This window comes from Triticum urartu, chromosome 5 (assembly GCF_003073215.2).
Source record: "Triticum urartu cultivar G1812 chromosome 5, Tu2.1, whole genome shotgun sequence".
NCBI lineage: Eukaryota > Viridiplantae > Streptophyta > Magnoliopsida > Poales > Poaceae > Triticum > Triticum urartu.
Window position 1 is genome coordinate 457,177,871 of NC_053026.1, and position 69,738 is coordinate 457,247,608.

The following is a 69,738-nucleotide window of genomic DNA, read 5'->3' on the forward strand; positions in this document are numbered from 1 at the left end:
CCTTCTTAAGGCAGACTTGTTTAACTTATGTATGTACTCAGATATTGTTGCTTCCGCTGACTCGTCTATGATCGAGCTCTTGTATTCGAGCCTTCGAGGCCCCTGGCTTGTAATATGATGCTTGTATGACTTATTTTATTTGTAGAGTTGTGTTGTGATATCTTCCCGTGAGTCCCTGATCTTGATCGTACACGTTTGTGTGTATGATTAGTGTACGATTGAATCGGGGGCGTCACAACTGCATTATTTATGAAATCTTGCAGATAGGATGTCAAAACATTGTTTCCTCGACGATTTTCTTGAGGAAAGGTTGTATGTGATACAACCGGAAGGTTTTGTCAATCCTGAAAGATGCTAATAAGTATGCAAAGCTCCAGCAATCCTTCTAAGGACTGGAGTAAGCATCTCGGAGTTGGAATGTATGCTTTGATGAGATGATCAAAGATTTTGGGTGTATACAAAGTTTATGAGAAACTTGTATTTCCAAAGAAGTAAGTGGGAGCACTATAGAATTTCTGATGAGTATATGTTGTTGACATATTGTGGATCAGAAATGACGTAGAATTTATGGAAAGCATATAGGGTTATTTGGAAAGTGTTTTTCAATGGAAAGCCTGGATTAAGCCACTTGAACATTGAGCATCAAGATCTATAAGGATAGATCAAAATACTTAATGGTACTTTCAAATGAGCACATACCTTAACATGATCTTGAAGGTGTTCAAGATGGATCAGTCAAAGAAGGAGTTCTTGCCTGAGTTGTAAGGTATGAAGTTAAGACTTAAAGCTCGACCACGGCAGAATAGAGAGAAAGGACGAAGGTCGTCCCCTATGCTTAAGACGTAGGCTCTATAGTATGCTATGCTATGTACCGCACCTGAAGTGTGCCTTGCCATGAGTCAGTCAAGGGGTACAAGAGTGATCCAAGAATGGATCACAGGACAGCGGTCAAAGTTATCCTTAGTAACTAGTGGACTAAGGAATTTTCTCGATTATGGAGGTGATAAAAGAGTTCGTCGTAAAGGGTTACGCCGATGCAAACTTTGACACTAATCCAGATTATTCTGAGTAGTAAACTGGATTCGTATAGTAGAACAGTTATTTGGAATAGCTCCAAATAGAACGTGGTAGCTGCATCTAGGAGATGACATAGAGATTTGTAAAGCACACACGGATCTGAAAGGTTCAGACCCGTTGACTGTAACCTCTCTCACAAGCATAACATGATCAAACCCAGAACTCTTTGGGTGTTAGTCACATGGGGATGTGACCTTGAGTGTTAATCACATATCGATGTGAACTGGATTATTGACTCTAGTGCAAGTGAGAGACTGTTGGAAATATGCCCTAGAGGCAATAATAAATTAGTTATTATTATATTTCCTTGTTCATGATAATCGTTTATTATCCATGCTAGAATTGTATTGATAGGAAACTCAGATACATGTGTGGATACATAGACAACACCATGTCCCTAGTAAGCCTCTAGTTGACTAGCTCGTTGATCAATAGATGGTTACGGTTTCCTGACCATGGACATTGGATGTCGTTGATAACGGGATCACATCATTAGGAGAATGATGTGATGGACAAGACCCAATCCTAAGCCTAGCACAAGATCATGTAGTTCGTATGCTAAAGCTTTTCTAATGTCAAGTATCATTTCCTTAGACCATGAGATTGTGCAACTCCCGGATACCGTAGGAATACTTTGGGTGTGCCAAACGTCACAACGTAACTGGGTGGCTATAAAGGTACACTACAGGTATCTCCGAAAGTGTCTGTTGGGTTGGCACGAATCGAGACTGGGATTTGTCACTCCGTGTAAATGGAGAGGTATCTCTGGGCCCACTCGGTAGGACATCATCATAATGTGCACAATGTGATCAAGGAGTTGATCATGAGATGATGTGTTACGGAACGAGTAAAGAGACTTGCCGGTAACAAGATTGAACAAGGTATCGGTATACCGACGATCGAATCTCGGGCAAGTATCGTACCGATAGACAAAGGGAATTGTATACGGGATTGATTAAGTCCTTGACATCGTGGTTCATCCGATGAGATCATCGTGGAACATGTGGGAACCAACATGGGTATCCAGATCCCGCTGTTGGTTATTGACCGGAGAACGTCTCGGTCATGTCTGCATGGTTCCCGAACCCGTAGGGTCTACACACTTAAGGTTCGATGACGCTAGGGTTATAGAGATATTAGTATGCGGTAACCCAAAAATTGTTCGGAGTCCCGGATGAGATCCCGGACATCACGAGGAGTTCCGGAATGGTCCGGAGGTAAAGATTTATATATGGGAAGTCTTGTTTTGGTCGCCGGAAAAGTTTCGCGCATTATCGGTATTGTACCGGGAGTGCCGAAAGGGGTCCGGGCGTCCACCAAGGGGGTCCACCTGCCCCGGGGGGCCACATGGGTTGTAGGGGTGTGCGCCTTGGCCTATATGGGCCAAGGGCACCAGCCCCAAGAGGCCCATGCGCCAAGAGATAAGGGAAAGGAAGAGTCCTAAAGGGGGAAGGCACCTCCTAGGTGCCTTGGGGAGGATGGACTCCTCCCTGGCCGCACCCTTCCTTGGAGGAAGGGCCAAGGCTGCGCCCCCCCCCGTCTCCCTTGGCCCTATATATAGTGGGGAGAAGGGAGGGCAGCCGCACCTAAGCCCTGGCGCCTCCCTCTCCCTCCCATGACACATCTCCCTCCTCCCGCAGCGCTTGGCGAAGCCCTGTTGGAATCCCGCTACTTCCACCACCACGCCGTCGTGCTGCTGGATCTCCATCAAACTCTCCTCCCCCCTTGCTGGATCAAGAAGGAGGAGACGTCGCTGCTCCGTACGTGTGTTGAACGCGGAGGTGCCGTCCGTTCGGCGCTAGGATCATCGGTGATTTGGATCACGACGAGTACGACTCCATCAATCCCGTTCTCTTGAACGCTTCCGCGCGCGATCTACAAGGGTATGTAGATCCACTCCTCCCTCGTTGCTAGATGACTCCATAGATTGATCTTGGTGACACGTAGTAAAATTTTGAATTATTGCTACGTTCCCCAAACAATACAACCATTGGATAACTAAATTATATATACTTAATAACTTCCAAGTAGAATAGGAGAGCATCTTTTTATTAGCAACTTAAATGGTAAATAGAGTACAACTAAAATTAGCCACCAAAAATAAGGCTAAATATCTTGGTAATGCCATTTTAGAAAATATCGTCAAGAGGAAGCTTATCAGCAACAACAAAGCAAAACACCTTTTGAGGAATTGTAGACTCTACCACTGGGTGGGGAGGTAAAAAAAAAATGAAAATTTGAACTTGAAAATTTTGCAAACTGTTTACTAATATCTAAGCAACAACAAGACCTCCATCCACTTGTCTTGTTTCCTTTTCTTTTCCATAAATATGAGGCGAAAAACAATGTCCCACAAGGATGTATAGTACCATTGTCATGTAGTCTCTCAAACAGTTAGTTGGAGAACTGATGACCAAAAGCGTAGGGTCTGTAGTACCTTTTGCTAAAGTATCATCGAAGACATTTTTTATCCAAAGATTAAACATTTCCCCTTTCCACAACTAGCCTGAGACCCGAGCTATTAAACATTTCCCCTTTCCACAACTAGCCTGAGACCCGAGCTAGATACACATGCAACCATGTTATCAATCAAAAATAGTCATCGTCTTCTATGAAACTAGATGACCCATTGCATCCTTGGCGCAAAGATCAATTGCAATCAAGAAGCCACACATCCTATGAATAACATGTTTTATGAATGATCCACAAAGGGCAGCCCGGTGCATGTAGCTCCCGCTTGCGCGGGGTCCGGAGAAGGGTCCGACCACTTTGGGTCTATAGTACACAGCCTTTCCCTACATTTCTATAAGAGGTTGTTTCCTGATTTTTTTATGAAGGATCCACAAAATGGCCAAAATCAAATGCCACCAAAAAGTTAGGTGAGCGATTTGAAGGATGTTTTCCTGATTTTGAATTGTATGTAGATGATTATGTTCATATTGCTTTTAACTAGTGACAGATAACGATGATCGTTGCCTATGGCTTTCCTTGGTGAAAGTTATTTGCTTGAACATGTGAATGGACCCTAAGTTTTTTTTCTTCATGCTCTGGCTTTTCTTCATTTTGAAATTGTGAAAATAACCGTGAGGTTAAATGGGACTATTACTGCCTACTACATCCTCACCTACGATGATGATCTGTTACACCCTTTCTTATACGAGCACGCCACGTTAAAAAAAAGTTCAGATGGTCATACGTCACAAGTTGTGCCGGATCATGCGCTGTTAGAAAAATAGATGACCCGTTGTACCCTTGGCGTAAACATAAAATGCCCAGAAAGTAAGGTACACTGTTTTTGCTATTTTTTTGCCCGCATAAATTGAATATGATTGTACGACAAAATGATAACTGTCCTACCTAGTCTATGAAGAAGGCGCGGCGAATATAACCGACCAGGTTTGGTAGATACATCTCAACCGATAGTCTGGTGTGCACCCCTCAGCCTTGAGGACGAATAACGCTTGAGCGGGTTGTTTCCAACACACAATCGTGTCCGGGGCCCCCTCGTCTCTCCCCAGTTGCACTTGCCCTGCTTTCTGCCGCTCCCTGCGCTGGTAGTATCCGGGAACACACGGTTGGCTGGAATGTACGTCCTCATCATTAGCACTCACTGTGTCGAGATTTGCTTGCTTGACTTATTTGTGGACGCTTTTCTGCTTTTTGTGTGTGAACTATAGTTGATTTTGTTTGTGCTGGTTTATTTGCACGCTGTTGTTTCGTGTGTGTGTTCCTGTCGTAGTTTTTACGGTCTATTGTTAGTCCCTGTGCACAAGACATGTTAATTTACGTAAACAGTGGCTTCCCGGTTGGTCGCCCATTCCCAAATTAACCCACAGGTAAACTAAGCTAGAGATTCTTTCGAGATGAGCCTCCAGAAAGGAAGGTGCCCCTTGGATAATATGAGTTGTCTATTATTTCAACTATGTTTTCAAATTTTTAAATCAAATGCAGCCTAAAAGTCAGGTAAAATATTTTTGTTGCTTTCTTGCCGCGCATAAATTGGAACAATTGAATATGATTGTATGGCGAAACGATAAGACTACCCACAATGGGAGTAACATAGGTAGTAACATCACATATATCTAGGTTAAATAGATGATGTGGCATACAATAAATGAAGAAAGAGATGAAAGTGATAATATAGCTAGTTACTACTAGTATGAGTAACATCACACATATCAAGGCAAAATATATCTATAGCCTAATAAATTATATGCTTCATGTTACCACACACATGTTACTTCCCATTATAGAGGTAGTAACATAAACTAATATCATGCCCATGTTACTAGTCTATGTTATTACCTATTGTGGCTAGTCTAACCGTCCTACCCAGTTTTGAAAGAAGATGCGCCGAGTACACCCAACCTCAGACAGACTCCGCCAACCAGCATTGAAGAAGGCCAGACAGACATACAACAAGCGCTCGTTCGCACAGGCGATACCCGGATCATGAGCCGAATAGAAGGTGATGCACATAACAAGCATCTGGTGGTTGTTTGAATCGTGCGAATGTTCCTCGACAGCCCAAGCGTTCGCTGGCTTTGTACGGTCGACAGGGAAACATCAAGCTGAATGGCTCAGCTTGAAATACACACGAATAAACAGTCGATGGTGCTGATCACCCACCAAAACAAAGTATATTATCCCAATTACGACCAAAAAGACAGACGGACCATTTGAAGAAGTTTTCTCAAAATTATCTGCAAAACATGATGTCAATGACAATGCTCATGTTGCGTTCTCTTACACCCATCCTTTTTTCGTGGTATGATGGTGTCCCGGCTAAGGGGTCTCTCACCACGTCAACTCCCGGTTTGGTGGACTAGACTGAGGACCCCTTATCAGTTTTGTCCTGGACCGCTTTGGGAGGCCATGGCGTATCACAGAAAGATTCTAGAAGGCTTGGAGTACACGACAAGATGCTGGGTTCATGGAGAATTCTGACTCCTAATACCTAACTGGCCAAGATCCATGTAAACCTAGGGTCCCCGCTACGCTATATAAGCAGGGGTCTAGGCCCGTAGATAGACAAGTTTACAATCTCGAAGCTTTGTAGTTTATACACACCCAACGCAATAAAACACAATCAACATGTAGAGTATTATCTTCTCGAAAGAGCCTGAAGCTGGGTAAAATCCTGTGTCCCTGTTACCATCGTACGAAGACATCTAGCTTAGGATACCCTACCTAGGGATCTGCTAGATTTAGCTCCGACAGTGGTGATCCATGCAGGTCCTGCTAAATGATTGTCACGGTGATGGGAGTCGAGATCAACGCTCAGATCAACTCAGACGCAATTTCCCACCGAGGCAAATGTTCATCTTCGGCGGTGTCATCCTTGTTGCAACTCGAGTGGCCACCTCGGCCAGGTCGAGTCCTTTGCTCCAGAGCTGGATTGTAAGATTTGACAACATAGAGTACAGTCAAGATCTTTTCAGGCTTGATCTCACTCCAACCTCACGAGCAACATGAGTCGCTTTCCCAGGCCTGATGTCAGATCAGGTCTAGGGCAAGCATGAGAATTTTTACCAGGATCAATGTTAGATCCGATCTCGAAGCCACACTCCTCACGCAAGATATCAAATCAAGCCCATGAGGAGGGTGAGAAATCAATTCCACTTCATTTCATCTTTCAAACCAAACATCAATATGTAATCACTTTACTTCTTGGACTTGCTTCTACAAAACAGAAGGATGAAATCGACCCATTCCATTGGAATGGAACCATGATATTCCATTTCACTTCGTTGTTAAACCAAACACACCCCTAGGCGATCTCTGCCCCACCTACTCAGTCTCTCCAAGCCGTCGGTCGCCTCGCCCACTCGAGCCCGCCGACGACGCCTGGCAGCCACCATTCACCATAAGCCTCGAGACATGGATGGAATGGGTATAGCTCTTGGCTCGCCTCGTCGGCCTTCCATTGTACTCTACTCCGTCGCACGCGGCGCGGGAGAGACTCAGTCACGAGAGCGTCCACATGAAAAACGCGGACCACATGGTGACGGCCACGGACGCGAGCGCGTACACCCACACGAAGATCACCGAGCACTCGCTCTCCCCCACGCCGAACAGCTGCGTGATCGTCCCTGCACATGATGATGATGACAGCCGCACGCGCCAATTAGTCATCAGTCAAGCAATCGGGGAAAACGAGAAGTGCATGCGCTAGCAACAGATGTCTCACCGATGTTCATGGCGGGCGGGACGGCGTACTGCAGCAGGAGGACGAACTGGTACAGCGGGTCCGGCCGGATGACGCCGTAGCGGACCGCGGCATTCACCAGCGCGGTGCCCACCAGAGGCAGCAGCACAAACCTGACCACCGCGACGCCGGCGATCACCGACGGCGGGACGCTCGCCCTTCCGCGCATCCCTACAGGAATTAGTGCTCCGTGTTTCAGGCTAAAGTTCAAGTGTTGGTAATTCCTTTTTGTTGTTATATTAATTTTCAGTATATCATTCATCTGTACTACCGAGGACGGCAGGGTAAAGGTTACCTGTGATGAGGTTCCCTCCCATGATCAACGTGACGGATGGAACGGCTGCTCCGCTGCGCAGGAAAACGAGCAAAAATGGTTAGATATGTGGGATGAAACAACATAAATCATCTGTATGACCAACAACGTCAATGGTTACAAGTGACAGCAGCATGAAGTGTTTTTACAAGATAAAAGAAAGAAGGTCGATGTGTTACCCTATTAGTTCACCGGACTCGCGAAGGACACGAAGAGGGGCATCGTCGCCGATCAGAGCATTTCTAATCAGAGGTATTCCTCCAATTATAAACCCGATAATCTACCAAATGATACAAATCAGCATGCTTATTTTCTAATGGTCTATTGCGACGTAAGGTTGCCCCATATAGAAGCACAATTGGTAGTTTCTGAAACTAGCATACCACTCCAATAGTTGAAGGGGCAAATAGCTTCCTCAGATCAATTGCTCCAGAAACCGACGATACAAATCCTTTTGCTCTCTCCATCAATGGGACCTACATACACACACAAATCCAAATTGTTTAGTGCTGAAAATTGGCAAAACTGTTACGGTGTATTCATTATGCTGTAGCAGACGCCTAGATTGCTGGAATTTAATCTATATTGGAGGTAGCCCAATAATTATTTCAGAAATTCCTAATAAATCCTAGAGGCCCACTTAGCCCATTTGTGCAAAGCAAAGGATACTACTAAAGTTTAGTCCTACATTGCAAGTTTAGTGGGAGCTGGACCTCTAAGGGAGGTTCTTTCCCTACTTGTATGAGCATGAGAACAAGAAGGACATCCACGCGCGCTCCTCCTCCGCCGCCCGCCTCGCCTTGTCTCGACGCGACGCGACGCGGGTTGCGGGAATGAGTCGAGCCGATGTCCAAATTAGTTTTGCTATTCGTTTCATCTCCCGCGTTCCCTTCAGCTCCCGGCGCAGCCTCTCGTCTCCTTCTCTTGCGCCTATAAAAGGGAGGTCGCTCCTCTCAGAGAGACGCATCAGAACTTCTCCTTCCTCTCGCCACCGGTTCCAATCTCTGAGCTGCTGCTGTCTTTCTCATCCCGGCTTGCGGCGTGCACCGCAGGTCGGGACAGTAGGCCTCCGAAACCGCACCTCTTTGAGTCCTGTACGGGAGAAGGGTGATAAGGTTTCTGGGGAGCGCTCTGCGCGACTACTGACTGATTCCTTCGTCACGGAAGCCCCGGACTCCGACGACTACTTCCCCGACGACGACTTCTTCCCCGACGTCGACAACCTCCTCGACGACATGGCTGGCGAGGACACCGACCCCAAGTCTAGTGCTACTGCTGCTGCTGTCCCGTATGTGTTCTTCTTTCTATTAGATATCCTACCACAGTTTCTCGTACTAGTACTTGCCCTAAATATGTTAGGTTCTACTTCATATATGCAACTAGTTCTACTGTCTGCTATAGATATGGTAGGCTACGGTTCATATATGCAGGAGCTATTTACCTTCTCTCTGTCAGAACGCATGACTTGTTTTATCTCTACTATATTAGTCATGCTTTACCTAGTATTTCTGTTAATAAAATCATTTGGTAAATTGCTTATATTTCCAACATAGATTAGCCGGATCATGGGTTTACTTGGTGAAATTCGTTTCTGTCAAAATAGGGGGGTTGTTTCCTGAATAGAGTAATTACTGGAGTGCTATTTCAGAGTATGGGGATTTGGAGGTGAAGGAAGTAGGCTATGTGGGGTATTACAACTTGTGCAGAGAAAAAAAAAAGGTTCCAGCAACAATAAAAACCTTCGTTTTGGTTCGATTTGATATCAACGGCAGAGTGCATTCGTCGACACGATCTCGATTATCTTCTGAATCTGCACATCTGGTTCCTCCTGAAACCAAGACTTTTGTTTGAGTTATAGGCGAGCTGCCATCTCCTTCAGTGACATTTGAATTTGCACGAATAATGTTATACGCGCCCGTCCACAGAAAGACGGCACCAATCTGCCAAAAAAAATAAATCATAATTGATAGTGACACGGTGTTCTGTTTTCTTGACAAAAGAACACGATCAGGATTGCCTGATGTGGACAATGTACTGAAAAAACATAGAGTGTAACAATAATCTTACAGCCAATGAGAGCGATGAATAGGCTAGTCCGTAAGTCTGGCAAACATCAGGCGTGCCGAACGGGCTCCCCTTCTCTTTGCAGAGAGCTGGAATGATGATGAGGAAAATGTTGCCCAGATTGCCTGTATCCGTACAACCAAGTCAAGCGAAGATTTCGACGAACTATCGGCGTAGAAAAGAAGGAACAAAACGAGGAGGAATTGTACACTTCTACTCAAGGTGGAGCTGCCCAAGTTCGATCAGTTCACCAAGGTAACTCCAAATGTCTATCTAACCAATAATTAAAATTTCTTAGCAGGTTGGTAGATGTGGTTATCAGTCATTCACTCAGTATTATGGCTACAACCCCTTCCCCGCTGGGAAGTATACACCTTATCAGTGGTACCAGCTGGAGCTGGAACATTATGAGAAAGACCCTTCTTTGCTTTGCTCAATGCACCCACGCAGTTAGCGTCTAAGTGAGACTAAGGGTCTTTCTGGCTCAACACTATACCTTGTTGTTGTCTAATACTCCTTCACGGATTCTAGTACTCCTTGTTGTTGCCTATACATGAGTATTTGTGTATTTTTACTAGCATATTTGGACTGACTTCTGACACTAGCAGTGAGCTTCTCATTCAAGGTTAATGCAGTGCATCTGTACAGGCCCAACCTACCACAAAATAAATACGTGCAGTGCAGAACAGCACTGTACGAAAGCACTGTACGAAGTTTGTCTAAAATAGAGAGCGAATTTACTATTTTCTGACGGTTCAGATGGAAAGATAGAGAGGTACCAGCAGAACAGCAGCCCAAAATGAGGCCTCTTAACTTGAGGGGAGCCCCGGTGACTTTTATGACGATCCAACCGAGGATCAACCCGAAGATGAAAGTGAAGAACACATTCACCGGCATGAACCACCTGTATCATGGATCATAAATTGTCAAAAGAATTACTTCTCCTAATCTGATAGGACAATCAAAATTATTTTCTAAAAAGAGTTACTCCCTCCGATCCATATTAATTGTCGCTGATTAGTACAGTATATGGATCGGAGGAAGTATCTATTTATTTATTTACTGAGGGAAAAAAAGAGTTCATTATGCAAGATACTGATAATCAATGAAGATTGCCCAACAGGTGAAATGAAGAAGCGTGTGACTCACAATTTGGCCAAGCTTTCCATGGTGATCGTTTTTGCCAGATAGGTTGCAATAAGAGCTGGATTGAATACATAAAACACTACCTGCAGAAACAAAATTGGTTCAGGAAAGAAGTTGACAGGTTAGTAGAATAAACGGAATATCTTTCGCAAGAAAAAGTAAAATAAACGGAATATGACAGGGACATGATATAGAAAAACTAAATAAGTTTTGTGGATCGATTCGTTGTTAGGTGACAGTCACTAGCAGCACTCACATAGTTTAGGTGTTTCCTTGCTTCTTTCCCCAGTATCCCAGCGGAGTCAGTTGCCAAGAACGATCCAACACCAGTAACCAGGAGCATGTTGAGGACGGGCATGCACGCCGTGATGAAGAGCTCCAGGAGCCCCATTTCTGTGGCACCAAGAAATGCCATTGTAAACACTTTGCTGAACTATTTATTTGCCACACGAAGCAGGAATGCGATAAATGGCGCGTGAACAAACAGCAGGCGGCCATGATATATACTGTAATTGGTAAAATGAGAAACTCCACAGCGGAAAAGAGCATGGGATCATCAAATAGGAAGGAAGTTTATCAGAACTCAAGAAGTGAATATCGATCGGGATGCCCCCCACGGCCGGTGTGGATGTGGATCAACATCAGCTACAGTGCGTGCGTGCATACGAGGTTCCCTTAAAGCGCGAGATCAAAACGACTAGCCCATGCGGTGGTCTTTTGCGCGTATCGTGGTGGAGATTCGGATGGATGAGGCGGCGTGGTACCTACGCATGGGGTGCGGTGGACGGCGTACCTTGTCGTCGGCGGTGCCGCCGCCGGGGAGAAGAGGGAGGGGGGACGACGAGAGCGCGCGCGGGCGGAGGCAGGAGCCGATCTCTCTGCTTGGTCGTCGCGGGCGGGCGGGCGGGGGTGGCTTTGGTTGGTTCCGTGGGCGGCTTTGGCTTTCTGTCGATCTTTTGACGCTCTCGCGCTCTCGCGGCGGCGTGGTCCGAGGACGTATTCAATTTCGCGCTGCAGCTTTCGCCGCCGAGGGTTTGCGACTTTGATTGGCCCGAACGTGGGGGCGTGCGCGCCGGCCGGCTTGGCCCCTAGACACGGGGGTGAGGCCAAACCAGTAGCAGTAGAGGCCGGACCGGACCGGTGCATGCATGCATGCATGGCATTTGTTTTTTCCACTACAAAGAGAAAACGACCCACGTGATATCACACACAGGCCTAAGAAAAAAAAAACGTGAAACCACACACGCGCGCACCCACTCACCACACCACTGCTCCTAAAAGTCAAGTCATGCTCCCTCGCCAAAGGCTGTTGGATCAGCCAGCTTGCCTTCAACGCTCCTCCTCTCGGCTCCAACCGACGGCCAGGCCATGGCAGTCAGCCAGTCGCCACCTGTCCGGCACAGAGAAAACCGTGTGCTTATATGGATGTGGCCGTGCCAAGGTGCGCTATAGGCGGCCACGCGCCTCCCGGAGAGAGCCGGCTCCGGCGGCCGGCGCGGCGGATCTTCAAACCCTCACGCCGTGTTGATGCAGCGATCAGAAACTTCAGAGGTGAGTGTCTTTTCAGACTTCGAGCGCGAGCCGCACCTCAGTCCTCAGCTGCTGCCGGAGGCAGAGGTGATGTGTCGATCCCCCGTAAGAAAAGAAGAGGTGATGTGTTGACGTGTCGTACGTGCTCCCTCCTCCTCGCAGTGTGGGGGCCATCGGCGAATCTATTGCGGAATCCGAACTGCGTATCTCTCATCTTCACGCGTCCACCATAGTCTGAATGTTCCTCGGAAGAAACGATGCTCACAGTCTGAATGTCGCCGCACACACGTTTGCTAGGTCTCGTGGATTTTCAACGTTTTTCTAAACTTTCATCATGTCCTCTGTGCTTTTGTAGTGTGTCGGGAAACTATGCTGCTCTAAAAAGCTTTAGAAAATATTTCCTTCGTCTCAAAATAAATGTCTCAAATTTGTACTAACTTTGATACAAAGTTATATTAAAATTAAGACACTTATTTTATGACGCATGGAGTAAATTTTGATCTCGGCTTTTTTAGGGCACCTTGGATGTCTGGCGGCATCCAGTTCTCCCGCGCGGCGGCGAGGGTTTGGCGGGAGAGCCACCTCCGAGAGCCTGAGAGAGAGGCGAGACACGTCGCTGTGGAGGAGAGGGTTGGAGCTCTGTTCCATCCAGAGCAGAGGAGGTCGTCGCGCCACATTCATTGGAGACAAAGTAGGGCGGCCTCGCGCCGCCGCGGAGGCGACGGGGAGGAGGGCCTCGCCGCCCGGGAGCTTCTGAGAAGATACAGAGCGGCCGCAGATTTCGTTCACCCGATCCGCCCCTCGATTCCACCGAGAAGATACAGTCGTCGTTCGCCGGAGGTAATTCTGATTTTAGTCGAATTTTACTGCAGCCAAGCTCAAACCGTGAGCACCTAATCATTCAGAAGTTGAGATTATGATTTCACTAGTAGTAATGCTTTGGAATTTTTATGGGATTACATGGTTCTGCAAGTTGTAGTAATTCTTTTGATCAGTCCAGATCACACACACCAGATATATTACATGGTTGTGCAAGTTCAGATCACTCACCACACACGCACACACCCCAGATATTCAGAAGTAGAATAATCTGAATTTTGTAGTACTGCTAGCGCAAGTTTAGTATTAGTATTTGTTTCAGATTTGCATCTAGAATATTAGTTGGTGTTCTGCAATTTAGTCAGCTGATTATATGTGTTGTCAATGGCAGATAAGTTGGGTGGTGTGCAATGGCACAATCTGATAAGGGGATGCCTCAAGTTGGCATGATATTCAAAAGTCAAGAGGAGTCTTGGTTGTTTTGGATAGCATATGGTGGTCGTGTAGGCTTTGATGTGAGGAAAAGGTACACCAATGTGAGCAAATTTGATGGTAAGGTAACTTCCTGCAGATATGTTTGTGCCAATGAAGGTCATCGAAAAAAAAAACGCAAAGAGAATCCATTCGAAAGTGCTTTAGAGATGAGACAAGAACTGATTGTAAAGCTCGAATGACTCTTACATTGGATCGAGAGTCTGGAAATTTGGAAGTCACGGATGTAGTTCTTGAACATAATCACTTGCTTCACTTGCCACAAACCCGCCACCTCATGGTGTCGCAAAGGAAAATATCAGAATTTCAAGCATATGAAATTGAAGCTGCGGATGATTCTGGAATTAGGCCTAAAGCTGCATATGAGCTCGCTACTCGTCAGGTTGGTGGACCACTTAATCTCAGGGCATGGCCAATGCTCCACCGTGGAGTGGTGCTTCAGCTATACACGTAGGTTCGGATGGTCACAGAAATCTTTTGCAAAGCAAGAGGCAAAGAGAGTTGGCTTTTGGTCAGGCAGGCAGCATGTTAAAGTACTTTGGTGGGAAAGTTGCTGAAAATCCATCATTTCAATATGCTTTGCAACTAGATTGTGAGGAGAATATATCTAACATTTTCTGGGCTGATGCTAAAATGATGTTAGACTATGCACACTTTGGCGATGTTGTCACATTTGACACTACTTTTGGCACAAACAAGGAATATAGGCCATTTGGTGTTTTAGGGAGACTACAGTTTTTGGTGCTGCACTAATGTTTGACGAAACATTAGCCTCATTCAAATGGCTCTTTGAAACTTTCCTAGGTGCGCATAATGGAAGGCAACCTAGAACTATTTATACCGATCAAGATTATGCAATGGGTAGAGCTGTAGAGGTTGTGTTCACAGAAGCATATCATGGACTGTGTACATTTCATATAATGCAGAATGCTGTCAAACATCTATCTCCAATTAAGGTTGAAGATGAAGATGAGGGTGAAGAGAAAGAGGAGGGTGAAGACAAAGATAAAGACGAAGAATCACATATTCTCACTGATTTTAGTGCTTGTATGTATGGCTATGAGGACAAGGTTGAGTTTGAAGAAGCATTTGCCAACATGAGGTTAAAGATGCATAAGCAAACTTGGTTTGATAGTATCTACAAGGTAAAAGAAAAGTGGGCTGAATGTTTTATGAGAGACGTCTTCAGTTTGGGAGTGAGAAGTACACAATTAAGTGAGAGCTTCAACAATTCATTGAAGAACCATTTGAAATCTGATTTTCATATTGTTAGATTTTTAAAGCATTTTGAAAGGATAGTGGAACAAAAAAGAAACAAAGAGCTGGAATCTGAATTTGAAGCAAGAAAAAACATACCAAGAATCAAGATGAGCAGGCCTATGTTGGTACAAGCAAGCAAAGTGTACACTCCAACAATTTTTGAAGCTTTCCAAAGTGAGTATGAAAGATCTATGGCTGCATGTAGTAGAGTATTGGATGGAAACAAATATGTTGTATCTATTGGTAGCTTGATTGCGTTGGTCCACGGTTGGAGGAAAAACTCAATGCATCTAGTAGTGCTATGAATGAACCAAGTAATGACCAAGAAAATGTTGACCCAAATGTGCAGCAAAGAGATGACTTGCTAAGAGCTGCTAAACTGAAGAAAAAGGAGGTTCAGCCCAAAAATTCAAAGAGAAAGAAAAATTGGCTTGATAGGTTGCACAAGGCCAAGCGCAAGGCAACTAAACCTGTTGTTTCGACCAAGAAAGGACCAAAGGTATGTTCTAATCTGAAGATAATAATTTGTTTTGTCATTTGTTAATACACTAAAAGGTTGAGCTTTCACTGGCAGCAAAAAAAGAAAAATGTAGATGTACAGCCCCAAGGGGAAGTGAAGAATGATGGCAACAAGAGAAGCGCAAATGTGGAAAATGGGCAGTACATTGCCATTGAGAGCTTTACTCAGCTCCTCACAGCTCCCCCTACTTGTGAAGATGATCGTCTTTATGGTGAAAATTTGTTCTAATATCTAGATGTTGGTTAGATGATACTTTGGGGGTTAACTATAGTTATCTGGTGGTATTTTGGTGGCTAACTATAGTCTTTTGTGGCCTAAGTGTACAAGTGAATGGCCTATTATGTAACATACTTGGATGGTTATTCATTGGTAGTACTTGTTGCTACAGAATTTGAATGATATGGTTCAGAATATCAATGTCAAGTGCTTGAATATTTGTGCTACAGAGTTGTACGAATGATAAGTGCTTGCAAATTTCATGGTTATGATGTACAGTGTTTCTTTCTCTGTTTGCTTCAGACATTTGATATATAGTGCTTGCAATTTTCAGTGTTGTACAGATTATACAATGAAGTTAATTGCTTGCATTTTTCAATGTTATAGTCATATTTTCCCTTGTATAATGGGATTACTGTTCATTTCATATTATTTTCAACATCAGATATTTTCTATGTGAAAATATTAAGGCTGGAGAGTGTCCAGCGCCTCACTGCTTTATTCACGTCACTGTACACCTGAAAACTACCAAGGCTGGGCCTCTTTTGCCTTGAGTGAATCCTATCCATTGGATGTAGAACGAGGGGCTGATATAGTGGGCTAAGGCGCTGTGTGACTTGGCTTCACAACGTCACTGAAGCTGCGTCCGTGAGTGTCTTTTCAGACTTCGAGCGCGCGCCCCAATGCCATCGCCGCACCTCAGTCCTCAGCTGCTGCCGGAGGCAGAGGTGATGTGTCGACGTGTTGTACGTGCTCCCTCCTCGCAGTGTGGGGGCCATCGGCGAATCATTGCGGAATCCGAACTGCGTATCTCTCATCTTCACGCGTTCACCATAGTCTGAATGTTTATCGGAAGAAACACTAATTATAGTCTGAATGTTGCCGCACATACTTTTGCTACTTGCTAGGTCTCGTGGATTTTCAACGTTTTTCTATACGAGTACTTTCATCATGTCCTCTGTGCTTCTGTAATGTGTCGGAAACTGTTCTGCTCTAAAAAGCTTTAAAAAGCACCCCGTCTCAAAATAAATGTCTCGATACTTATTTTGAGACGGAGGGATTAACTTTTGATCTCTGATCTTTTTTAGAGCATCTTGAATATCTTTTTATCATGAAAATTTACACACAAATAGAACTTGTGACATGAAGGTGTCTTGACTATTTTTTTCCAGTTTTACTACTGGCGAGATTTGGTATCAGTTGCTTCGGATCCATTCAAGGGTTCAACGACGACAACTGCAACTCTAGGCGTTGGTCTTTAGGGCAGTGCATGAAGACTTCCGAGCTGTTATTGACAAGGTTAAGCCAGCCCCAATAAAGGAGCGGCGGTAGCGGCGTGGCGGTAGTGGCCGTTCTGCGGCAACCACCGAGCAAACCCTGCCCAATATGTCCGTCTCCGAAAACTATTGTGTTGAAACTGCAGTAGTCTGAACTAACAAGAACCACTCTCAAATCATATGCTTCACTGATCCAATCCTCAAAATAGCTATCCATATCGACATACTCAAAGTAAACGAGCCCACCAAGTTAAGTGACAATCCAAATAGGTTTGAGCTTTCAATCACCAGCTTAAACATTGTCTAGTCAGATATAGCAATTCTAGATAAAATCACCTCTCCTTTTTCTTCCTCTCTTGTCACATGTTGAGCTGTTCTTTGTGTGCTCTTTCTTACTCGCACAATCTCCTAGTGCAGCCAGCCAGCCACCACCATACAAGGGTGAAGTGGCTAGGGTTTTCTTCTTCCTCCTTCACCAGGAAGCAATCCGCCCGCTGGATGCAACTGAGATCAACGACTCACATTGTGATAGACTTATGGGCTGGAGTTAGGTTGCCAACACATCACATGGAGAGACTTGTCCCAACAAAAATACAAGCAAAGGTGTTGGAGGTGGGCTGCTTGTCGCATGTTGTGATGTCTCCCCGAGCAAGAAAATAATCCACCAGCAATTGGGGCATGCCGACTGCCAGCAATCCCCTTGTGGCCTTGACATTAGCCGCTTCAAGGACTACTTTCTCTCTAAAGCCTATGGGTGTCGGGGATTATGAAACCGTCATAAGGCCTTGTTTGAAACAATGGGATTTTAGGGCCTAAGGCCTTGTTCAGTTAAACCTCCCTTCAAGAGGATTGGAGGGATTGAGGGGGATTTTGACCTGTAGGGGATTTATTTTGCGAGATTTAATCTACTTCAATCCCCTTCCTTCCAACTGAACAAGCCCTAAGGGGGTCCCCTCACATCTCCGATCCCCTCAGTTCCCCTTCATTTCCCAGCCCCCCTCATCCCCAAAACCCCTATCTACAAATATGCTATTTTGTAGGCACGGGTGGCTACATTTAAAAACTAGTAGCCTTGTACTCCCTCCGTCCCAAAAATTTTGTCTTAAATTTATCTAAATATGGATGTATCAAGTCACGTTTTAGTATTAGGTACATCCGTATCTAGACAAATCTAAGACAAAAATTTTGGGACGGAGAGAGTATTAAGTAATAGGTATCCAATTCATATAATAAGCTGATGCAAATATCTGACACTGCATTAATAGAATCTAATTATCACGTCCACATGGTGCAGATATTTGATCAACATTAACACTAATGTAGTACACTAGCTTTGATCGTATGTCGTGTCCCACAATGATGCGACAGGGATCATCACAAAAAAAAGACTCAAGTCCATTTAAAATTGAATTGAAGTCATCTATGCAACATCTAAGCATTGAGTCAAACAATGTAAACTTTGATTCACACCTTTTCATGATTTTTAAAGCATGAACAACACACACACTGTTCACCACTAAAAATCCACACATCTTCTTTTTTTGTGTAGCTCACATGCTAACCTATTTCACCATCAAACTTTGCACACATGTAGAATTCAATTTAGCATTTCTTGGAACTTCAAAATGTAATTTCCGACCTATCATACCATAATGTGTTTCATACTATGCTTCTTCAAGACAAATATAAGTACCATGCCTTTCTTTTTTACATAAACCACCACGACGAATTTCATACTATGCTTCTTGAAGACGAAGAAGATGAAATTCGCTGTACCCCACCACTAATTGTGTGTTTGGCAACTAGTGGTGAGAATTTGAAGGAATCTTTTATCCCGTGTGAATTAACAGGGGACATGGAAAGATACGTGAGAATTGACCTTATTAATTCTCCCCTTTCCTCCTTAACTCATTTGCCATAGAACAAAACAATGTTTCATACCCCTTAAACTCACATCCATTATCACTAATTTCTCCAAACCAAACGTGTGACTTTCTACAAACAACATGTGGACACCCCTTTTATTTTTACACATGTTTATAAAAATGATCCAAATATATTGTAAAGGTTTACAAGAAATACAAAGCACTACAAACAGAATAAAAAATACATTGAGGTCCCTGGACCACCAAACAACCGCAACCATCGCCAGAACAAACTGTTGACGCGCTGGTGTCATCGCTCACATATTGGAGATGGCCTGACCTTGTCAATGAAAGCTAGGTAGTATTCATGCATGTTCTTCTAAGGACCAGCTCCCGGAGTCGCAGCCGACGTCGTTGAACTCTTGAATCGATCTAAAGAACCCGACACCAAATCTTGTCATCGCGAACGCGACGAGAAACCTTAACCTTGTCGTCATGGAGTCAACATGAATCTACGCCAGCTCCATCGAATCCATCCCGAGGGACAAACTCGAGGAGGATCGGAGCGTGAAAGGCCGACTCAATGATGAAGCTCTACCCCTGCAAGGAGTAAAATCCTAACCTATCTACTAGCCCGAGCGAGGCACTAGGATTTTCCTTCTCACCATCGCCCACTGGAGCAGCATGCACAAGGGGAGGCAAATCCACGAGCCCGTTGACAGAGATGAAGGGGAGAAAGGCCTTGCCCTAGTCGCCTTGCGAGCTGGGAAAGAAAACTTTAAAGTTTTTTTTCTTTATATGGTTTAACGGATTCTCTTACGCGCAGTGTCTGATTTTGAAGCATGTTTGGCTTGTAGAAAAAATTGGCTGGCCAATGTTTTGGCAAGGTAACATTTGGCAATGCACAAGTTTTCTAAAATTTGGCAACTTTATAGAAATTGAGAACAATTTAGTAGGCCTTTTTTTAGAGAGAGCAAGCGAATAATTTTTTTGAGAAACAAGAAGCAATTTAGTAGGCAACCAGTTGATAATATTATCTTTTTGAAATGCGATTGATTTTTTTTGAGAAGATAAAATGCGATTGATAATATTTATCCTGCCCACAGGCGATGTCTACCTCTCACATGACTTGATGGGCTTGCAATGTTCAACACATAAAATACCCGCCTTGCTGGACCGGGCCAGCGATGGGCTGTCCAACAACGCCCATAACCCCTCGAAGGTTCTAGCAGTCTCCAGCCTGCCACATCTCCACCGTCCGACACCCAACCAACGTCCGGATACGCCGCCACGGCCTTTATATCCGCTTTTCCAGATGCTACTGGAAGAAGCATCCAAAACAAAAACAAATCTGCCGTGCTCCACCTTCTGCTCCCCCTCCGGCTACGGCGGCGCTGATCTCCGGTAAGCCGCCGCCTCCTCCCGTAATATCCTAGATCTATACATGCATGTGTAGGGTCGAACGGATTGGGTTGCCCGTGCCCGCGCATCACGCTCGTTCTTTTTTCTCTCGGTTCGAACGGATCGGATTGATTGACGATGCTTTCGTGTGTCTTCTCTGTCGATTCTTATCAGGTCGGGAGATAGGTTCTTCCCCCCTCGCGAATCGAAGAGATAAATAAAAGTTATGGATTAGTCTTTACCTTCGTTTAGTTCCGTTTTCTTTCGATCTGATCCGGAATTTAAGTGCCTGCTGATTTTGAAGGTTCCACCGGAATTGGGATGAGTTGCTTGCAGTATCTACTCATGACAAGTTCTTGTTCCCCCTCCTTTGAGTGTTTATCCGTTAATCTTGGCTGCAATCTCGTGTGTGTGATTTGTGATTCGTGTGATGGGAGTGCAGAGATCTCTAGCTTTTCTGCGGGGGCGCGAATCCGGGGGGCGGCGCCATGGCCGAGCACCTCGCGTCGATCTTCGGCACGGAGAAGGACCGCGTGAACTGCCCGTTCTACTTCAAGATCGGCGCGTGCCGGCACGGCGACCGCTGCTCCCGCCTGCACAACAAGCCGTCCGTCTCGCCCACGCTGCTGCTCTGCAACATGTACCAGCGCCCCGACATGATCACCCCGGGCGTGGACGCGCAGGGCAACCCCATCGACCCCGTCAAGATCCAGGGCGACTTCGAGGACTTCTACGAGGACATCTTCGACGAGCTCAGCAAGCACGGCGAGGTCGAGAACCTGCACGTCTGCGACAACCTCGCCGACCACCTCATCGGCAACGTCTACGTGCAGTTCAGGGAGGAGGACCAGGCCGCCAAGGCGCTCCAGGCGCTGCAGGGGAGGTTCTACTCGGGCCGCCCCATCATTGCTGAGTTCTCGCCCGTCACCGACTTCCGGGAGGCCACCTGCCGGCAGTTCGAGGAGCACAACTGCAACCGTGGAGGGTACTGCAACTTCATGCATGTCAAGGAGATTGGCAGGGACCTCAGGAAGAGGCTGTATGGGCACCTGCATAGGTCCAGGAGGAGCCACAGCAGGAGCAGCCGGAGCCCGAGCCCCTACCGTCACCACGCCAGGGACCGTGATCGCTCCTCGCGGTCTAGGGACCGTGGCGACTACTATGGAGGCAGCCTGGACCGTGGTGACTACGGCGACTACTACCACCATAGCCGGAGGAGCAGCGAGAGGAACCGCAACTATGACAGCGATGGGAGCAGGCTGCGCCGGCGACACAGGTCTAGGACTAGGAGCCCGGTCAGGGAGGGCAGCGAGGAGAGGAGGGCGAAGATTGAGCAGTGGAACCGTGAAAGGGAGGCGCCTGCCAGGCAGGGCAGCGAGGAGAGGAGGGCGAAGATCGAGCAGTGGAACCGTGAGAGGGAGACGGCGCAGGCGTGAGATCTCCGGTCTTACTGCAGGTTGCAGTGTTGCCTTGTTCACCGGATGTTCTGCTTGCTTGTCTGATCTTGTAATGGTAGATGGAGTTAGATTGTGGTCCTAGTGAACTTACTCGGATGCCTGATGTAACATCTTTAGTGTGGTTCTTGTTGAACTTCCTCTTTAGATTTGTTGATGGTATAGTGTGTTCAATCTTCGCCCTCGGATGCCTGATTGTATTTGGTGTTGAACTTGTTATTGTTATGATTATATAGTGTGTTCCCTGAATGTTCCTTTGCTCACATTCCATGTTTCAGTCTAAATGCATTGGGGATTGCATTTTTGTACCACTTGACATCAACTTATATTCCATCAGATTTCCTGCCAGTTTAAAAGGCAGAGGCAGAGTTTAGCACTCATGGTGCAGTTGGAAATCTAATCTAGCTTGTGTTGTTGATTTTTATCCTCGCCAAAATCAGACCGTCGCAGATAATTTCCCCGTTTCAGGTTCAGGTAGATGTGGAAAACTTTTTCTCATGTACGCATTGTTATGTGAAAACAAGTTCAGCATTCGGCGGATTGCTTTGCTCACGAAGCTTGTTCGAGTGCAAGTGCAATGGGAACTGAATTTTGCATCACTCGAGATCACCAACTCAGGTTTCTTGTACGAATCTTGATCTTTTTACTACGGAGCCCAGCTTCTTAGACAAGTTCACAGGAACTTCTACACTGGTCAATTTAGTTGCTTGAGATCAAAAGACCTGAAGGTTCGTCATGTCACATGTGTAAGCAATGGTCAATTCAGTCATACGTGACCAGCTCAACTCCAGTGTTCTGTTGTGCAGTTCAGCACAAAGTCATTTCAATGGTCATCCAAAATCATTTGTTCGTGACGACGTAATAATGCTAGCTCCAAAGGGGAGACGTTCTTCTTTTCTTTTCAGAAAAAGAAGTATACGGAAGAGGAAGTCCATAGAGGAGAGCTGCCGGTCTCACTGGGCTGGCGGCCTGGCGCGCGCATGAACCCATCGTAGAGGCTCTTCAAAGTCGCTACAGCTTGCAGCATCTATATAAGGCAGCGCCATAGGGTCCTAATCTATCGCTTACAACAAGCTCGTCTGGCAATTCACAAACCTGAAACCCACTTCCTACGCAAACCAGTTTGCTCCAATGGCGTCCCAGCTGGTCGAGAGCCACCGCGCCGGGGCCGAGGTCATCAAGGGGGGCGAAGTCTGCAAGAAGTCCGTCGAGCTCCTTGAAGAGCTCGGCCTCCCGAAAGGCCTCTTTCCAATGGGCGACATCGAGGAGATCGGGTACAACCCGCTCGCGGGTTCGTGTGGATGCTTCAGAAGAAGAAGAGCGAGCACACCTTCAAGAAGATCGAGCAAACCGTCTCCTACGACACCGAGGTGACCGCTTTTGTGGAGAAGGGCAAGATCAAGAAGGTCACCGGGGTGAAGATCGAGGACGTGTCTTTGGTCGAGGTCTATGTGGATGAGTCTTCTGCTGATAAGGTCACCGTCAAGACTGACACCGGTCTGTCTGACACCCATGATGCAGCCACGTTCGCTCTCGGAGAATAGGGAGCTAAATAGAAATGTCACAAAATAATAAAGTTAGTGAATGGTTCGACACTATGGTTCGCATGTTATGCAGAAGTATCTTTCCGTTTTCTTGTAAGCTCAAGGCTGCTGCGTGAATGTTGTTCCCTTTCGGCCTGTAAGCTTTCGACAGTGAAATGAATAATTGCAATTACAGTTTTATACCCCCTCCTCTATCCCACATCGATGACTCTCAACTTCCATCTCAGAGAATGGTTCAGAATCCTCAGATCGATGTGAAAAAAAAAAGTTTTTCTTAAGCACATATTTGTATGTGAAAACAAATTCTTCTCTCGAATGCTATTTTGTAGCATTAGAAGAACACCGAGAAAAAGGCAAAGGAAAAAAATGGGACAAAAGCAGAAACCAAAGCAAGCCTGAACTAATCAAAATCTAAGAACTAGCAAAGAGAATGACACAACCAACACAGAGCAAAGTTCATACTGCTATGGTTGAGGCTGCATGATCCACAGATTAATTTCTCTTTCTGAGTTCAGGTTGACGTGAAAACAAGTTGCTTTAATGTTCCATCATTATATCTTTAAGGCTTGGCTTCAGACAACATAAAACGGAAAGAACTCATCATGCCACAACCCTCCACTCAGTTGAGAATGAAAAGGGTTAGAAATTAGTTAGTTTGAGGCTAAGTTTGTGACTGTTGAACTGCTAAATTATTTGACAATTCGATGTGGAAAATAGCTATAAAAAGGCTAAGTTTGTGATTGCTAATCAATGGAATATATTATATTAATTTAGAGAGGAAAAAAAGCTGTAAAATATGCAAAAGTAAGTTATTGCAAGTAGTTAAATAGGCAAAAATAATTCGGTGAATGGAAGGTTTTTGGTCACCAGGAACCCTAATATTTGGAACATGATCATAAGCACATTAATTCACTGCATATTTTGAACTCTAGTACTAAATGTTGCACATTAAACATGAAACGACATAACTTAAAACACTACTACGATCATATTTTTTATCGCTCCTCACGGTCTAGGGACCATGGCGATTAGCCGATTACTATGGAGGCAGCTTGGACCACGGCGGCTATGGTGACTACTACCACCATAGCCGGAGGAGCAGGGAGGGCAGCGAGGAGAGGAGGGCGAAGATTGAGCGGTGGAACCGTGAAAGGGAGACGGCGCAGGCGTGAGATCTCCGGTCTGACTGCAGGTTGCCTTGTTCACTGGATGTTCTGCTTGCTTGTCTGATCTTGTAATGATAGATGGAGTTATATTGTGGTCCTAGCAAACTTACTCGGATGCCTGATGTAACATCTTCAGTGTGGTTCTTGTTGCACTTCCTCTTTGGATGTGTTGACGGAACATATTTGGTTTTGAATTTGTTATTGTTATGATGATTATACTGTTCTCTGAATGTTCCTTTGTCGGCATTCGGTGCAATGCTTTGCTCACATACCTTGAGGATTGCTTTTTTGTATCACTCGACATCAACTTATGTTCCATCTGAATTCCTGCGAGTTAAATGGAACAGAGGTTAGCACTCGAGGCTAAGCTGCAGATGGAAAACTTTGGCAGATGGTGCATATAGACATCTAATCTAGCTTGTCAGCTTGCAGCATTGTGACTTGGTACGGACCCCAGCTTCTTAATTACTATACAAGATCACTGGGACTTCTACTCTCTGGTCAATATAGTCGCTCGAGATCAAAAGACTTGAAGATTCTTCTTGTGTAAGCAATGGCCAATTTAGTCATCCTTGACCAGTGTTCTGCTGTGGAGTTCAGCATAAGGCATTTCAATGGTCAGATATGGCTGGACGTAATGAGCTAACTTCAGAGGGGGGACGTTCATCTTTTTCCTTCAAAACAAGAAGTATCTAAGAGAAGTCCACATAGGAGAGCTGCCGGTCTCAATGGGTTGGCGCCGGCGCAGCCGCGCATGAATCCATCCTAGAGGCCTTTAGGAGCCGTTACAGTTTGCACCATCTATATAAGGCAGCACCATCAGATCCTGATCTATCAAGTACCACAAGCTCATCTACCAATTCACAAACCTAGAAAACCACTCCAAAGCAAACAAGTACCAGCTAAGAAGGAGCTCAAATGGCGTCCCAGCTGGTTGAGAGCCACCGTGCCGGCGCCGAGGTCCACAAGGGGAACGATATCTGCAAGAAGAAGACCGTCGAGCTTCTCGAAGTGCTTGGCCTCCCGAAAGGCCTCTTTCCTATGGATGACATCGAGGAGGTCGGGCACAACTGTGAGAGTGGGTTCGTGTGGATACTTCAAAAGAAGAAGAAAGAGCACATGTTCAACAAGCTCAACCAGACCGTTTCCTACGACACTAAGGTGACCGCTTTTGTGGAAAAGGGCAAGATGAAGAAGGTCACCGGGGTCAAGGTCGAAGAGTTTTCTTTGATCGAGGTCTATGTAGATGAGTCTTCTGCTGATAAGGTCACCATCAAGACCGACACCGGTCTGTCTGACACCCATGATGCGGCCGTGTTCGCTCTCGGAGAATAGAGCTACTAGTTAAAAAGGCCATAATAATAAAGTCAGTGAATGGTTCGGCACTGCAGTTCACATGTTATGCAGAAGTATATGTTTCCGTTTTCTTTGTAATCTAATAAAGGCTGTTGCATGAATGTTGCTTCCTTTCAGCCCATGTTATGCAGAAATTTATGTTTCTGTTTTCTCTGTAATGTAGTAAAGGATGTTGCATGAATGTTGCTTCCTTTCAGCCTGTAAGCGTACGCCAAATGTAATGAATAACACTTATACCGCCTCCTATATCCCACATCGACCACTCTCAACTTCCCACTGTGGTCCCTATCTTTGTGTGAGAGAGAATAAGGGCCTTATCAACAAATAATTAAGCAAGGCTTTGAAATACAACATGAACCGTGACATGCATAGAACAAATCTAATTTTGATTCTCGATATTTGGATTTTCATGTTGATTTTAACATTTCATAATTTTAGATGTATGTTATAGCAGTGTCTAAAAAAAGATATCAACAGCAAGGCTCAAATGGAAACACTGTGGAACAGTTTCCTGTTTTGTTTATTTTAATTTTCTCGCTAATATCAAATAATCGGAGTTTATTTCCACATTTATGGTTCAAATCGATGTGAAAAACTATCGTTTTAGACACATATTTTTATGCGAAAACAAGTTCTTGTCTTGATTTTTTTCTTGTGTTGACAGATTGCCGAGAAAATGCAAAGGAACAAAAGAGAACAAAAGCAGAAACCAGAGCAAGCCAAAACTAGCCAAAATTTAGGAACTAGTAAAAGAGAATGGCAAAGCCAACACAGAGCAAAACTCCTACGGCTACGGTTGAGGATTAAATTATTTTCCAATTCTAAGTTGAGATTGATGTGAAAACAAGTTGCTCAAGATATTTTTAATGTTCCACCATTACATCTCTAAAGATTTGGTTACAGACAACATAAAACGGAAAGCACTCATCATGCCACAATCCTCTACTCAGTTGAGAACGGGAAGGATTAGAAATTAGTAGTTAGTTTGAGGCTAAGTTTGTGACTGTTGAAATGCTAAATTATCTTACAATTTGATGTGGAAAATACCTATAAAAAGGCTAAGTTTGTGATTGCTAAACTATGGATTTTTTTTTCAATTTAGTGAGGAAAAACAGCCATGAAATATGCAAAAGTAAGCTATTCCAAACATTTTAATAGGCAAAAACAATTCTGTGCATGGAACTACCAAAATCTAGGACGATGCCAAGCTACTCTATTCTTTAATAGCATTTTTTTAACGAGGCAGAAGACTTGTTATTGTCATTAATTAAGAAGAGAGTGAGAAATGCCCGCTTGACTAACGAGAAACCGGGTTAGAATCGATACAACCTAACCCACATAACATGAGCACCAGCGACCCGACCTGGCCACTCACAATTAGAAGACCACGGAGGATGGTTACAACAGAATATTGAAGGTACATGGCCACGTGACTTTAACACTGAACCTGATGTTGGACGCTTGCTCTAGACATGTTAGGGATCAACTCCTTGTGCTTTGGCGATCATGGTAGTTCACCAGATGAGACAAAAGGCTTAGGGTCTTTCCGCCTCCCGCCAGCATCGCCCTGTCTCCAATGGCCCTAGAGCCATTTGAGAGCGGTGGATCCCGGCCATTTGAGAGCCAGTTGTTTATTGGAGTTTTCTTAGGGTTTGTGTCTTGCTCAGAAAGGTGAGTCGATGGTGGCTTCCTAAAGATGGAATAAAATTATCCCCGCCTAGCCCCCGTCCCGGTGATGCATCTAGCATTGTCGATGGGTGTGTTAAAGTGTGTCTCCGGTGGATCTATCTTGGTGGATCTGGTCGTCGTTCGTCTACGTTCGTGTGTTTTCAGATTGAATCCTTCCGATCTACGCTACTCTTAATCTGCGGCGGTTGCAGTTCTGGTGCGCTGGTCCTATGAGACCTTAACACAAAAACTTTTCGATTGTCTACTACAACAAATTTTGCCTGTGTCCGGAGAGGGAGGCGCGATAACGGCGGCGCCTTAGACTCGCTTCAGTGTTTGTAGTCGTCGCTAGGTGGTCTACGGATCTGGATGTAATTTTTTATTATTATTTATGTTCATTGTATTGTCATGATTGAAAATGAATAGATTATTAGTTTTTTCGGAAAAAGAAACATTGTGGAATAATTTCTCAGTTTACATGAAAACAAGGTCAGCGTTCCGTCAATTGCTTTGCCCACAAAGCTTGTAGTCTAAGTGCAACGGGAACAGGTTTTTTTTTTTACTCGGGAACTGATTTTTGGTATCACCCGAGGCCACCAACTTGTGCTTGGTATGGAGCCCGGCTTGTTGGATAAGATGACATGGACTTCTTCTACACCAATATATACGCAATGGTCAATTTAGTCATCCTTGACCAGTGTTCTGGTGTGGAGTTCAGCATAAGGCATTTCAATGGTCAGATATGGCTGGACGTAATGAGCTAACTCCAAAGGGGAGACGTTCATTTTTCTTCCTCAAAACAGAAGCATCTGAAAAGGAATTCCACAGAGGAGAGCTGCCAGTCTCACTGGGCTGGCGCGCGCAGCCGCCCACGAATCCATCTTAGAGACATTTAGGAGCCGTTACAGTTTGCACCATCTATATAAGGCAGCACCATCAGATCCTCATCTATCAAGTACCACAAGCTCATCTGCCAATCCACAAACCACTCCAAAGCAAACAAGTACCGGCTAAGGAGCAAACAAGTACCGGCTAAGGAGCTCAAATGGCGTCCCAGCTGGTTGAGAGCCACCGTGCCGGCGCCGAGGTCCACAAGGGGAACGATATCTGCAAGAAGAAGACCGTCGAGCTTCTCGAAGTGCTTGGCCTCCCGAAAGGCCTCTTTCCTATGGATGACATCGAGGAGGTCGGGCACAACTGTGAGAGTGGGTTCGTGTGGATACTTCAAAAGAATAAGAAAGAGCACATGTTCAACAAGCTCAACCAGACCGTCTTCTACGACACTGAGGTGACCGCTTTTGTGGAAAAGGGCAAGATGAAGAAGGTCACCGGGGTCAAGGTCGAGGAGTTTTCTTTGGTCGAGGTCTATGTGGATGAGTCTTCTGCTGATAAGGTCACCATCAAGACCGACACCGGTCTGGCTGACACCCATGATGCGGTCGTGTTCGCTCTCGGAGAATAGGAAGCTACTAGTTAAGAATGCCAGAGGAATAAAGTCAGTGAATGGTTTGGCACTACAGTTCACATGTTATGCAGAAGTATATGTTTCTGTTTTTTTTGTAATCCAATAAAGAATGTTGCATGAATGTTGCTTCCTTTCAGCCCATGTTATGCAGAAATTTATGTTTCCGTTTTTTTAATGTAATAGAGGATGTTGTATGAATGTTGCTTCCTTTCAGCCCTTAAGCATTCGCCAAATGTAATGAATAACACTTATACCGCCTTCTATATCCCACGTTGACCACTCTCAACTTCCTACTGTTGTCCCTATCTCTGTGTGTGAGAGAATAAGGGCCTTATCAACCAATAATTAAGCAAGGCTTGGCGGATCCTAATCTTGGCAGTCAATCATGCAGTTATTACCAGTCCTTCAGATCGGCTCCTCGATCTCAGTGGGGACAGGTACAAACACCATGTTTTGGCTAGATCGGTGGTCGGGCGATAGACCGTTCGCAGAACGGTTCTATGCGCTATTTAGTATTTGCACTCGCCCACAACTCATGGTGAGTGCGGCCTTAGAGGACTTGGGGAGCATCGCCCTCCGACGCACTTTTGGCCTGCTTGAACGGGACCGCATAGCCCTCCACGCCTCCTCCCTTGAGGAGGACGCGATCTCATGGACACTTGAACCAAGTGGGAGGTTCTTGGCCAAGTCCTTATATCACGCGCTATTGGCCTCGCCAGGTTCGAACGAGTTAACTCTCCTTTGAGAGATTAAACTGCCATTGAAGATCCGCATCTTCCTCTGGCGGTGGGTGCGCGGCCGCCTCCCTTCGGGCACGAAGGTTCTCAAACACAATGGCCCGGGGAATGGGTTATGACCCTTATGCAAAGTACTTGAGGACTCCAACCACATATTCTTCCGCTGCCCGGCAGCGATCTTTCTTTGAAGTTGCCTCCGGGATGTTGTCGGTGGCAATTGGTGTGTAACGCCCCGAGACCGATGTGCCAGGTGTCGTCCAGTTATTCGATGTCGTTGCCATGTCATTTGCTTGCGTGTTGCATTTCATCATGTCATTATGTGCATTGCATCATCATGTTTTCAAAACCTGCATCCGTCCGGGTTTCCCCAGTTCCTTCTGTTGTCTGTTCTGAGCCCAGCCACACTTGCACGCGCCCGCGGCACGTCCGAAATATTATTTTATAAGTGGCTGGAAAATGTTCTCGGAATGGGATGAAAGTTGGCATGCGGTGTTTTTATGTTGTAGGTAGGCTGCTTGCCAAGTTTCATCGCGTTCGGAGTCCGTTTGACGCCCCAACGGATAACTATAACGGCAGTATAGCCGGTCTAACGTCGGACGTTTTCGGTCTCCGAAAACCGTGCCGGGCTGCATCTCTCCCCTCTTCTCTCAGACCAACCCTCTCTTCACAATCCACCAGACCCAACCTAACCTCTCTCGTCAGCCCGTGGCCCTCCTCGCGCGCGTCCGAAAAATTGTCCCGGACCCGACCCGAACAGTCGTCACCGTTGGATCCAGATCATCCCCAAACATCTACAAAATATCTCCATTTTATTAATTGGGCCCCCTAACCTATTTATCCGAGAACGTCCGATTTTAATTGAGGGCCCAGATGCACCCCAAATCCACTTACTATATATACTTGAGGTCCAACCCTAAAATTTAGGAGCCTTGTCCCATCCTCCCAGCCGCCGCCACCAGTCCTCTTCCACCTCGGGATCTCATCCCGATCCAACCAACTGCCTCCACCCTCTTCCCTAAATTCCCCATCGCTCCAAATCACCAGCTCCCTCTGTCTTCCTTGGACGCGTCCAGTCCACCCAACCAGCACCCACGCCCGAGCAGCTGCCTCTCCTTGGCTGCGTGTCTCCGACGGCAGCATCTCCGGCCACAGCATCTCCGGCCGCAGCTAGGACCACCGGAGCGCCAGGCCAACACTTCCTCGCCCTTTCCCTTTTCCTTCTTCCCTCTGTTTTTCCATCCCCATCATCTCATCTCTCTCTTCCTCTGCGTCTTCTCGCAGGAACCGAAAGGAGCCAGCCTCGGCCTCGCCACAACGCCGCTCCGGCCCGCAACCGCAACGACCCATCCATCTAGCTCCAGCGAGGCCCCACCCGCCGTGCCTCAATCTCCTCCAAGACTGGCAAGTTCCGCCGACTGACGTGGCCGTGGAGCACGTCGGCATCGTCCTTGTGCCGTCCCAGCCCAGTCGTCGTTTGCCTCCTCGCCGCCCGGATCCGGCCGTCTCCGTGTCGTCTGCGCCCCTGCCTCGTTGGAGAACGACGTCCCGCACCTGGACCTCACGCGCCTCCCCCACCTCAGATTCGTCCAGCCGCCTCTGCCTCAAGCTTGCCATCCCGACCTCCTTGTCGCCCGCGCGCCTGCAACAACCAGGAGACCCTGAGCCTCCTCCGCCTTGCCCTGCACCATCTTGTGCTCGAACAGAGCTCGAGTCCGAACCTTCCCGTCGCCAGCATCACCTGTGGCCAGCCGCCGGAGTTCCAGATCGCCGCTGCTTCCCTCGAGCTCCATTCGTGCCATGCTTCATCCTTCTGTCGGGAGCAGACAGAGGAAGCCGCCCCTGCCGCGTTGACCACAAGTCCCACGTCGTCCCGCCTCCTGCCATCCTCTCCGACGCCACGCCGAAGCCGCGTCATCTCACCGCTCGCCGGAGTCCCACGCACCCCTGCCGCGTCGCTGCCTTCTGACGAGCACGAGCTCGTTTCCCTGCCTCCCTGCATCGAAGGAACCAGGCGCGTTGACTGCGCCCGGACAGGCCTCGCCTAGACCCACCGCCACCTCTTTCTGCCAGTTGCAGCCCACAGAGCCGGCCCAGTTGAAGTTAGACCTTGGTGAGCCACCGCAGACCCAGCGCCTTGTTTCAGTTTTGGCCCGCTCCTGTTTTTTTTTCTTTCAGCGATTTTGTCAATATTCCAGAGTTGGCAGTTTTACAGAAACCTCCTTCTACTACATGCATATAATAACTCACAATTGGTGCATCGGATTAAAATGAATTATATATGAAAGTTGCTTAGAATTTTGTCTAGTTTAATAATATGCCATTTTCATCCATGTTTAAAATGTTTAAAATGCTGTTTGAGTAAATTTGCTTAAATGCCATGTTAATATGATTTAATTCATAACTAAATAACCGTAGCTCGGTTTTTAATAAACTTTATATGTAAATGGGGTAGAATTTTGCCTAGTTTAACATGGTGGCTTTACTTTGCATGTTTAACAAATCTAAAATATGGTTGGGGGCAGAACAGTACCAAATCCTTAAATTGCACATGAGGTTTGTCTCCGGACTTGTTGTATGTTGTTCCGGCCTCATTTAAACTTGACTAGATATGTAGTTTTCATTTGCTTCACCCTCTTGCCATGCTAACAATATTTAATCTTGTTGGGTACATAAACGAGAGAGAACTAAATAAGTCATGTGGTGTTTTCTTCAATATGCAACTCCGTTGCATGATGAGCTCCACTTAATTTGTAGGTTTGTTTGTGCACTTTGCCATGCCATGCTTCATTAAACCGGACATGCATCATACTCGATTGTGCATCACGCCATGTTGATGTGTTGGTTGTTTACTATGTTGTATGCTTCTTTTCCGGTGTTTGCTTCTTCGGGTTGGATCCGGTAACGTCGTGTTGTGAGGATTCGTTCGTCTACGTCCGTTTGTCTTCTTCATGGACTCGTTCTTCTTTCTTGCGGGATCTTAGGCAAGATAACCATACCCTCGAAATCACTTCTATCTTTGCTTGCTAGTTGCTCGCTCTTTTGCTATGCCTATGCTGCGATACCTACCACTTGCTTATCATGCCTCCTATATTGTTTGAACCCAGCCACTAACCCACCTTGTCCTAGCAAACCTTTGTTTGACTATGTTACCGCTTTGCTCAGCCCCTCTTATAGCGTTGTTAGCTGCAGGTGAAGATTGAAGTTTGTCCCTTGTTGGAACATGGAAATGATGTTCCTGGTTGGAACATGTTTACTTGTTGGGATATCACAATATATCTTATTTAATTAATGCATCTATATACTTGGTAAAGGGTGGAAGGCTCGGCCTTATGCCTGGTGTTTTGTTCCACTCTTGCCGCCCTAGTTTCCGTCATATCGGTGTTATGTTCCCGAATTTTGCGTTCTTTACGCGGTTGGGTAATAATGGGAACCCCTTGACAGTTCGCCTTGAATAAAACTCCTCCAGCAATGCCCAACATTGGTTTTACCATTCGCCACCTAGCCTTTTCCTTTCCCTTGGGTTCTGCAGACTCAAGGGTCATCTTTATTTTAACCCCCCCGGGCCAGTGCTCCTCTGAGTGTTGGTCCAAACTAGAGTCCTGTGCAGCGCCCCCTCGGGGAAACTCGAGGTTTGGTTTTAGTTGTATGGTGAGCTCATCTGAGTGTGCCCTGAGAACGAGATATGTGCAGCTCCTATCGGATTAGTCGGCACATTCGGGCGGTGTTGCTGGTTTAGTTTTACCATTGTCGAAATGTCTTGTAGCCGGGATTCCGAGTCTGATCGGGTCTTCCCGCTAGAAGGAATATCCTTCGTTGACCGTGAGAGCTTGTGATGGGCTAAGTTGGGACACCCCTGCAGGGATTTGAACTTTCGAAAGCCGTGCCCGCGGTTATGGGCAGATGGGAATTTGTTAACGTCCGGTTGTAGAAAACCTGAAGTTGACCTTAATTAAAATGCATCAACCGCGTGTGTAACCGTGATGGTCTCTTTCCGGCGGAGTCCGGGAAGCGAACACGGTGTTGGAGTAATGCTTGACGTAGGTTGTTCTAGGATCACTTCTTGATCATGGTTTCTCGATCGTGCTTTGCCTTCTCTTCTCGCTCTCTTTTGCGAATAGGTTAGCCACCATATATGCTAGTCGCTTGTTGCAGCTCCACCTCATACCTTTACCTTACCCATAAGCTTAAATAGTCTTGATCGCGAGGGTGCGAGATTGCTGAGTCCCTGTGGCTCACAGATACTTCCAAAACCAGTTTGCAGGTGCCGATGTTACCGAGCAGGTGACGCAACCAAGCTCAAGGAGGAGCTCGATGAAGATCTTGTCTTTTATGTTGATCCGCTTCCAGTTGATCAGTAGTGGAGTCCAGTCGGGACGATCGGGGATCTGTGTAGCATTTGGGGTAGTCTTCTTTTATTTTGGTTCCGTAGTCGGACCTTGATTGTATTTGGATGTTGTAATGCTTATTCATGTAATTGTGTGAAGTGGCGGTTGTAAGCCAACTATGTATCTCTTTCCCTTATGTATTACATGGGTTGTGTGAAGATTACCTCACTTGCGACATTGCTTTCAATGCGGTTATGCCTCTAAGTCGTGCTTCGACACGTGGGAGATATAGCCGCATCGAGGGCGTTACATGGTGCCATGATAACCTCCCGGACATGTTCTAGGAAATCCTCAGCCGGCCATCCGGGTTGCGCCCCTCCCTTTGGGTGGTGATGTGCTCTCTCGCTTGGACCTCATCGACTGTGCGCAATAAACTAGTGATTGAGCATGTGATTCCGACTCGTGCGGCTGACGCGATATTCAAACTGTGTGGTTTCTTACAGCTCCGGAGACCGCTTAGCAAGCGGAGTGACCGGGACAATCTTGACATGATCATTGCGGGTCTTCATTCCACCGCCACATCCATCGTGCCGCCACCCCACCTCCTTCGTCTTTCCCAGATTAGCTAGTTGGCTGCGTCCTTTATTGGGTTTTGTTGTGTGGTGCCCCAAGCTGAACCTAGTTACACTCTTTTCTTTTCTTTTCTTTTCTTTTGGTTGTGTTTGAACCTCAAACTCATTGTTGTTGTCGGATGTTGTCGGTGCGGTTGCTTTATAATCTAAAGTGTGGGGAAACCCTTTTTCGTCAAATACAACATGAACCATGACATGCACAAAAGAATTCAAATTTTTGATTCTCAGTATTTGTATTTTCATGTTTATTTTAACATTTCATAATTTTAGATGTATGTTATATCAGTGCCTCAAAATAGCAAGGAGATCTACAACGAGGCTTAGATGGAAACATTGTGGAATAATTTCCTGTTTTGTTGATTTTAATTTTCTCGCTAATATCAAATCATCGGAGTTTATTTCCACGTTTATGGTTCAGATCGATGTGAAAAACATCTTTTTTTTCTTAGGCACATGTTTTTATGCAAGAACAAGTTCTTGTCTTGATTTTGTTTTCTTGTGTTGAAAGATTGCTGAGACCAGAGCAAGCCAGAGGACAAAAGCAGAAACCAGAGCAAGCCAAAACTAGCCAAAATTTAAGAACTGGTAACAAAGAATGACAAAACTAACACTGTGAAAACTCATACTGCTATGGTTGAGGATTAGATTATTAACTAATTCTAAGTTCAGGTTGATGTGAAAACAAGTTGATCACAACATTTTTAATGTTCCACCATACGTCTCTAAAGGTTTGGTTAGACAACATAAAACGGAAAGAACTCATCATGCCACAACTCTCTACTTAGTTGAGAATGGGATGGGTTAGAAATTAGTTTTTTTTTCCTCGCGAATACGCAAAGCTTGCGTATCATTTCATTGATAGAAGAAGATAGAACGAGTACATAAACTAGTTGTTTGAGGCTAAGTTTGTAACGGTCGAAATGCTAAATCATCTTATAATTTGATGTGGAAAATACCCATAAAAAGGCTAATTAAAATCGGTGAATGGAACTAAAAATCTGCGACAAGCTAGTCTATTCTTTAATAGCATAATTTTTTTTAACGGAGAAGAAGCCAAAAAAGCATTTCTCAAGCTCAAAAGTGCTATGGTATGGTGATGCCTTTGAACGTTGACTGGGAGAGCGGCTCGAAAGAGCAGGCAGAAAACTTGTTGTTTTTATTAATTAAGAGGAGAGTGAGAATTGCCTGCTTAATTAACCGGAAAGCGGGTTAAAATCGATACAACCTACCCCACATAACATGAGCACTATCCCACATAACATGAGCACGAGCGACCGACCTGGCCACTGACAAGGAAACCATAAAGGATGGTTACAACAGAATATTAGAGAGGTATACATCCCCACGTGACTTTAACACTGAACCTGGTGTTGGATGCTTGATCTAGACATGATAGGGATCAACTCCTCTGCAACGTTCACCAGATGAGACAAAACGATCTCTGTTTTGTTTCCTTCTTGCAGAACTGTGGCAAGCACATTGCTTCCATGCGCGCACGTAGGATTCCTTCGACCTCACGCAACTGCGATGACACACCAATATACGCAATGGTCAATTCAGTCATCCGTGAACAGCTCAACTCCAGTGTTCTGGTGTGGAGTTCAGCATAAGGCATTTCAGTGGTCCGATATGGCTGGATGTAATGAGCCATATCAACTCCAAAGGGGAGACGTTCATGTTTTCTTCTTCAAAACGGGAAGTATCTGAAAGAGGAAGTCCAAAGAGTAGAGGACGGGAAGGGCTAGAAATTAGCTAGTTTGAGGCAAAGTTTGTGACTGTCGAAATGCTAAATTATCTTACAATTTGATGTAGAAAATACCTATATAAAGGCCGAGTTTGTGATTGCTAAACTATGGATTTTTTTAATTTAATGAGGAAAAATAGTCATGAAATATGCAAAAGTAAGCTATTCCATACATTTAAATAAGCAAAAGTAATCGGTGAATGGAACTAGCAAAATCTGTGATGATGCCAAGCTAGTCTATTCTTTGATAGCGTACTTTTTTTTAACGAAACAAAAGACATGTTATTTTCATTAATTAAAAAGAGAGTAAAAATTGCCCGCTTAATTAACAAGAAACCAAATTAAAATTGATACAATAGCCCACGTAACAAGAGCACCGGCGAGCGACCTGGCCACTGACAAGCAGACCACGGAGGATGGTTACAACAAAATATTATGGTCCAGTTTTTTGGCTAATTCTCCCAGAATCTTGAGAATTGACACTTCACTCAGCTTTTTTCAGAATCTTGTACCCATATATATTTTTTACAATCCTAACTGTTTACATCCTAACTAGCTAGGATTGTAAAAAAAATGCATATTCAAGATTCTGGGAGAAGCTGGGTGAATGATTGATTCTTAAGATTCCAAAAGAATTGGCCAAAAAAACTGGGCCTACATGTCCACGTGACTTTAACACTGAACCTGCTGTTGGACGCTTTCTCTACACATGCTAGGGGTCACTCCTCGTGCTTTGGCGATGACGGTACCTCTGCAACGTTCAACAGATGAAACAAAACGATCTCTGCTTTGTTTCCCTCTTGCAGAACTGTCGCAAGCACATTGCTTCCATGCGCGCTCGTACGGTTCCTTCGACCTCACGCAGCTGCGATGACAAACCAATAAACGCAATGGTCAATTCATTCATGCGTGACCTACTCAACTCCATCGTTCTGTTAGAGTTCAGCATAAGGCATTTCAATGGTCAGATATGGCTTCACGTAATGAGCTAACTCCAAAAAGGGGACGTTCATCTTTTCTCTTCAACTGCTGAGAGAAGTCCACAGAAGAGAGCTGCTGGTCTCACTGGGTTGGCGCGCGCGTAGCAGCTTCGAAGAGGCTCTTCGCAGCCTGTACAACTTGCAGCAACTATATAAGGCAGCACCATCGGATCCTGATCTATCACCTTCAACAAGCTCGTCTACAATCCAGCAAACTAGCTAAAACCCACTTCCCCAAAATGGCGTCCCAGCTTGTCGAGAGCCACCGCGCCGGTGCCGAGGTCCACAAGGGGAACGATATCTGCAAGAAGAAGACGGTCGAGCTTCTCGAAGAGCTCGGCCTCCCGAAAGGCCTCTTTCCTATGGATGACATCGAGGAGGTCGGGCACAACTGTGAGAGTGGGTTCGTGTGGATACTTCAGAAGAAGGAGAAAGAGCACACGTTCAACAAGCTCAACCAGACCGTCTCCTACGACACTGAGGTGACCGCTTTTGTGGAAAAGGGTAAGATGAAGAAGGTCACCGGGGTCAAGATCGAGGACCTGTCTTTGGTCGAGGTCTATGTGGATGAGTCTTCTGCTGATAAGGTTACCATCAAGACCGACACCGGCCTGTCTGACACCCATGATGCGGCCGTGTTCGCTCTCGGAGAATAGGGAGCTACTAGTTAAAAAGGCCAGAAGAATAAAGTTAGTGAATGGTTCGGCACTGCAGTTCACATGTTATGCAGAAGTATATGTTTCCGTTTTCTTTGTAATCTAATAAAGGTTGTTGCATGAGTATTGCTTCCTTTCAGCCCATGTTATGCAGAAATGTATGTTTCTGTTTTCGTTGTAATGTAATAAAGGATGTTGCATGAATGTTGCTTCCTTTCAGCCTGTAAGCATACGCCAAATGTAATGAATAATACTTATACCGCCTCCTATATCCCACATCGACCACTCTCAACTTCCCACTGTTGTCCCTATCTTTGTGTCTGAGAGAATAAGGGCCTTATCAACAAATAATTAAGCAAGGCTTTGAAATACAACATGAACCATGACATGCACAGAAGAAATCTAATTTTGATTCTCGAAAACTGAAATTTCATGTTGATTTTAACATTTCATAATTTTAGATGTACATGTTATAGCAGTGTCTAAAAAGAAAGAGATCAACAGCAAGGCTCAAATGGAAACATTGTGGAATAATTTCCTGTTTTGTTGATTTTAATTTTCTTGCTAATATCAAATCGTTGAAGTTTATTTCCACATTTATGGTTCAAATCGATGTGAAAAACTATTTTTTAGACACATTTTTATGCGAAAACAAGTTCTTGTCTTGATTTTTTTTCTTGTGTTGACAGATTGCTGAGAAAATGCAAAGGAAGAAAAGAGAACAAAAACAGAAACCAGAGCAAGCCAAAACTAGCCAAAATTTAAGAACTAGTAAAAGAGAATGGCAAAACCAACACAGAGCAAAACTCCTACTGCTATGGTTGAGGATTAGATTATTTTCTAATTCTAAGTTCAGGTTGATGTGAAAACAAGTTGCTCACAACATTTTTAATGTTCCACCATTACATCTCTAAAGGTTTGGTTACAGACATCATAAAACGGAAAGCACTCATCATGCCACAACCCTCTACTCAGTTGAGAACGGGAAGGATTAGAAATTAGTTAGTTCGAGGCTAAGTTTGTGACTGTTGAAATGCTAAATCATCTTACAATTTGATGCGGAAAATACCTATAAAAAGGCTAAGTTTTTGATTGCTAAACTATGGATTTTTCAAATTTAGTGAGGAAAAACAGCCATGAAATATGCAAAATTAAGCTATTCCATACATTTAAATAGGCAAAAATAATTCGGTGAATGGAACTGCCAAAATCTACGACGATGCCAAGCTAGTCTATTCTTTAATAGCATAGTTTTTTAACCAGGCAGAAGACATGTTATTCTCATTAATTAGGAAGAGATTGAGAATTGCCTGCTTAATTAACGTGAAACTGGGTTAAAATCGATACAACCTAACCCACATAACATGAGCACGAGCGACCAACCTGACCGCTGACAAGGAGACCACGGAGGATGGTTACAACAGAATATTAGAGAGGTATACATCTCCACGTGACTTTAACACTGAACCTGCTGTTGGATGGGGGAAGATTTGTATAGGATCTGTCCTTAGGTGAGATCAATGAGATCCATCATTTTGAAGTAAAAAACATGTTAAAAAATGCTTTAAAAAATTGGAGAGATACATCCATGTTTTATGTACAAGCTCAAAAAGTTTCAGCTCCTAATTCGAACTACACTTAGAGAATAGTTCTAGACATGCTAGGGATCAAATCCTCGTGCTTTGGCCATCACGGTACCTCTGCATCGTTCACCAGATGAGACAAAACGATCTCTGCTTTGTTTCCTTCTTGCAGAACCGTGGCAAGTACATTGCTTCCATGCGCGCACGTACGATTCCTTCGACCTCACGCAGCTGCGATTGACATACCAATATACACAATGGTCAATTCAGTCATCCATGACCAGCTCAACACCAGTGTTCTGGTGTGGAGTTCGGCATAAGGCATTTCAACGGTCAGATATGGCTGGACGTAATGAGCTAGCTCCAAAAGTTTGGAGACGTTCATTTTTCTTCTTCAAAACAGGAAGTATCTGAAAGAGGAAGTCCACAGAGGAGAGCTGCCGGTCTCACTGGGCTGGCGTGCGCGTAGCACCTTCGAAGAGGCTCTTCGCAGCCAGTACAACTAGCAGCAACTATATAAGGCAGCACCAACGGATCCTGATCTATCACGTTCGACAAGCTCATCTACCAATCCAGCAAACTAAAACCCACTTCCCCAAAATGGCGTCCCAGCTTGTCGAGAGCCACCGCGCTGGTGCCGAGGTCCACAAGGGGAACGATATCTGCAAGAAGAAGACGGTCGAGCTTCTCGAAGAGCTCGGCCTCCCGAAAGGCCTCTTTCCTATGGATGACATCGAGGAGGTCGGGCACAACTGTGAGAGTGGGTTCGTGTGGATACTTCAGAAGAAGAAGAAAGAGCACACGTTCAACAAGCTCAACCAGACCGTCTCCTACGACACTGAGGTGACCGCTTTTGTGGAAAAGGGCAAGATGAAGAAGGTCACCGGGGTCAAGATCGAGGACCTGTCTTTGGTCGAGGTCTATGTGGATGAGTCTTCTGCTGATAAGGTTACCATCAAGACCGACACCGGTCTGTCTGACACCCATGATGCGGCCGTGTTCGCTCTCGGAGAATAGGGAGCTACTAGTTAAAAAGGCGAGAAGAATAAAGTCAGTGAATGGTTCGGCACTATGGTTCACATGTTATGCAGAAGTATATCTTTCCGTTTTCTATGTAATCTAATAAAAGGCTGCTGCACGAATGTTGCTTCCTTTCAGCCCATAGTGTTCACCAAATGAATGAATAACACTTATACCCCCACCTATATCCCACATCGACCACTCTCAACTTCCCACTGTTGATCTATCTTTGTGTGTGAGAGAGAATAAGGGCCTTAATTAAGCAAAGGCTGTAAAATACTTCCTCCATCCCATAATATAAGATCATTTTCCAAGCTGTTTTAGCTTGTAAAACGATCTTCTATTGTGGGATGGAGGGAGTACAACATTAACTATGACATGCACAAAAGAATTCAAATTTTGATTCTCGGTATCTCGATTTTCATGTGTTGATTTTAACATTTCATAATTGTAGATGTATGTTGTGTCAGTGTCTCAAACAAACAAGGAGAGCGACAGCGAGGCTGGGATGGAAACATTGTGGAATAATTCCTGTTTTGCTGATTTTATTTTTCTCGCTAAAATCAGATAATCGGAGATTATTTCCAGATTCAAGGTTAAGATCGATGTTAAAAACATTTTTGGTTTTCTTAGGCACCTATTTTTATGCGAAAACAACTTCTTGTCTTGATTTTTTTTTTGTATTAAAAGATTGCTGAGAAGATGCAAAGGAAAGAAAAACGAGTCAAAAGCAGAAACCAGAGCAAACCTCAACTAGCCAAACCCTAAGAGCTACCAAAAGTGAATGGGAAAACCAACACAGAGGAAAACTCCTACTGCCATGGTCGAGGCTGCATGATCATCAGATTATTTTCTCATTCTAAGTTCAGCTTGATGTGAATTGCTCACGGCACTTTAAATATTCCATCACTACATCTCTAAAGGCTTGGTTTCAGCCAACATAAAACACAAAGAACTCACCCTCTACTCAGATGAGAACGGGATGCGCTAGAAATTAGTTAGTTTGAGGCTAAGTTTGTGACTGTTGAACTGCTAAATTATCTTACAATTTGATCTGGAAAAAAGCTATAAAAAAGCTAAGTTTGTGATTGCTAAAATATGGAATATATATTATTAATTTGGTGAGAAGAAACGGCTCTGAAATATGCAAAAGTAAGTTATTCCAAGCAGTTAAATAGGCAAAAATAATTTGGTGAATGGAACTACCAAAATCTACGGCGACACAAGGCTACTCTGTTCTTTGATAGCATTGCATAATTTGACGGCTATTGGAAACGAATGCAAGATGCAGGAGAGGAACTTTGGGAGATGTTGAATATACCTGCATGATATAATCAGGCCTGTTAGACTGCTACATTGTATACTTTCTCAGTCTATGTGAAAACAAGCTCAGCGTTTGGTGGATTTCTCAATTTAAGTTACTTGCTACGAAGCAAAGCAGATCCTTATGCTTCAGGAGCCAGTGGAGATGCTCGTTCCTCTTGGAACGGCGCACGAGCGCATTGAGAGGTGCTTTGTTTGCCAGCAATACTAACCGAAGGTTGTGCGCCACATCCTCGAATATCCAGTTCTGTCAATATGGCAAGCATATGTAATCGGCTGGCCATGAATGGCTGACTTTCTATGACCCCCATACTGTCAGATGATAAAGATGAAAGATCCATCTCCAACCTCTCGAGACACTCATCCATCTTTTTCAGCAGGTTCGTCGACATTTCATGCAACTCCCACACCCATGTGTCGGTACGCTTACACTCCCTGCTGTACATATTCTTTGGCATCCAGAGGAGTACCTGCTGGCGCAAGATTTCAAAGAAGTTTGAGAGCTCCTCAAGGTCTGTCCTTGACACCATCATGGAATCTGATCCAAGTCCATCCAGAACCAATTCGACAATTTCATTGGCAAACGGGAGGACCTGCTCGATCACCTTGGTAGGAGAATTGGAGGCAACGAGCCCTGAGAGTGGCAAGCAGAGCACCGATGCAAGTGTATGACGGCATGACTTGTAGAGGCGATCCTTGTTGCCCGCGGTCAGAGAAAGCAAGCGGCAGAATTCCAGGAGCACCGGCGCCGTGACGAGCATTACATTGGGCGGTAAGGTCGCAGGGTCAGTGCTGAGAAAGCACCTGATGGCGCGCTCGGCGTAGAAGCGCGAGGAGGAGAAATCTGAGAGGTAGAGGTGAACCAGCGCAATGGCGGCGCCGGACTGGAGGAAGATGTCGAGGTACTCCTGGGCGTGGTGCTGGGAGTTCTTGGTGTCGCCCTTGGCCCTGCGATCATTCCGGTTCTGCTCGTTGGCGTGGTCGCAGCAGAAGATGTACTCCTTGACGAGGTCTTCCAGGGTGTGGGCGGTGGCGGTGGCGGTGCCGGCGTCCCTGGAGGCGCCGGTGGCGGCGATGTGCGAGGCGAGCTGCCAGGCCTTGGGGTGCGGGGTGGAGCGGAGGCGCGCGGCGAGCTGCAGGGTAGAGTCGGGCGGGAGGCCGAGCGAGGCGACGGTGGCCTCCGGCTCCAGCTGGCGCCCCGCGTGCAGGAGGCGCAGGTCGCGGCCGTAGCCGCGGTCGGCGAGGTGGGCGAGCACGGCGGCGACGGTGTCGTCCGCGGCCGCGTGCATCGCGATGGTCTTGCAGTCGGTGGCGCGCACGAAGAAGTGGAGGCGGCGGGAGGGCGGCGCGTAGAAGGACGACGGCGCGCCCGCCGCGCCGGAGTGGGCCGTCGTCATGACGGGCGCCTTGGAGGAGGTCGGGAGGGCGGGCTTCGCGGCGGCGCTTGGCGCGGCGGCGGGGGAATCGCGGAGGGGGCGAGGGTTTTGACGCGGAAATTGGGGGACGACACTGATGGGGAGGGAGGAGGAGAGGGGCTGCTCTGTTTTGCTCGTGGTCAAGACTCAAGACTCTCTCTGCCCCCGTTCTACTTTGAGCATTTTCTTTTTCTTTTTCTTTTTGCGGGGATTAATCCACACACTGATACGGAAGCCGGCCATCCAAATCTAGCCTCAAATGTTCGAAGACATTTCAAACGGAATTTAACAAAAATAAATAAATTTGATACAGTTTTAAACAAATTGGACGGTTTTTATTCAAACTTGGATAGTTTCTACATAAAACTAGGCGTTATTTGGTCCGTGAACTAAAATCAAAAAAATACCCTATATTTGACGGTGACCTCATACGCCATGTCAGGCAGACTGGCGGCACCTTCATCATTGTCGTCCTCAGAGTCGCATGGCGCTCGCGGATGAACTTCTCCGTTCGCTCCTGCGTCGCACGCAGTGTGGCCGCGACCACCGCAGACGTGGGTGGGGGGAGAGACGGGCGGCTGTGGCGGCGGTGGTTTCGTGAAGAGACCACTCATGTACTTGCCCATCTACTCGTCGAGGCGGCAGAGACGGCACTTGCTCCTCTCCGTCGTGGTCTTCGAGATTTCGACCGGTCCATGACCCAGGCCGTTGCGAGCTCCGAGTCGTTGGCAATTTCTGGCGGTGGAACGTCAGACACCGCGAACTCCGCCTCGCACGAGGCGTTGTGCCTACCCCACCACCGTCGCTCCCTGTCCAATACTCCTGTGCCATCATGGCGCTCCGGGAGGATGATTTGTCGCCATTGCTCCTGTTAGAGTTGTGTCGAATATTGTGTACAAGGTAGGTTACAGTTGGACTTGTAATTGTATTGTGTTTAGATAGGATATGAAGTCGTGTCCAAGTAGGACGCTTGTAGCACCGGAACGATGTAATCTATGCCAACATAATAGCACCGGAACGCAAGGGAAGCCGGTGGCATGTGCCGATGCGCATGGCGACCGGGTGCGGTATTGTAGCGGTGTCATGGGGAGGAGCGCCCATAGTCATGCCTCGGGGATGTAGCCATATCGGTGAACCTCGTTAACAAATCTCGATGTCGTGCTCATGTGATTGCATGGTCTCCGGATGATCAACGGTATGTCTCAGATTAATTCTAACAGCTCCCTCCGCGGCGGGCACTGAGGTAGTGCAATATCCAACCGCACACTTTCGCGGCGATCATGTGGGGCCGGCCACCACCGGCACGACTAGGAGGTGGCAAGAGCAGCTCCTCCTTGACGCGGCTGGGAGGCGGCGGCGACAACTGCTCCTCCTTGACCATGCGGCGTCCGTTTGGACGTCGCGGTTGCATGGGAAGAGCATAGAGAGGAAGGAGGCTCCGACTTGGTGGCGCAGAGAAGTGTCTTCGGTGGCGGCACCGGACCGATGTTGTGGAGGAGCGAGCGACGGAGCATCAACTTCATCTGCTCCTCGTACTCGGTGTCCGTCACTGCATACATCGCGTTCTGCAAGAGGACGGGCGTCTGCGGCAGCTAGTCCTCTTCATCGCCAGAGAAGATGACAATTTCCTTCTTCGCGGAAGAGCTAATGAGGGGGGGGGGGCAACTGGTTCAGATTTATGAAAAATATAGCAAGTAACAGTAAGAAAGTGCAAGTTCATGTATGTATCAGGTTAGAATCATTAGAGAACTCACCTAGTTTCTCAGGGAGTCGTGGAAGTAGGGGACTAGTGGAGATGGGAGGATCCAAGGAGGAAGAAGACCTAGCCAGTCAGGGGAGGAGGCGAGGATCAGGAGCGGCAGAAGTCACCATGGCCCATGGGGGCGACCGGAGGAGCAGTGCGGAGGAGTGGCGGAGGAGGTGAGGAGCAGTGGAGTGCGAAGGGGGAACAGGCGAACAGGGATGGGGCGGGTCACGATCGTTCACGTAGCGCTCAGTGCCTGGGCCTCTCAGTTTCCGCTAGTACTGGGCCAAGAAATGGGCTGTGAGTCATATACAAAATATTTGGGCTTTTGGAAGGGGCGGCCACAGCCCGGAATTGTCCCCACAACGCTCCGCTAGTGCTAGCCACCAAGGGCCAAGACTTGTCTGTCGCCGATGAAGAGGAAAGAGGCGGAGGTGCGCGAAGACTTGGCTCTGAGATGTGGAGTGAAGAGTGTGATGTGGATGACCCCGACACCGTGCTTAAATTGCCATGGTCAGGCCACGCGAACGGACTGTTAGGCCGCTTCAATGCGGAGTAGCGGGCTGAGTTGATTTCTCAGGATGAGTGTCCGCATTGAACTGGCGTCAACCGAGAGGTCGCGTTGATCAGCGCCGCCCTGTCGTACGGTCACATCGCGCGGCGTCAATGCCAGCATCAATGCGACACAGAAAGCGACGCACACATTGGAAAGCGAGGCGAGCGAGGTTTAGGATGAACTAGAGTTGTTGTATGTGTGCGTGGTAGCGATCCGGACGCCGGCAAAGCCCCTACCCCTTCCGGTTTGCTTTTGATTTACGAGAAAAAAGTCTTCTGTATCGGTCCGCGCATGAATGCAAGACTGCATTGGATGACAAAACACATCTGTACCGCACGGTCCACGAATGAGGATGATTTAAGAGTCAGCTTTGAATACGTCCTCGCGATCGCTTATGCCTTTTCCTTCCTTTTTTTTCTTCTTTTCTTGAGACTGCATTTTCCTCCGCCTCTTTTGGGGCTTCAATTATTTAAAGTTGTACATCAACCTACAAACTAGCCAGCATTCATCGCTAAAATAATAAAATATTACTTTACTCCCCGTTTGAATGCAAACATATGCAAAGTTTTCTTAGAATACCACGACCTCATGAAAAACTATGGTTTCATTTACCTTTAGATGCTCGGACCGAATCCGTTGAGTCTTTTAAAGGTGTTCATAAGTTTAGGGTACGCACATGTGCTTATAAAAATTAGTGTGTGTATGTGTTTGCAAGTGTCTAGCACGACGATTGAACCGAATGAATTTTTGGCCGTCGCCGTGCGGCCCTCCTATTGAAGCTCACTGCATCGTTGGATTCCTCAATTCGTTTCCTTTCTCGCGCATGAAAAATAACTCAACTGGAGGGTAGTCACAGCGCTCCCTCCCCCACCATGCGCTCCTTGCGAGGCGCGACAATCGTGTCCATCGGCATCGTCATCCTCAGCAGCTAGCCAGCGTCGTGGTGCCCCTGGCCTGCCGCCATTAGTTGCAGCTCGTGTCGAGGTTGGAAGCTTGCACAGGAGGTCATCGTAGTGCATGTCATCGCATTGATATATCACCCTGACGCCCTTCGTTCCAGCAAGTGTGTGCGCTACTTCATTCTCACCACCGAAACATCGCCCGTTGACAGTTGCAGCATCGGTAGCATCGAGCATCGCAGCAAAAAACACCCTGGCCTTGTCTCTCGGGTCACCGCTTGTCCATGGCCATCACAGCAAAACAAAACGCTTGGCGTAACTTTTGCAGGCTCCGGTTGCAGCCCACTGTTGCGCCACCCATCGTTGTCACAAAAACCGTCGATTGAAGCAAAAAAAATGTCAGTTCTAGCTTCGCCGGCAGCGGTTCAGCATCCCCGTCATCAGTTGCAGCTCCTTTTCGTGCTGCCGGTTGAAACTTTTCTGTCGCAGCTTGCACAAGCAAAGGGCTGGTCGCAACAACAAATCAAGTTGCCGGTTGAAGCTTTTCTAAATCCGGTTGAAGATTTTCTATCGCAGCTTGCACAAGCAAACCGTTGGTCACAGTAACAAATCGTGGTGCCGGTTGAAGCTTTTCTGAAGTCGATTGAAGCTTTTCTGAAGTCGATTGAAGCTTTTCTGCCGCGGCTTGCGCTGGTCACAACAACAAATCGCGCTGCCGGTTGAGCTTTTTTCCAGCCGGTTGAAGATTTTCTGTCACAACTTGCACAAACAGAAGTGTTGGTCACAGTAACAAATCGCGGCGCCGGTTGAAGCTTTTCTGAAGTCGACTGAAGCTTTTCTATCGCGGCTTGCGCTAGTCACAACAACAAATCGCGCTGCCGGTTGAGCTTTTTTTCAGCCGGTTGAAGATTTTCTGTCACAACTTGCACAAACAGAAGTGTTGGTCGCAACAACAAAATTGCCCTGTCAGTTGAAGCTTTTCTATCGGTTGGTTGAAGCTACCGACGATGTCGGTGTATCATCTGCAGAGGTGTGTTCTATCCCCCCGTGTCCGTCGTCTCCAGCGCCAGTAAGTGTCGATTGCAACACGCTCGTGTCTGGGGACCCAAAAACCTAATCCCGACCTGGCCCGAAACAAATAAGAAGTGCACTTTTCCCATTAAATAACCTTCTTTTAATCATTTTGGGGAATATAAATAATATAGCATAGCTATATACCTATCAAGACCCTATTTTTGACTTATTTTAGACTTTTAATTTGGGCCAAATCTGGAGACTGAGCACGGCCCAACCATTGGTCTTCGCGTTTGGGCTGCCAGGTCGGGCTGATTATGCCCAGGTCTTACTTTGGTTGTGTACATCCTAACTATGCAGTCAGCCCTTTTGAGTTAATAAAATTCACCTTTTATCATAGAAAAATTCTAAAGGCTTGGTTTCACACAACCAAAAACCGAAAAGAACTCATCACATCAGAGCCCTCTACTCAGTTGAGAACAAGAAGGGTCAGAAATTAGTTAGCTTGAGGCTAAGTTTGTGACTGTTGAACTATTAGATTATCTTGCAATTTGATGTGAAAAATAGCTACAAAAAGGCTATGTATGTGATTGCTAAACTATGGAATATGTTTTATTAATTTGGTGAGGAAAAACAGTTGTGAAATATGCGAAAGTAAGTTATTCCAAACACTTAAATAGGCAAAAAATAATTCAGTGAATGGATACCGAACTATAAAAATCTACGGCGATGCCACGCTACTCTGTTCTCTAACAGCATGACATAATTTGACAGCTATTGGGAGGCATGCAAGATGCAAGTGAGCAACTTTGGAAGATGCTGAATACACATAAATGATATAATCATTGTTGAATAATTATTTCTCAGTTTATGTGAAAACAAGTTCATCGTTCGGTGGATTGCTTTGCTCACAAAGCTTTTTTGAGTCTAAATGCAATGCGAATTCTCACAAGTTTGCCGATGTTTATGTTGTCTTTTTTTGAAATACCCAAAAGAGGTATTAAAGAGACTTGATCTCTACCGGTCTAGGTTCTTCTGGCAGTGTGATGAGCACACACGGAAGTGTCGACTGGCAAAATGGGATATCTTGTGTAGACCTAAGGACCAAGGCGGATTGGGCATTGAAAACTTGAAAATCAAAAATAGGTGCTTGCTTAGCAAATGGCTATTCAAGTTACAAAATGAGGAAGGGGTCTGACAAGAGCTCCTCCACAATAAATACTTATATTCGAAGACCTTATCCCAGGTGGAAGCCAAACCAACCGACTCTCCATTTTGGAAGGGCTTGATGAAGGTCAAGTCTTCTTTCTTTATGAGAGGTTCATTTAAAGTTGGTAATGGTCAATCCACTAGTTTCTGGGAAGATACCTGGCTAGGGGACAATCCGCTTGCGGTTCAGTACTCATCTTTGTATAATACTGTGCGTAAAAAGATGATACAGTTCAATCAGTCCTTGGTTCAACACCTCTGAACATCCAATTCAGGAGGGCCTTGATTGGCGATAAATGGATGGCGTGGCTCCATTTAGTTCGTAGGTTGATGTTGGTCAACCTATCTCATGCGCCTGACGTCTTTAGATGGAGACTAAATATCAATGGGGTGTTTACTGTCAAGTCTATGTATGAAGATCTTATTAACACGGGGCATGTGTTCCGTAGAAAGCATATATGGAAAATCAAAGTACCTGTAAAGATTAAAAATTTTATGTGGTTTGTTCGTAGGGAGGTGATCCTCACCAAAGATAATTTGACTAAACGAAATTGGAATGGATGTAAGAAGTGTTGTTTTTGTGATAAGGATGAAACAATTCAACATCTTTTTATTTCCTGCCCTTTCGCGACTTTGATTTGGCGCACGGTTCATGTTGCATATAATTTGCCACCAACAAGTATCCCAAATTTGTTTGGAACTGGTTGGTTGGTATCAACAAAATACTTAAGGGTCATATCCGTGTAGGGGTTTGTGCCTTACTTTGGGTAATTTGGAATTGCCGGAATGACTGTGTTTTTAATAGGTCCCCCTCTATTAACTTTTTGCAGGTTATATTCAGAGCCACCGCATCGATCCGTATATGGTCATCACTTTAGCGTGGGGACGTTGGGGGGCTCATGGCCTTTGGGTGCAACCGTCTGGAGATGGTTTCACAGGCATTATTCAACCGGTTTGGCTGGCATGTCACTAATAGATTATGTGGTTAAGTCATGTAATCTTTTGTTTGTACCCACTATTTGTGGTGTTTTCTTTTTCTTTTTGCCGTTTTAGTTGATACTATATACTCCCTCCGTCCGAAAATATTTGTCATCAAGATGAATAAAAAGGGATGTATCTAGATACATCCCTTTTTATTCATCTTGATGACAAATATTTTCGGACGGAGGGAGTACGTTTTAGACCTATTTATTTCCTTTTAATAAAATTGGATGTGTGCATCATGATAATGCAGAGGCCGGGGTCTTTCCTCTTTTCGAAAGAAAAAAGAAAAGAAAAAAGAAAAAGAAAAAATGCAATGCGAATTGATTTATTTATTTGTTTTGCTTGGTTTGTTTATTTATTTATTTTGACTCACGAATTGATTTCATTTTTATTTTGACCCGGGAACTGAATTTTTGTAACACTCGAGATCACCAACTTATTTTTCAAATAAATCTCAATGAGCGTTCTTTTCTAACTACTCCGTCCGTTCCGAATTACTTGTCGCAGGTATGGATGTATCTAGATGTATTTTAGTTCTAAATACATCTATTTTTGCGACGAGTAATTTGGAACGGAGGGAGTAGGTACGGAGCCCAGCTTTTTAGACAAGGTCACAGGGACTTCCACGCCAATATAAGCAATGGTCAATTTAGTCATTCGTGACCAGCTCAACTCTAGTGTTCTGCTGTGGACTTCAGCGTGGTATTTTTTCAGAAAAAAAAGTTTCTGAAAGAAGAAGTCCAGAGAGGAGAGCTGCCGGTCTCCCTATGCTGGTTGCAGCATCTATATATGGCGCGCCATATTCTGTTCTATCACCTGCAGCAAGCTCATCCACCAATCTACAAACCTAAAATCCCACTTCAGAAGCAAACCAATCCCAGACAAGAGCTCAAATGGCGTCCCAGCTGGTCGAGAGCCACCTCACCGGTGCCGAGATCGTCAAGGGGGACGACGTCTGCAAGAAGAGGTCCGTCGAGCTCCTCGAGGAGCTAAGCCTCCCAAAAGGCCTCTTTCCACTGAGCGACATCGAGGAGGTCGCGTACAACCGCGAGAGCGGGTTCGTGTGGATGCTTCAGAAGAAGAAGAACGAGCACACCTTCAAGAAAATCAAGCAGACCGTCTCCTACGCCACCGAGGTGACAGCTTTTGTTGAAAAGGGTAAGATCAAGAAGGTCACCGGGGTCAAGGTCAAGGAGCTGTTTCTGTGGCTCAGTTTGGTTGAGGTCTATGTCGATGAGTCCGCCAATGAAAAAGTCACCTTCAAGACTGGTACCGGCCTGTTTGACACCCATGACGCATCCGCATTCGCTCTCGGAGAATAGGGAGCTGGTAAAAAATGCCACAAAAATAAAGTCAGTGAATGGTTCGGCACTACACATGTTACGTAGAAGTATATGTTTCCGTTTTCATGTAATCTATAGATTATTGCACGAATATTGCTCCCTTTCACTTATAAGCGTTCACTGAAAGAATAATTGTACTTATACCCCCTCTTCTTTCCCACATCGATCACTCTTGACTTCCCACTGTTGCCCCCATCTTTGTGTGAGAGAGAACAAGGACCTTATCAACAAATAATTAAGCAAGGCTCTGAAATACAACTTGAACCATGACATGCACAAAAGAACTCAAATTTTGACCCTCTGTATCTGGATTTTCATGTTGATTTTAACATTGCATCATTGTGGATGTATGTTGTATCAATGTCTCGAACAAACAGAGCAGGAGCGAGAGTGGGATGGCGATATAGTGGAATAATTTCCTATTTTGTTGATTTTAATTTTCTCACTAATATCAGATCATCGGAGATTATTTTCATATTTGCGCCAATGGAAAACAGATGGCTAGTGTCCTTTGCATTTTTTCTTAGGCGCACATTTTTATGTGATAACAAGTTCTTCTCTCAGATGTAGTTTTGTATTAGAAGACCACTGAAAAAATGCAAACGAAAAAAAACAGGACAAAAGCACAAACCAAAGCAAACCTCAACTAGCCAAAACCTAAGAACCCCTACTGCTATGGCTGAGGCTGCATGATCATCATATTATTTCTCATTCTAAGTTTAGGGTTGCTAGAAATTAGTTAGTTTGAGGCTAAGTTTTCTGTTGTTAAATTATCTTATAATTTGATGTGAAAAATAGCTGTAAAATGACTAAGTTCGTGATTGCTAAACTATGGAATATGTTTTGTTAATTTGGTGAGGAAAAACAGCTGGGAAATATGCCAAAGTAAGTTATTCCAAACAGTTAAATAGGCAAAACATAATTCGGTGAATTGATATGGATGCCAAGCTACTCTGTTCTTTAATAGCAGAACCTAATTTGACAACTATTGGGAACGAATGCAAGATGCAGGTGAGGAACTTTGGGAGATCCTGAACATACATACATGATATGATCAGGCCAGTTAGACTGCTACATTGTTGAATAATTTCTCAGTTTATGTGAAAAACGTTCAGCGTTTGGTGGATTGCGTTGCTTACAAAGCTTGTTCGAGTCAAAGTATAATGGGAACTTTTTTTTACTCAGGAATTGAATTTTTGTACCACTCGAGATAAACAAGTTATGTTTCTTTTTAAGAATCTTGAATGAGTGACCCCGCAAAAAAAAAGAATCTTGAATGAGTGTTCTTTTCATACTTGGTACGGAGCCCGGCTTCTTAGACAAGATCACAGGCACTTCTACAACAATATAAGCCATGGTCAATTTAGTCATCCGTGACCAGCTAAACTCCAGTGTTCTGCTGTGGACTTCAGCGTTAAGGCATTTCAATGGTCAGATATGGCTGGACGTTTTTTTTCTTCAAGAAAAGAAGTATCTGAAAGAAGAAGTCCATAGAGGAGAGCTGCCGGTTTTCACTTCCAAGCCACTAAAGGTTGCAGCATCTATATAACCAACAAGCTGATCTGTCATCTGCCAATCCAGCAAACCAAAAGCCCCACTTCCGAAGCAAACCATTCCCGGACAAGACATTGCTCAAATGGCGTCCCAGCTGGTCGAGAGCCACCGCTCTGGCGCCGAGGTTGTCAAGGGGGACGACGTCTGCAGGAAGAGGTCCGTCGAGCTCCTCGAAGAGCTTGGCCTCCCAAAAGGCCTATTTCCAATGAGCGACATGGAGGAGGTCGGGTACAACCGCGAGAGCAGCTTCATGTGGATGCTTCAGAAGAAGAAGAACGAGCACACCTTCAAGAAGATCAAGCAGACGGTCTCCTATGCCCCCGAGGTGACCGCTTTCGTCAAGAAGGGCAAGATCAAGAAGGTCACCGGGGTCAAGGTCAAGGAGCTATTTCTGTGGCTCAGTTTGGTTGAGGTCTATGTCGAGAGTCCTCCGCTGAAAAAGTCACCTTCAGGACTGGTACCGACTGTCTGACACTCATGATGCATCCGCGTTCACTCTCGGAGAATAGGGAGCTGGTAAAAAATGCCACAAAAATAAAGTCAGCGAATGGTTCGACACTATACTCAAAGAAGTTCATGAAAATGGGTAAACATACACTATTCGAGTAATTAACATGTTATGCAGAAGTGTATGTTTCCATTTTCATGTAATCTATAGACTGTTGCACGAATGTTGCTCCCTTTCAGGTTGTAAGCGTTCTGCAATGAAATGAATCATCTATCCCACAACGATCACTTACAACTTCCCCCTAATGTCCCCATCTTCGTGCCAAGCCTTATCAACAATTTCTATTTTGTCAATTTTGATTTTCTCACTCTTAGGTTCAGGTTGATGCTAAAACAATTGTCTGCCCGTTGATTGCTTTCAGACATCATAAAACGCAAAGAACTTCTCGTGCTATGACCCCTGTTGCTGAACTGCTGAAATTTATTTCAGATAATCTGTAGATATAGCGACCATGCGGAAGTTGATTACCCAGACAACATGGTAGTAGCAAAAGTTGGTTCAGCGAACGGAATCATCATAAGCTGACCTGAGCACAAGAATACAACTTACAAGTCAAAACGACAGTATGACTAGCTCAAGGTGCAACTGAGACTATGCAGGCAGCAGTGCCAATGCTCATCCAGATTATATTGGATGTCACTTTGCATTGGACACCAGATTACAACTCTTAAGTAATACTAATAAATTAATTAAGAATAAGACATGTTAAACAAACTACATTATCAGGAGCTTATAGTGAAGGAATAAAAACAAAAGCAGCTTAATAAATAAATAAACAAGACCAGACATCAGGAACTTGCAAAAAACACAAGGTACGTAGCAAGACAATGTGGCAAATGGCCAAATATATTAACCGATATAGGTTATGAGTTTGCTCCTCTCACAATTTATCCGCAATTCGAACAATTGCCAAAATGTTACAGGTATCGTCGTAGCCCTCTTAGAAAAACCTAAAGAGACGGAGGTAGGATAAAGATATTAACTTCCTAAACTGGGTACACAAAAAAGTAGAAGAAACCTGATGCAGAACAAATCTACATCTTGGCCTCCTTGGGGTCCTGGTATTCAGCTTCTGGAGTCTGGTCGCCACCACCACTGCTGCCGCTGTCACCACCGGCAGCCCCGCCACCACCCTGCATGTGCTGTCCAATCTTTGAGACTGCCTTGTTCGCCGCCTCCAGCTTCTGCTTGATGGCGTCCAAATCATCGCCAGCCATTGCTGCTCTCAGATCAGAGGCAGCAGACTGGATCTCCGTGACAACTTCAGCAGGGACCTTGTCTTTGTACTCGCTGACGCTCTTCTCGATGCTGTAGATGGTGGTATCTGCAGAGTTCCTGAGGTCAATCAACGACTTCCTTTCCTGATCCCGCTGAGAATTCAGCTCGGCCTCCTTGACCATCTTCTCGATGTCACTGTCAGACAAGCCACCTGACGATTTGATGGTGATATCTTGCTCTTTGCCAGTGGACTTGTCCTTTGCTGACACCTTGACAATTCCATTGGCATCAATGTCAAAAGTGACCTCAATCTGTGGCATACCCCTTGGGGCTGGTGGAATGCCTTCAAGCTGGAATTCACCAAGAAGCTTGTTATCTGTAGCCATCTCCCTCTCACCCTGAAGCACCTTGATTCCAACCTGCGTCTGGTTATCTGCAGCAGTGGAGAAGGTCTGGCTCTTCTTGGTTGGAATTGTTGTGTTCCTGTTGATTAGCCTTGTGAAGATGCCTCCAAGAGTCTCAATACCAAGGGAAAGGGGCGTGACATCCAGCAGCAAGAGCTCCTTCACATCACCCCTCAAGATACCACCCTGAATGGCAGCTCCCATGGCAACAGCCTCATCAGGATTGACACCCTTGCTTGGGGACTTGCCGAATATCTGGGAAACAATATCCTGGACCTTTGGCACCCTTGTCATACCACCAACCAGTAGAACCTCATCAATCTCCTTTGCAGAAACACCAGCATCCTTGAGGCAGTTTGTGCATGGGATGCGAGTTCTCTCAATGAGGTTGCCCACAAGAGACTCAAACTTTGATCTGGTCAAGGTAATGTTGAAATGCTTCGCACCAGAGGCATCTGCTGTGATGAAGGGGAGATTGATTTCAGTCTGTGGAGTCGAGGAAAGCTCAACCTTCGCCTTCTCAGCAGCTTCCCTGAGCCTTTGCAGGGCCAACTTGTCCTTGCTCAGATCAATGTTGTCAGAGTTCTTATATTCACTAACCAGGTAGTTGAGCAATGTAGCATCGAAGTCCTCACCGCCAAGGAAAGTATCTCCATTGGTTGCCTTGACCTGAACAAGATACAAGCATTATGATCAGAACAAGATACCAGTACTATGATCAGAACACACGCTTTAAAAAACTATTTAGGATATGTAGTGGAGTCATCTGAAGAAAGGTGTTTACCTCAAAAACACCATTAGAAATCTCAAGGATTGATACATCAAATGTGCCACCACCCAAGTCAAATACAGCAATCAGGCCCTCCTTGTTGTTCATTCCATACGACAGAGCTGCGGCAGTGGGCTCATTGATAATCCTCATCACCTCCAACCCAGCAATCCTACCAGCATCCTTGGTGGCCTGACGCTGAGCATCATTGAAATAAGCTGGGACTGTAATAACAGCCTTGGAGACCGACTTGCCAAGGTAAGCCTCTGCAGTTTCCTTCATCTTGGTAAGAACAAAGGCACCAATCTGGCTTGGGGAGTATGACTTCCCAGCCATCTCCACCCAGGCATCACCATTTGTTCCCCTGACAATCTTGTAAGGCACCATATTCATTTCCTTCTGTGTTTGGGGGTCATCAAAAGCTCTACCAATCAGGCGCTTGGACCCACGAACTGTGTTCTCGGCATTTGTCACTGCCTGTCGACTGGCAGTGATGCCGATCAAGATCTCGCCTTTGCTGTTTGTGGCAACAATGGAGGGTGTTGTCCTCGCACCTTCAGCATTTTCAATCACCCGTGGTGTCTGTACAAACAAATTGATCAGTCTTACTAATAGTGTCACCAGTTCACAACCAATTAAAAGCATGTATATACTTCCTCCGTCACAGTTTAGAAGGCACAGTTAAATTTGCGTGCGTTTCCACAATAGACAAGGTTTAGGGCGCATTGCATTTATTTCTAGTAGCTAATTAGTACTCCTATATACTATTTCTATATGCATGCGTAGTGTGAAAGCTATTTTTTAGCCCATCTCACAACCAATAGATAACCACCTAGGTCCCAGAGAATTTCCAAGCGCGCCTTCTAAACCGTGACGGAGGGAGTACATCAAACTGCAACTTAACAACATTTTACTAGTACTGTCAATGATTCAATACCAATTGGAAGTATGGTCATCAAACTGAAACTTCACAGCATTTCAAGATATACTACTAGGTGCATCTGGATACAGCTATTGCCTTACAAATTCAAGAGATGCTAGTGCTGTTAAACTGTCTAATAATACAGAGAATATGGCAAATTTCATAGTCAGTGATTAGAGAACAAGATCACACCTTTCCTTCCATGACGGAGACACATGAGTTAGTCGTGCCCAAATCGATCCCGATGACATCGGCGGCGGCGGGCCTTGAGCTGCACAGGCACAGAATATACATCCATCTCAGTACCGAACAAGCAAGAAGCAGGACAGATACAAACAGCACACAGTAGACGATCTACACATCCAACATCGAGGATTACCTGAAAGCGCGGGCCACGGCTCCGAGCCTGGAGAGCAGGGGAGACGTCGCGTGATGATGCTGATGTGTCCTGGGAGCCTGGTCAGATCACACCAGCGGAGCACAAAGACGCATCAGATCAACATCACAGCACGAATAATGAACCCCTAAATCCGCGCGCCGATCCAAGAAGAGACCAGCGCCCGGCCGCGGAACAAGAGAAAATGCAAGCACATGGAGATGGGGAGAGGGGGGGGAGGGGGGTGGCACCTGAGCGATGGCGCGCGTGGCGAGGGCGTGGCCGGACCTGGCCAGCCGCGAGGCGAGGAGAGATCCGATGGCCATGGCTGGCGCTCGAGCTTGGGTCGTCGGCTCCCGGCGGCGGCGGCGGCGAGTCGGGGGACGGAGAAAAGGGGCAGAGGTGAGATCCGAAAAACCCTAGCGTGAGGCGGCCTCTGCTCTTAAACCCCTGGCGGCCCGCCGCACCGGCTTGGGGAAGGGGAAAGAAATGGGGGGCGAGGGCATTCCCGTCATTCTTTTTCCTGATGGGTGTGTGGCTGGCGGTGGGCCCGGGGTGGCGGGCCGGAAGATTCCAGACGGCTCGAGCGGCCTCGCCCCCGTCCGTTCGTTCGGGGTTCGGTCGTTTGGGTGGCGGAGAACGTTTCTTTTTGCGGAAGGAATTTGTTTTCTTTACATCTTTCTCGACGTGGCAAAAAGTCAAATGCAAAGCTGGTCTGGAATAAATGCGGCATGGAAAAGTATGGGGATTTTGCTTTCTTGGACGATAATGCAACAACACTGTCCGGCATGGCGTGACCAAAGGGTTCGTGCCTACTAATTTTCGCACCGTTTCTCTAGACTCAATGAGTTTTCTTATAGTAAAAAAAGGGCTTAAATATGTACTACAACTACCTCAAATGGACAAAGTAAACATGGGCATTTGTTAGGCCGTGCTTTTTTCGGGCCGAGCTTTAAATGCCTGGCCCCCAAATCCTAAGCATGAGCATGGCCCGGCCAGAATAATACCACAATACACTTTTTTCTCATTAAATAATATTGTTTTATTATATTACATATAATAAATGTCTTATTATAGCTATATAGATGCCCAGATTCAAGCTTTTGGGCCGAGTCTGGCCCGACTTTCGGGCTTCAGCTTCGGACCGGACTATAGATGCCTAGATTTTATGGTTGTGTGCTTCTTCTATATATAGTGTGGGATCACTAGGTGGGTCATGGAGCAGCCGCGCCAAGTGTGGGTGGACTCTTCGGTGTGTGACCGAGTTTTGTTGTTGGTGTAAAACTCTGTGTAGTCTACAAAGGATCATATTCGTGTGCCAACAGCGGTGCACGCCTCTGATACGTCCATTTTGGCTCATGTTTTTCTACTGTTTTTTAATGTTTTAGAACAATATTTTCACCTTATGATGCAATTTTAATGTACTTCCTCTCTTAAAATCCAAGATACACTTGAAGAGGGAGATTGTCGGCAGCTGGATTTCTGAGCGTGAAAAGCTACAACAAAGATAGTTATTATCCAGAGCTTCAAATGACCTGAAAATTTACGAAGAATTATTTTGGAATATATAAAAAATACTGGAAGAAAGAAGTACCACCATGCTTTGCTGCCACAAGTCTCCTCTACTCTGTGCAGCCCGCAAACATGTCGCGAAGCATTCCCCGATCAAACATGTGCTTATTTTGTGATGAACCGTTGACTTTCGGACCAAACATCTTGTATTTTTCATTTGGACCGTGGTATGTGTCATGTTTTTCATTTGGACCGTGGCATGTATGCATGTACCATTTTCAGTTGAACCGTTGATAGTACATTTAAGAGAGCTTGTTTATTGTTTTGTGTAATCTAGTTGCACCTTTGTTGCAAGTGCATTTCCCCTATGAGCTTTTGAAGTTGTAAAAATTACATTTTTTATAGGATAGTAATTTTGCAAACCCTATGTATGAATCCCTGTGTACCAAATAGTAGGCGTATGTGAGGGGTTTGGAGATTGGGGGGATTTGAGAGGATTGGGTGAAAGGGAGGGATTCACCGAATCCTCTAAACAAAACCTCCTCCCAATGTTGGAAATATGCCTTAGAGGCAATACTAAGTTGGTTATTATCATATTTCCCTGTTCATGATAATCGTTCATTATCCATACTAGAAGTGTATTGATCGGAAACTTAGATACATATGTGGATACATAGACAATAACGTGTCCCTAGTGAGTCTCTACTAGACTAGCTCGTTGATCAAAGATGGTTATGGTTTCCTAGCCATAGACATGAGTTGTCATTTGATAACGAGATCACATCATTAGGAGAATGATGTGATGGACAAGACCCAAACTATGAACGTAGCATATGATCATATCAAGTTCATTGCTATTGTTTTCTGCATGTCAAGTATATGTTCCTATGACCATGAAATCATGCAACTCACTGACACCGGAGGAGTACCTTGTGTGTACCAAACATCGTAACGTAACGCAGTGGCGGTGCCAGAAGTTTAATGCAGTGTAGTCAATTTGAAGTTGTGTAGTCAGATATATGAATTTCTATTTATTTTTTTGCAAGATGTATACATGTATACATTGATTTTATCAAAAAGCTGGGTAGTCAATTGACTACCCAGCTTACATGTGGCTTCGCCACTGTCTTCGAGGGTGTCTGTTGAGTTGGCATGGATCAAGACTGGCATTTGTCACTCCGTATGATGGATAGGTATCTCAGGGCCCACTCGGTAATAAAACATCACAAGAAGCTTGCAAGCAATGTGACTAATGAGTTAGCCACGAGATCTAGCATTACGGAACGAGTAAAGGGACTTGCCGATAACGAGATTGAACTAGGTATGGAGATACCGACGATCGAATCTCGGGCAAGTAACATACCGATGGATAAAGGGAACTACATACGGGATTAGCTGAATCCTTGACATCGAGGTTTGACCGATAAGATCTTCGTAGAATATGTGGTAACCAATATGGGCATCCAGGTCCCGCTATTGGTTATTGACCATAGAGGTGTCTCGGTCATGTCTGCATAGTTCTCGAACCAGCATGGTCTACACACTTAACGTTTGGTGATGATATAAGTATAGTTGAGTCATTATGGTGGTTACCGAAGGTTGTTCGGAGTCCCGGATGACATCCCGGACGTGATGAGGAACTCTGGAATGGTCCGGAGGTGAATATTGATATATTGGATGAAGGGTATTGGAGTCCGGAAGTGTTTCGGGGGTACCGGGTGATGACCAGCATGACCGAAAGGGGTTTCGGGGGGGGGGGGCGACAAGTGTTGGGGGGCTCATGGGCCAAGGGGAGGGGGCAAACCAGCCCACTAAAGGGTTGTGCGCCCCCTCACCCCATCCCACGTTGCCAGAGGAGGTGGGGGCGCCCCCTAGGGTTCCCACCCCTTTGGCTTGGGGGCCAAGTCTCCTAAGGGGGAAAATCCATCTAGGGTTTCCCTCTTGTGGCTGCTGGCCCTAGATGGGATCCCCTTGCCCCCCCTCTCCCCTTCCCCCTATATATAGAGAGGTAGAGAGAGGGCAGCCGCACCCTCATACGCCATGGCGCTGCCCCTCCTCTCTCTTGTGGCCTTCTTCCTCTCCATAGCTCTTAGCGAAGCTCTGCTGAGATTCCGCCACCACCGCTGCCACCATGTCGTCGTGCTGCCAGAGGACTCAAGCTACTACTTCACCATCGCTTGCTGGATCGAGGAGGTGAAGGCGTCATCAAGCCGTACGTGTGTTGAACACGGAGGTGACGTCCGTTCGGCACTTGGACGGGAGTCCGCGGGACATATATAAAATTTACAGAGAATTATTTTGGAATATATAAAAATACTAGAAGAAAGAAGTACCGGAGAAGACCCTCGATGGGCCCACAAGGCAGGGGCGCGTCCATGTGCTTTGTGGGGCCCACAGAGGTCCATTGATGCCTATCTTCTGCTATAAGAGGCCATTTACCCAAGAAAATAAAAATAAGAAGAAGACTTTCGGGGTGAAGCACCACCATCTCGAGGCGGAACCTGGATCGGGCAGGAGCACTTTTGCTCTCCGGCGTAGCGATTCCGCCGACGATACTTCCCTCTGGGAGGGGAAATCGAAGCCATCGTCATCACCAACGCTCCTCTCATCATGGGAGGGCTCATCTCCATCAACATCTTCACCAGCACCATCTCATCTCAAACCCTAATTCATCTCTTGTATCCAATCTTTGTCTCGAAACCTCAGATATCAACCTGTGGGTTGCTATTAGTGTTGATTACATCTTGTTGTAGGGTGGAACCCTAATTGATGATATTTTCACACTTGGAGGGGGGAAAAGGGGAAGATCAACAAGAACAATAAGAGGAATCACTCAAACAAAACCCAAATCACACATCCACTAGAATAGCATAAATGAGATCCACAAGCATAACATGAACAATCAAGGAAAAGTAGTACAAAGGTAAGATTCTTCCCACTTCAAAGGAGATGAGGTCTTGATGGTCTAGAGAGATCCTTCTCCCTTAGGCCTTGTTTGGTAGGAGAAGATCGAGAGGGTTTTGAAGGGAATTTCCTCGCATGGCCCAGAAACCTCGCAAAACCTCGAGGGCCCATTTGGTACGCGGGGTTTCGAGGGCCCAACCCCCTCTGACCCCTCCTACGCCCTCCTTTCCACGCGGTTTAGAGCCCTCTCGAGGGGGACCTCGCGGATTTGGGAGGAGACAACAATGCACCACTGCTGCCCGACTCCTCCTCAACACGCCGTCGATCGACGTCTCGATGCAGGCGTACCTCCTTCGCCATCTGGCCTTTTCCTCGGTGGTAAGCTTAATACTCTGCATTAAGTTTGATTTGAACAATTTAATTATCCTTTAACATGATGAATTTATAGCCCTCTAGTACAACAGTTTGAAAAACAAATCATTGGCAGCTTAAAACCAATCAACACCCAAAAAGTCCATCTATAGTCTAAGAAGTTTTAGATCTGAAGACGTAGGTCTTGATTTAACTCTAGTATAGCTCTTGATTTAAGCTCTAGAGCTGCTTTTCATTTTTATCGTCAGTTGTTTCCAAACAACAGTGGAGATTTGGACTACTTGCCTGCCTCTATGTTTCTTGACTAAAAGTTACAAGTCTGATTTCTATGCACTTTTAGTGAAGCAAATAGTCCTCTAGCTGTAGTTTGTTAGCGGTATCACCGAGTCTGGTTCTTATTGATGGCCACATTGGTTCTTCACTCTCAGATTATATGTGTCATTTAGTCTAGTCTACTAGTACTATCTTCCATGCATTCATTATTTCATTCTCCACTCTCAGACTATATAATGCAATATGAAAATTTGTTAAACAACTAAGCAAGGAAATTCTTTTTATAGTTTCTCATTATTTAAGCAAGAACATTATGAAGCTAGCTTGAACCAGATTACCTAAAGGTTGAACCAGACTGTACTCTGCCTCTAAGTACCGTTAATGGTGAACCTCCTGAAGGAAATATGCCCTAGAGGTAATAATAAAGTTATTATTTATTTCCTTATTTCATGATAAATGTTTATTATTCATGCTAGAATTGTATTAACCAAAAACATAATACATGTGTGAATACATAGACAAACATAGTGTCACTAGTATGCCTCTACTTGACTAGCTCGTTAATCAAAGATGGTTAAGTTTCCTAACCATAGACATGAGTTTTCATTTGATTAACGGGATCACATCATTAGGAGAATGATGAGATTGACTTGACCCATTCCGTTAGCTTAGCACTTGATCGTTTAGTATGTTGATATTGCTTTCTTCATGACTTATACATGTTCCTATGACTATGAGATTATGCAACTCCCGTTTACCGGAGGAACACTCCGTGTGCTACCAAACGTCACAACGTAATTGGGTGATTATAAAGGTGCTCTACAGGTGTCTCCGAAGGTACTTGTTGAGTTGGCGTATTTCGAGATTAGGATTTGTCACTCCGATCGTCGGAGAGGTATCTCTGGGCCCACTCGGTAATACACATCACTATAAGCCTTGCAAGCATTGTAACTAATGAGTTAGTTGCGGGATGATGTATTACGGAACGAGTAAAGAGACTTGCCAGTAACGAGATTGAACTAGGTATTGAGATACCGACGATCGAATCTCGGGCAAGTAACATACGGATGACAAAGGGAACAACGTATGTTGTTATGCGGTTCGACCGATAAAGATCTTTGTAGAATATGTAGGAGCCAATATGGGCATCCAGGTTCCGCTATTGGTTATTGACCAGAGAAGTGTCTCGGTCATGTCTACATAGTTCTCGAACCCGTAGGGTCCGCACGCTTAACGTTCGTTGACGATATTGTATTTATGAGTTATGTATGTTGGTAACCGAATGTTGTTTGGAGTTCCGGATAAGATAACGGACATGACGAGGAACTCCGGAATGGTCCGAAGATAAAGTTTGATATATGGGATAATAGTGTTTGGTCTCTGTAAGGGTTCCAGAATTCACCGGAAGGGGTTCCGGATGTTTCCCGAAATGTTTGGGTACGAGAACACTTTATTTGGGCCAAAGGGGAAAGCCCACAAGGTTTTTCGAAAGCGCAAAGGAAGTTTTGCGGAGTCCAGGGGCCAGACGCCAGGGTCCCTGGTGTCTGGGTCCAGATGCCGAGAACCCTGGCGTCTGGCCTGGAGTCCGAGAAGGACTCTTGCCTTTCGGGTGAAATCGACTTTGTGGAGGCTTTTACTCCAAGTTTCAACCCCAAGGCTCAACATATAAATAGAGGGGTAGGGCTAGCACCCAAGACACATCAAGAAACACCAAGCCGTGTGCCGGCAACCCTGTCCCCTCTAGTTTATCCTCCGTCATAGTTTCCATAGTGCTTAGGCGAAGCCCTGCGGAGATTGTTCTTCACCAACACTGTCACCACGCCGTCGTGCTGCCGGAACTCATCTACTACTTCGCCCGTCTTGCTGGATCAAGAAGGAAAGGACGTCATCGAGCTGAACGTGTGCTGAACGCGGAGGTGCCGTACGTTCGGTACTTGATCGGGACGGATCGTGAAGGTGTACGACTACATCAACCGCGTTGATAAACGCTTCCGCTTTCTGTCTACGAGGGTACGTAGACATACTCTCCCCTCTCGTTGCTATGCATCACCATGATCTTGCGTGTGCGTAGGAAAATGTTTGAAATTACTACGTTCCCCAACACCTCCTGTACTGCTGCTAATTATATCCAGTCGAGACAAAAAATGTTTTAGTTGATACTAATTATATGGTGTAAGATATACATTGTGTTAATATGATTATATGATTGATGATATTTCTTCGGTTGTTTTGTTCAAATACCCTGAGCTCAAGACGTAGCTAAATTGTATTGGTTCAAATACCCTAAGCTCAGGATGTACCAATGTGTCGAAATTTCTCTTTGTGTCTCTGATCATGTCTGAACTGAAACTTTCCACTACTAGGAAAATGCTTATACATAGAAGTTTAGTAGCAGCGTTTGTCACAGAACCCACGCTACTGGTAATTTGCAGTAGCGCGGGTCGAAAAGTGCGCTACTGGTACGGCTTAGCAGCAACGTTTGTTAGCAAGGCCCGCGCTGCTGTTACATGGGCCGCAGTGCCAGAACGGAAATCCACTTAGCTGTAGCATGCCCTGTCCACCAACACTACAACTAGTGGGCTTAGCAGTAACGCCCTCCCGTACCCAGCGCTACTACTATACTAAAAGAAAACCTTGCCCTCCCTCCCGACGCACCCCTCACTTCGATCGATCCCCTCCGCCCGTCGCCGCTGCGGTTAGGGTTCCGCCCAAGGCCGCCACTGTGCGCCACCTCCCGCCACCGCAGATAATGCTCCCCCCTCTCGCCGCCCCGGTCTGTCGCTGCCCATGCGCTGTCGCCGTCCGCCTACCCACTCCCCCTACTGCCCCGCAACTCCGCCGCCACCCCTACTCCCCCTTCTGCCCCCAACCTCCGCTGCCGCCCCCACTCCGATGATGGGGCCGTGGAGGGGGACGCGCTGGTCGGGGTGACTTGCACGTAGGGGTTGCCGGCTCTGTTGCTGGCTGCCATGACGGCAACAGCCGTGGAGTGCGGTGACGAGAGAGACGTTGAGAGTGCGGTGACTAGCATTAGAGTTTATCAGTGAACATAGGATCTGGTAGATCAGATGCTAGTATGCTAGGTTTTGGTAGTATGTTAGGTTTTTTGTCAGCAATGATGATGTTCTAGTTGTATGCACATGCTTTTCATGTCGGTTTCGATGCTAGTATGGTACAATGTTGAGCTTCATGACTAGTCGATGCTAGTTTGCTATGTTGGTTTGCATGTTGAGCTTGATGATCATCCCATGCTAAGTTGCTACATGTGGTTGTTAGATCCATTGATCTTGTTTAATTAGTACTAATGATAGCTTGTTGACTGATCCAAGTTTTTAGGGATTATAGCTAGCATACAGATGCTCTGCTTTAGTTGTGGTTTTTGTGTTCCTCACACTAGTTGTTTATTTATGCTATATTGAAGTTGTTGTACCACTGTTTTTTGATTGGGTTAATTCCAGCATCTCTAGATCCTATTGTTAGTACCACATATAAACCTGAATATATTCAATTTGGCTTGTGTTTAGATATCTTGCCGTTTAGTTTAGGTTAGATGCCATAACACATTTTGTGACCTTTGAGATAGCATAACACTATTTTTTGAATTTTTTTATATGCACAAGATAAACAGCAAAGATTGAAAACGGTAGCATGGCAGTTCTTGTTATATGTAATGTCTGTTGCTAACCTCATATCATCTTGTATGTTAATTTTAGTTACTAAGCCTGAATACTCTGTTTTCCGATTAAGATCGATGCATTGAGAACTTTATGTTATTGTTTTTCTTTCCTGTGAAGTGGATCATTCATCTTTGCTCATATTGCTTTAGGAAAATGGCGCGACCACCACCACCACCATGTCGACTGTGCAAGTCAAGGTGCGCCAGCAGCCTTGCAACTGGCAAGCTGTTCGGCATCTACTTCCAGCCGAGTTTTCGTCATGCGGAGGTAAGAAATTATATGAAACTTGTAACAACTATATTGTTTTTAGTGTTGGCATTAATGCATTGTGTCATTTTTCTTTTTTTTACACAGATCGTCACATGCAAATGAGATTGAAATTCAACAAGCTGACCGGAGACACTATGACCTTTGAGGCTCCTGGGGGGCCCTTGATACGTCTCCGTGGTATCTACTTTTCCAAACACTTTTGCCCTTGTTTTGAACTCTAACTTGTATGATTTGAATGGAACTAACCCGGACTGACACTGTTTTCAGCAGAATTGCCATGGTGTTGTTTTATGTGCAGAAAACAAATATTCTTGGAATGACCTGAAAATCCACGGAACATCTTAGAAAAAACAATAAAAAATCCTCGCCAAAGATGAAGACCAGGGGGCCCACACCCTTCTCACGAGGGTGGCCCCCCCAGGGCGCGCCCCTACCTCGTGGGCCCCCTGGAAACCCTCCGACACCAACTCCAACTCTATATATTTGCTTTCGGAGAGAAAAAAAATCAGAGAGAAGAAATCATCGCGTTTTACGATACGGAGCCGCCGCCAAGCCCTAAAACCTCTCGGGAGGGCTGATCTGGAGTCCGTTCAGGGCTCCGGAGAGGGGGATTCGTCGTCGTCGTCATCATCAACCATCCTCCATCACCAATTTCATGATGCTCACCGCCGTGCGTGAGTAATTCCATCGTAGGCTTGCTGGACGGTGATGGGTTGGATGAGATTTATCATGTAATCGAGTTAGTTTTGTTAGGGTTTGATCCCTAGTATCCACTATGTTCTGAGATTGATGTTGCTATGACTATGCTATGCTTAATGCTTGTCACTAGGGCCCGAGTGCCATGATTTCAGATCTGAACCTATTATGTTTTCATGAATATATGTGAGTTCTTGATCCTATCTTGCAAGTCTATAGTCACCTACTATGTGTTATGATCCGGCAACCCCGAAGTGATAATAATCGGGACCACTCCCGGTGATGACCATAGTTTGAGGAGTTCATGTATTCACTATGTGCTAATGCTTTGTTCCGGTTCTCTATTAAAAGGAGGCCTTAATATCCCTTAGTTTCCAATAGGACCCCGCTGCCACGGGAGGGTAGGACAAAAGATGTCATGCAAGTTCTTTTCCATAAGCACGTATGACTATATACGGAATACATGCCTACATTACATTGATGAATTGGACCTAGTTCTATGTCACCCTATGTTATGACTGTTACATGATGAACTGCATCCAGCATAATTCTCTATCACCGATCCATTGCCTATGAGCTTTCCATATATTGTTCTTCACTTATTTATTTTTCCGTTGCTATTGCTATCATCACCACAAAATACCAAAAACATTACTTTTGATGTCTTTACTTTTGTTGCCGCTACCACCACTATCATATTACTTTGCTACTAAACACTTTGCTGCAGATACTAAGTTTCCAGGTGTGGTTGAATTGACAACTCAGTTGCTAATACTTGAGAATATTCTTTGGCTCCCCTTGTGTCGAATCAATAAATTTGGGTTGAATACTCTACCCTCGAAAGCTGTTGCGATCCCCTATACTTGTGGGTTATCAAGACTAATTTCTGGCGCCGTTGCCGGGGAGCATAGCTCTATTCTTTGAGTCACTTGGGATTTATATCTGCTGGACACTATGAAAAACTTGAGAGATCCAAAAACCAAGATCTATCGCTCAACTACGAGGGGAGGTAAGGAACTGCCATCTAGCTGTGCACTTGATTCATCTTCTGTTATGAGTAAGTTAGCGACACCTACACCTGCTTCTGCTATTCGTTTTGATATGTCGCCCGTTATTGATGATGCCACTTCTACTATGCATGATACTTATGATGAAACTGCTTCTATGCCTGATACTACTGTGCCCCTTAGTGAATTTCTTGATGAACAAATTGCTAGGGCTAGAGAAAAAGAAATTGTTGAATCTGAATACGATGATGATAGTGATGATGAAAATATGCATGTTATTCCTGAGGGTTATCTTTTTGATATGGAATCTTCTGCCGCTATTTTAGCTTGCAAAGATAGATATGAGCGTAAGAGGTTATTAGTTAAATGGAACAAAGAATCACTTAGAGATAAAATGAAACCCGACCCTGCTTTTGCTACTTCACCTATTTGTGTTCCTGATAAGGATTATGAATTCTCTGTTGATCCTGATATAATTACTCTGGTTGAATCTGATCCGTTTTATGGCTATGAATCTGAAACTGTTGTGGCACATCTTAGTAAATTAAATGATATAGCTGCCCTGTTTACTAACGATGAGAGATCGCGTTAGTTTTATATACTCAAAATATTTCCGTTCTCATTAAAGGGTGATGCTAAGATATGGTTTAATTCTCTTGATCTTGGTTGTGTGTGTAGTCCCCAGGATATGATTTATTACTTCTCTGCTAAATATTTCCTTGCTCTTAAGAAACAAGCTGCTTTGAGGAAAATATACAACCTCGTGCAAATTAAAGAAGAGAGTCTCCCACAAGCTTGGGGGAGGCTTCTCAAGCTACTTAATGCTTTGCCTGATCATCCTCTTAAGAAACCCGAAATACTTGATATCTTTTATAACGGACTAACTGATGCTTCCAGAGATTACCTGGATAGTTGTGCTGGCTCTCTTTTCAGGGAAAGAACACCGGATGAAGCTGAAATCTTATTGAATAATATGTTGACAAATGAAAATAATTGGGCACCTCCTGAGCCAGCTCCTGAGCCAACTCCTGCTCCAATTACTGAGCCTATTCCTAAACCAACTCCGAAGAAGAGAGGTGTTCTATTTCTTAGTCCTAAAGATATGCAAGAGGCAAAGAAATCTATGAAAGAAAAAGGTATTAAAGCTGAAGACGTTAAGAATTTACCTCCTATTGAAGAAATACATGGTCTTAATTCACCGCCCGTTGAAGAAACTTATGATCTTAATTCTTTATTTACTGAAGAACCTCCTGATCCCGATATCCCGACACAGGTAGTAAAGGTAAATTCTCTCTATAGATATGATAAAGCTGAAGTCCCTCCTACTAAAATTGCTAGTCAGTGCTTGGATGAGTTTGATAACTTTATGTTTAAGCAAGACGACTTCAATGCTTATTTTGGTAGACAATTAAAAGAAAATGCTTATATGATTAGACGCTTGGGTGATTATATGGCTGATATTAAAGGTGAACTTAAACTTGTTAGCAAACATGCTTCTATGGTTACCACTCAAGTAGAGCAAGTACTTAAGGCTCAAAAAGAAGTGCTTGATGAAATGAATAGTAAGAAAAATGATTATGCTGTTAGAGTGGCTACTAGAACTGGTAGAATGACTCAGGAACCTTTGTATCCTGAAGGCCACCCTAAGAGAATTGAGCAAGATTCTCAAAGAAATAATATTGATGTTCCTAGTTCTTCTAAAAAGAAGAAGAAGAAAAATGATAGAACTGTGCAATCTTCTAGTGAACCTATTGCTGAACCACCTGATAATCCAAACGATATATCTATGTCTGATGCTGAAACACAATCTGGTAATGAACATGAACCTAATGAAAATATTAATGATGATGCTCAACCTAGTAATGATAATGATGTAGAAATTGAACCTGCTGTTGATCTTGATAACCCACAACCAAAGAATCAACGTTATGATAAAAGAGACTTTGTTGCTAGGAAACATGGTAAAGAAAGGGAACCTTGGGTTCAGAAACCCATGCCTTTTCCTCCGAAACCATCCAAGAAAAAGGATGATGAGGATTTTGAGCGCTTTGCTGAAATGATCAGGCCTATCTTTTTGCGTATGCGATTAACTGATGTGCTCAAAACAAATCCTTATGCTAAATATATGAAGGATATCATTACTAATAAAAGAAAGATACCTGAAGCTGAAATTTCCACCATGCTTGCTAATTATACTTTTAAGGGTGGAATACCAAAGAAACTTGGAGACCCCGGAGTACCTACTATACCTTGCTCCATTAAAAGAAATTA

The 69,738-nt window shown here is 45.3% G+C and overlaps 8 protein-coding genes, 1 long non-coding RNA gene and 3 pseudogenes across 10 annotated transcripts; 9 read left to right on the plus strand and 3 right to left on the minus strand.

Moving 5' to 3' along the window:
• Positions 1-6,684: 6,684 nt before the first annotated feature.
• Positions 6,685-11,778, minus strand: LOC125556265 (protein PIN-LIKES 3-like). The gene is made up of 11 exons (XM_048719036.1): positions 11,602-11,778; positions 11,065-11,201; positions 10,812-10,891; positions 10,442-10,566; positions 9,666-9,787; positions 9,338-9,538; positions 7,982-8,074; positions 7,778-7,878; positions 7,581-7,633; positions 7,268-7,456; positions 6,685-7,169 (listed from the first exon to the last, which is right to left on the minus strand). Exons 2-11 carry the CDS (start codon positions 11,197-11,199, stop codon positions 7,045-7,047), a joined length of 1,224 nt encoding a protein of 407 aa, XP_048574993.1. The 5' UTR covers positions 11,200-11,201; positions 11,602-11,778; the 3' UTR covers positions 6,685-7,044.
• A 1,081-nt stretch (positions 11,779-12,859) lies between these two features.
• LOC125556266 lies at positions 12,860-15,901 on the plus strand. The gene is made up of 3 exons (XR_007305046.1): positions 12,860-13,178; positions 13,549-15,408; positions 15,484-15,901. It is a non-coding gene; the product is annotated as an uncharacterized LOC125556266 (long non-coding RNA).
• A 4,135-nt stretch (positions 15,902-20,036) lies between these two features.
• LOC125509793 (splicing factor U2af small subunit A-like) lies at positions 20,037-21,905 on the plus strand. Of its 2 annotated transcripts, XM_048674824.1 has the most exons (3): positions 20,045-20,191; positions 20,363-20,540; positions 20,631-21,905. In XM_048674824.1, the coding sequence occupies exon 3, from the start codon at positions 20,677-20,679 to the stop codon at positions 21,622-21,624; it is 948 nt and encodes a 315-aa protein (XP_048530781.1). In that variant the 5' UTR covers positions 20,045-20,191; positions 20,363-20,540; positions 20,631-20,676; the 3' UTR covers positions 21,625-21,905. The 2 variants fall into 2 exon arrangements, with proteins under 2 accessions (XP_048530780.1, XP_048530781.1); XM_048674823.1 differs by lacking the exon at positions 20,363-20,540 and having other exon boundaries at positions 20,037-20,191.
• Positions 21,906-22,030: 125 nt separating this feature from the next.
• LOC125509794 lies at positions 22,031-23,348 on the plus strand (annotated as a pseudogene).
• Positions 23,349-25,170: 1,822 nt separating this feature from the next.
• On the plus strand, positions 25,171-25,961 carry LOC125556267. Its single transcript, XM_048719037.1, has one exon. It carries the CDS (start codon positions 25,271-25,273, stop codon positions 25,685-25,687), a length of 417 nt encoding a protein of 138 aa, XP_048574994.1. The 5' UTR covers positions 25,171-25,270; the 3' UTR covers positions 25,688-25,961.
• Positions 25,962-28,332: 2,371 nt separating this feature from the next.
• Positions 28,333-29,093, plus strand: LOC125556268. Its single transcript, XM_048719038.1, has one exon. It carries the CDS (start codon positions 28,422-28,424, stop codon positions 28,836-28,838), a length of 417 nt encoding a protein of 138 aa, XP_048574995.1. The 5' UTR covers positions 28,333-28,421; the 3' UTR covers positions 28,839-29,093.
• Positions 29,094-37,275: 8,182 nt separating this feature from the next.
• LOC125556270 lies at positions 37,276-38,178 on the plus strand. Its single transcript, XM_048719039.1, has one exon. The coding sequence runs from the start codon at positions 37,499-37,501 to the stop codon at positions 37,913-37,915; it is 417 nt and encodes a 138-aa protein (XP_048574996.1). The 5' UTR covers positions 37,276-37,498; the 3' UTR covers positions 37,916-38,178.
• A 1,287-nt stretch (positions 38,179-39,465) lies between these two features.
• LOC125509795 lies at positions 39,466-43,400 on the minus strand (annotated as a pseudogene).
• On the plus strand, positions 39,722-41,875 carry LOC125509796. The gene has a single exon (XM_048674826.1). The coding sequence runs from the start codon at positions 40,099-40,101 to the stop codon at positions 40,513-40,515; it is 417 nt and encodes a 138-aa protein (XP_048530783.1). The 5' UTR covers positions 39,722-40,098; the 3' UTR covers positions 40,516-41,875.
• A 6,883-nt stretch (positions 43,401-50,283) lies between the features above and the next one.
• LOC125556271 lies at positions 50,284-51,165 on the plus strand. The gene has a single exon (XM_048719040.1). The coding sequence runs from the start codon at positions 50,556-50,558 to the stop codon at positions 50,982-50,984; it is 429 nt and encodes a 142-aa protein (XP_048574997.1). The 5' UTR covers positions 50,284-50,555; the 3' UTR covers positions 50,985-51,165.
• A 927-nt stretch (positions 51,166-52,092) lies between these two features.
• On the plus strand, positions 52,093-53,525 carry LOC125509798 (annotated as a pseudogene).
• A 359-nt stretch (positions 53,526-53,884) lies between these two features.
• On the minus strand, positions 53,885-57,227 carry LOC125509797 (heat shock 70 kDa protein, mitochondrial-like). Its single transcript, XM_048674827.1, has 5 exons — positions 57,008-57,227; positions 56,760-56,836; positions 56,573-56,651; positions 55,474-56,040; positions 53,885-55,358 (listed from the first exon to the last, which is right to left on the minus strand). The coding sequence occupies exons 1-5, from the start codon at positions 57,080-57,082 to the stop codon at positions 54,102-54,104; spliced, it is 2,055 nt and encodes a 684-aa protein (XP_048530784.1). The 5' UTR covers positions 57,083-57,227; the 3' UTR covers positions 53,885-54,101.
• Positions 57,228-69,738: the final 12,511 nt, after the last annotated feature.

Excerpts from the sequence above, each read along its gene's own strand:
- LOC125556265 (XM_048719036.1), bottom strand. The coding sequence starts at position 11,199 with ATGGGGCTCCTGGAGCTCTTCATCACGGCGTGCATGCCCGTCCTCAAC. Across the intron at positions 10,567-10,811 it reads ATGGAAAGCTTGGCCAAATT|GTGGTTCATGCCGGTGAATG; the intron begins GTGAGTCACACG and ends TCCATGATACAG. Across the intron at positions 7,457-7,580 it reads GGGAGGGAACCTCATCACAG|GGATGCGCGGAAGGGCGAGC; the intron begins GTAACCTTTACC and ends TAATTCCTGTAG.
- LOC125509793 (XM_048674823.1), top strand. The coding sequence starts at position 20,677 with ATGGCCGAGCACCTCGCGTCGATCTTCGGCACGGAGAAGGACCGCGTG.
- LOC125556267 (XM_048719037.1), top strand. The coding sequence starts at position 25,271 with ATGGCGTCCCAGCTGGTTGAGAGCCACCGTGCCGGCGCCGAGGTCCAC.
- LOC125556268 (XM_048719038.1), top strand. The coding sequence starts at position 28,422 with ATGGCGTCCCAGCTGGTTGAGAGCCACCGTGCCGGCGCCGAGGTCCAC.
- LOC125556270 (XM_048719039.1), top strand. The coding sequence starts at position 37,499 with ATGGCGTCCCAGCTTGTCGAGAGCCACCGCGCCGGTGCCGAGGTCCAC.
- LOC125509796 (XM_048674826.1), top strand. The coding sequence starts at position 40,099 with ATGGCGTCCCAGCTTGTCGAGAGCCACCGCGCTGGTGCCGAGGTCCAC.
- LOC125556271 (XM_048719040.1), top strand. The coding sequence starts at position 50,556 with ATGGCGTCCCAGCTGGTCGAGAGCCACCTCACCGGTGCCGAGATCGTC.
- LOC125509797 (XM_048674827.1), bottom strand. The coding sequence starts at position 57,082 with ATGGCCATCGGATCTCTCCTCGCCTCGCGGCTGGCCAGGTCCGGCCAC. Across the intron at positions 56,652-56,759 it reads GCCGTGGCCCGCGCTTTCAG|CTCAAGGCCCGCCGCCGCCG; the intron begins GTAATCCTCGAT and ends GTGCCTGTGCAG. Across the intron at positions 56,041-56,572 it reads TCTCCGTCATGGAAGGAAAG|ACACCACGGGTGATTGAAAA; the intron begins GTGTGATCTTGT and ends TTGTTTGTACAG.